General features: G+C 33.4%; 3 protein-coding genes across 3 annotated transcripts; 1 reads left to right on the forward strand and 2 right to left on the reverse strand.

Moving 5' to 3' along the window:
* The first annotated feature begins 19,216 nt into the window (after positions 1-19,216).
* Positions 19,217-21,357, forward strand: LOC120157894 (40S ribosomal protein S13). The gene is made up of 5 exons (XM_039168879.1): positions 19,217-19,366; positions 19,480-19,552; positions 20,527-20,665; positions 20,750-20,936; positions 21,192-21,357. Exons 1-5 carry the CDS (start codon positions 19,344-19,346, stop codon positions 21,223-21,225), a joined length of 456 nt encoding a protein of 151 aa, XP_039024810.1. The 5' UTR covers positions 19,217-19,343; the 3' UTR covers positions 21,226-21,357.
* Positions 21,358-21,669: 312 nt separating this feature from the next.
* LOC120157892 (UDP-glucuronate 4-epimerase 3-like) lies at positions 21,670-23,336 on the reverse strand. The gene has a single exon (XM_039168877.1). It carries the CDS (start codon positions 23,320-23,322, stop codon positions 22,015-22,017), a length of 1,308 nt encoding a protein of 435 aa, XP_039024808.1. The 5' UTR covers positions 23,323-23,336; the 3' UTR covers positions 21,670-22,014.
* Positions 23,337-57,023: 33,687 nt separating this feature from the next.
* Positions 57,024-58,990, reverse strand: LOC120157933 (protein GRAVITROPIC IN THE LIGHT 1-like). The gene has a single exon (XM_039168900.1). It carries the CDS (start codon positions 58,933-58,935, stop codon positions 57,529-57,531), a length of 1,407 nt encoding a protein of 468 aa, XP_039024831.1. The 5' UTR covers positions 58,936-58,990; the 3' UTR covers positions 57,024-57,528.
* Positions 58,991-72,089: the final 13,099 nt, after the last annotated feature.

Consider the following 72,089-nt stretch of genomic DNA (forward strand, 5'->3'; position numbering starts at 1 on the left):
GCATAACATAAAGCTCTATAATTGAGTTGTCCCTTTTAAGTGGGAGTGAAAGCGACGTCTTCGTGAGAATTTATTCTCCGTGTCAGACCTAGCAAGTAACTTCCGGGGTTCATATGCTCTCTGTCTTCGTGAGAATTTATTCTCCGTGTCAGGCATAGAGAAATGTATCCCCTCGAATTGAACTCGATCCACTTTAGTCTGTGATGGACTAGGATTGAGGGTTAGCAACCCAAGGGGCACTAACAAGGACAATTCGGGTACCTTGATTCTTAGATCTGAAACCCTGCATATAAAAACCTTAGAAACTCTTCCGATCAGAAGTCATGCCGAAATTTTGTCCAAATAGGTGTACACACAGGAGAAATGAATTCTGACTTTCCTGTTAATTTATTTATTTTTAAATTACATGTTTATTTAAATTATTAAATTCAGAAAAGCATGTTTAAATAAAGAATATTTATGTAATGTTATTATTGAATTATGTAACTATTTATTTTCTTTTTGTGTGTTCTTTATTTTTCTGTTTGCATAGCATCATACAGGATAAAAGACATTGATCCTTGTGTTAATTGTCTCATTGGAAAGCCTTCATCCATGGATAAAAAGTGTTCAAGTCAAGTAATTCTAAACTCAGAAGTAAGACAGTGGGCTGAGGATTTACAAAGAAGAAGGAGACAGTCTGCAGGATGATTATGTATCTGACTTGGCCAGTTATGCTTCAGTTTCACTAAAAAGAAATGATATGCAAGATTTGCGAAGCATTTGGGAAAGTTGGGATTCAAACAAAAAATTGCAGTTTTATCAGACTTACGGACATCCCATATTTGCTCTATGTAGAAGTTTGATGATGAATTACTCAGCCCTAATTCAATTCTGGAATCCAGGGTATTTGCTTCACTCTCAATAAGGAAGACTTGGTCCCTAATATTGAAGAATACACAACTTTGCTACATATCGAAGAGGCTTTGGAGAATCGAATCTATTCAAAGTCAATTAAAACTCAACCTTTCGAGTTAAATTAGCAAAGATTGCCGGGTACGAGAAGAATGGGTAGCAGCCCGTACAAAACAAAAGGCGAAAGTGAAGGCATTGCTTGGACCAACATTAAGAACTTATTCAGAGCCATCCAGACTCTAAAGTACGATTCGATTTATTTGCTCTGGGTATATATGGTATGGTCATCTTCCCAAAAGTATTGGGATATGTTGAAGCTGCAGTGGTAGATTTGTTTGAACAGCTACCGAAAAAGATTAATCCTGCTTCTGCAATTCTCAGAGACCTTCAGATCGTTAAATGCTTGTAGAAGTTAGGAGGTGGACGATTCTCAGGGTGTACCCAGTTGTTTTTTGGATCCGTAGTCATTTTGGAGGACAGAAAAGGTTTCATACCGACGCTTTAATACGGATTATCACCATTAAAAGAATTTCTGGAGCAGGAATGGCCGAAAGAAATTAAGAATATGTGGATTAATGCCTTTAGAAATCTGCAAAGCAATGACATTGTTTGGCGAGCCCCGTGGCAAATACAAAGGGAATTCTTTACAGATGTGGTGATTACAATTGGATAATGCTGCTTGGATTATGGGGAGGAATTGGATATGCACCACTTCTGGTTTATAAACAGTATGAAGGTCGTCAATTTGTACCTGTCACTGCTGGATTACAATCATCTGAGTTCACATTCCATAGCAAAAATTATAAAGAAGATATCATGGAAGCCGTTACACTTGGAAAACAACTTTTTGTATCCGAGCTAAAGCAGCAAAAGAAATGCTAACTCCTGATTATGAAGAATGGAGATCTGTCAGAAAAATGAAATATTCCTCTACCAGATCAAAATGAGGATATCTCTATGGAAGATCGCATTAAGGTGGTTCCATCAGAGATTGAAATCTTGAGAGTGAGTTTGAAGCAGAAAGAGAAGGCTGGTCGAAAGATTAGCAAATGACAAGATAAAGCTATGTTGGGGGTTGACATTGACTTTCATTCATCACAATGTGCAATGTTGAGAAAAGATAAAGAAAAAGTGAGGATGAGTACAGAGCCTTACAGAAAAATTACCAGGAGTTATATAAATCCCGAAAAGTCAGGACCCAGCAATCGACGTACTGATGACCAGAGAATTGAACATCGAGAAAGACGAGTTGAAGATCTGAAAGGAAAGAATAGCCGTCTACTCAAAAGCCTTGAGAAAGGAAAGCAAAAATGGAAGATTTCGAGGTCGACAGAAGAGAGCGAATTATAAACACAAGGCTGAACACCGGAGATCATGAATGAAATGCAAAGAGATCGAGCCAAAGATTTAGAAGAGATGAGAATGACATCTTTGTTAAATTTGAAGGCGAGAAAATCATGTTCAAGGGATTTTGAATCTGAAATGAACCATTGATTGCTGAACTTGAAGTCAGAGGCCAAAAGATGGAAGAATCCAATATTGAAAAGGAAAAAAATTAAAAGAAAAAATTCAACACCAGACTTGAGGTAGAGCAGGAAGTGGCTAGCAATTGGATGCAAGATGCAGAAACAAGATGTTCAATCCAGAAGCTTAATCAAAGACGCAAGAAGCACGAACAAAACTGGAAGAAGATCTGGGATCAGTCTAGAAACAAAAACTCAGAGTTTAATGCTTACATTTTGCAACTTGAAGAATCATTGTTTTTCAAGAAAAGGTTCGTCTAGACCTAATGATCTCAAAGGAAGTAATGAAGAAAATGCTTCACTGCGAAGACGCATTAGAGATCTTGAAAAATTCTGCACAATTGTCAAGTCAGAATCACTGAGTTAGAGCAAACTCTTGAAGGACGAATGACAATGGCAAAAGTCAACTGAGTTCTATATCGAAAGAAGTGAAGAAAGAAGCAATATGGTGTTTCGAGGCCATGGTACAAATGAGCGAAGTTGCTAGATATGTTGGGGAACTAGCTGTTGAAGCCAAAATAATTGAGCATCATGTTGATCCATTTTCTAAGTGCGGAAAGAAGGTGTCATGGTTAATGAAGAAATTATAGAGCTTAATAGGAAAGCTACGCCTTATCTGTAGTTATGAACTATTATAAAGAAACTTTTGTATGCCGATGAAAGTTGTTTTGACAGTTAACTTTTTGGGATCAATGTTTTTACATACATGCATTTTGCATACATTCATCATTCATTTCATAATTTTCGCTATGTATTATTATTTTATTTAATTAAAATTCATTAATTAAAATTTGAAAAAAATAATATTAAAAGATTTTTCAATCGCAGTTACTCTGGCCAAAAGAGAAATACTACATCACTACGGTACTAGACAAGCTACTAAGAGAATTATGGAGGATAAAATACAGCGTATTGAGAACATCATAAAGAACAAGAAGAAATGAGAATGAAGTTGGAAAAAATTGAAGCCAGTATTGCAAATTCACAAGACAGTATGATGAAGAAAATAGAGGATATGTTTAAAAGGCAGGCTATCAGTGGAAAAATGCATGAAAATCTGTATCTTTTGACCAAGATCCTATATCCTCTAGGTTTTCCACCAGAACCAATTTATCATTCTGGTACTACACTATACAATCAATGCTCGTACATCTGCATTACAGAAGTCAAACCACATGAAGATCAACAAGTGGATCCTGCATCTTCAAGCAAAAATCCGCTTATATCAGATATGAAAATAGGGATCTTAATACTGATCATTTGATCCCGGATTTGAATGAGCTGAATGAGAAACAAAAAGTAAATGAAGAACTGACCAGACAGATCAAGAGCTTAGAAGAACGAATGAAATCTGTGGAAATAACTGAATCATTCTATGGGTTTGATGCTAGTGAGTTGAGTTTGGTTCCAGACCTAATCCTCCCATCAAGTTCAAAGCTCCCGAATTTGATAAATATGATGGTACATGCCCTTCATCCCACATTACTATGTTTGTCGCAGATGGCAGATATGTGAAGGACGAGAAATTGTTAATTCACTGCTTTCAGGATAGTTTGACAGGACCGGCTTTAAAATGGTATACTCAATTGACCAAAGCCAACATTAGATCTTGGAAAGATTTGGCTAAAGCATTTTTAGAGCAGTACCGCCATGTGACAGACATGGTCCTGATAGATGGACTCTCCAAAACTTGGAGAAAAAGAATAATGAAACATTCAGACAGTATGCCCAGAGATGGCGTGACACTGCGGCCCAAGTTCAACCACCTTTGTCAGAAAAAGAGGCCACAGTAATGTTTGTCCATACATTAAAGGCTCCTTATTTAAACCATCTAATGGGGAATGCAACCAGAAATTTTGCAGATTTGGTTATTTCTGGAGAACTTATTGAAAATGTCTTGAAAGCGGCAAGATTGAATCAATGATGGTCTAGTTCCAAAAGACCTACATACCGGAAAAAGGAGAATGAAGTCAATGCCAATTCTTACAGCAAGGATTCATCGAAAGTGTTACAATAACCCCCAAGGGTTAAGAGAGGAAACAAACTAATCGAACAGAGTCCAGAGGATCTCGAAAAGAAATGAAAGGTTTCTTTTACACCATTACCAGTACCGTATGCAGAGATCTATGATTCGCTGTTAAAAGCAGATGTTACGCCTTATCCTTTGGTTCCCATGCAACCACCATTCCCTCCTTGGTATGATACAAAGGCACACTGTGTTTACCATGAAGGAATTACGGTCATTCCATTGAAAACTGTTTAGCATTCAAAAGGGTGGTTCAAAATTTGATCAACACTGGGAAGTTGGAATTCAATACACCATCTGCATCAAATCATCCATTGCCAAATCATGGAGATAAAAACGTGAATGTTTCAGGAAGAGACAGAAAGAAAGCAAAACTGACATTTCTGAAATTAAATCTCCGTTTGTTTGGGTATTCCAACAACTCTCTTTAGCCGTATAATTCCACAACAATTCAGGCCAAAGCAGAATGAAGGCAAGAATTATGTGAATATCATCAGGAGCAAGGGCATAAAATTCAACTATGTCCTGAGTTTAGGATTTGGTGCAAAAATTGATGAACAACAGAAAAATAGAATTCTTTGAAGAGAACCGGAAAAAGAAGATGATGTTTGCTCATCAGAGGATTCTAAACCAAGTCAAAGAATAAATGATCCTGTGATCATTAATGTAAAATCATCTACGGCGATTCCTGCACCAATAAAGCCGAAAGTAGTTATTACCACTCCTCTACCATTTCCATACAAAGATACCCGCAGGTACCTTGGAATTATACTACCAATGTTTCAATGGTAGGAGGACTGTTTCTTTAGAAAAACAGAAGAGAAAATACAAAGTCTGAGTACCACATCGACGTCTGAAGCAGTGAGCGAGGTTGGTTTCTTTACAAGAAGTAGGAGATGTTACTCTCCCGAAACATCCAATGCTTCAGAACAAGTGAAAGCCAAAGGAAAAGCCATGGCAATACCTCAGAAGGTATTTGAGGATGAATCCCTGCATTTAATGAGCCTGTGACAGAAAAAACAAGCTCAAGAATTTTTGAAATTCTTGAAACATAGTGAGTATAGTGGTTTGAACAACTACACAAACAACAAGCGAGAATTTCTATTCTTGATCTATTGATGAATTCAGAAGCGCATAGAATGCTTTGATGAAAATCCTCAATCAAACATTTATCCCCGAAGATATATCCCTCAATAAACTTGACAGAATTGTGGGACATATAGCCGCTGACAATTACATAACGTTCACGATATGAAATACCGGAAGGCGGAATGGGTCAGTAAAAGCTTTGAACATCACGACACATTGTCATGGTCATGTGTTGCCAGGAGTATTGATTGACAATGGATCCGCTCTCAACTTGATGCCTCTAGTCACACTTCAAAGAATGCCTATGGATCAATCACACATGAAGAGTTATCAGAATGTAGTGCGAGCATTTGATGGAACTCAAAAGAGTGCTTGGGAAAATGGAAATACCTTTGTTAATTGGCCCAGTCGTGTACAATATTGACTTTGTGGTGATGGACATCCACCCCACATATAATTGTCTATTAGGGAGGCCATGGATTCATTCAGCAGGAGCCGTTCCTTCTTCATTACATCAAAATTGAAATTTGTTGTTGATGGACAATTAATATGCGTCGGTGCTGAAGAAAATCATTGCGTCTGTAACCGATGTTCCATATATCGACACCAATGATGATGCTCTTGAATGCTCTTTTCGAGCTCTTGAATTTGTAAATGCAACCTTTATTGCAGAAGGAAGCAAAATCCCATATCCCAGATTGTCTGATTGCACCAAGATGACGGTACAACAAACTTTAGGCATCGGAGCTAAAGCTGGGAGAGGTCTAGGAAGAATCTTCAAGGGATTTCAGTTCCTATCAGTATAAAGATGAAAAAGACCGTTTTGGGCTGGGTTTAAGCCCAATCTTCAGCAAAAGAACAAGAGATGAAAAGAAGATGTGAAGACAGAAAGGCAAAATTGAAAGGGGGAGAAATCCTTTGGAAACACAGTCTTTCCCACAGTTGAAGACCACATTCAGATCAGGGGGAACATTAATGTGAACAGCAGCTTGTTGAAGCCTTTAAAGAAGAAAAGTTGACGAAAGATCAAGACATAGTTGAAGAAGCTATGAATGGATTATTTATCAACATGATCATGAATGACAACAAGACTGGCAAGTACTTGGATAGGATTCGCCCATGTCTTCCTGGAAAACACTCACCAATTGGACCGCTGAAGATCTTCCTATAGTTTTTAATATTAATACAGAGTAATATTCGAACTAATCTTTATGTTTAGCTCAAAAATATGAAAACTTTTTGTTATCTTGTAAAAGAATTATGTTAAATATAAGAATTTTCTTTAAAATTTTCAGATGGCAATCATTCTTTACATTTTATTACATTTTTACATTTCATAAATTTACTATATTCTTTCGGAAATATGTCCGACTTAAATTTGCAGGTGTCACCGTGTTAATAGCATGTGTATTCCTAAATTTAATCCAGTGATAAATTTAGAGCATCCTATATGTCTGGAAGAAATCAATGGTTGTGAGGATGAACTGGAATGTGATGTTCCTACTGAATTATTAGATTGGTAGAAAAAGAAGACAAACAAATTCTACCCCACAAAGAAGAGGTTGAGACTGTGAATTTGGGAACAGATGAAGAATAAAAGGTGAAAATTGGTACCACTCTGACAGTCCAGATAAAACAAGAATTGATAAATCTCCTTCAAGAGTTCAAAGATATCTTTGCCTGGTCTTATCAAGATATGCCTGGTTTAAGCACAGATATAGTGATACACAAGCTTCCAATCAATCCGAATATAAACCGGTCCAACAAAGCTCAGACGAATGAGGCCAGAAATGTTTTGCAAATCAAAGAAGAAGTGATGAAACAATCAACGCAGGTTTCTACAGGCATCTAAATACCCAGAATGGGTAGCCAACATTGTTCCCGTACCAAATAAAAATGGGAAAGTTCGAATGTGTGGATTACAGAGATCTCAACAAAGCTATCCAAAGATAGCTTTCCATTACCCCACATAGACACATTGGTGGACAATACTGCAGGGCACGCATGGTTTTCATTTATGGATGGATTTTCAGGATATAATCAATAAAATGAATCCTGAAGACATGGAAAAAACAACATTCATAACCATGTGGGGCACATTCTGTTATAAAGTGATGCCATTTGGATTGAAAAATGCAGGGGCAACATATCAAAGAGCCATGGTAACTTGTTTCATGACATGATGCACAAAGAGATTGAAGTATATGTAGATGACATGATTGCCAAATCCAGAACTGAAGAAGAACATATTCAAAATCTGAGAAAGCTTTTCCAGAGATTGAGGAATATCAATTAAAGCTCAACCCCGCAAAATGCACTTTTGGGGTAACTTCTGGAAAACTTTTGGGATTTGTGGTCAGCAAAAAGGAATCGAGATTGATCCAGATAAAGTCAAAGCAATTCAAGATCTTCCACCACCCAATACAAAAAAAAGTTCGAGGCTTTTTGGGAAGATTAAATTATATCTCGGTTCATTTCTCAATTAACTGACAAATGTGATCCAGTGTTCAAATTACTTCGAAAGAACAATCCTGAAGTCTGGAATGAAGAATGTCAAGAAACTTTGGATATTATTAAGAAATATTTATCCAATGCCCCATTTTAGTATCACCAATGCCTGATAGACCATTAATTCTCTACTTGACGGTCTTCGAAAATTCGATGGGATGTGTACTAGGACAACATGATGAATTTGGAAGGAAAGAAAGCTATTTATTATCTGAGCAAGAAATTTACTGATTGTGAAGTTCGATATCCACCAATACAAAATTATGTTGTGCTTTGGTGTGGACTACTCGAAGACTCAGACAATATATGTTATACCATACTACTTGGTTGATATCAAAACTTGATCCTTTGAAATTCTTAATGGAATCACCAGCTTTGACAGGCAGAATGGCTAGATGGCAGATGTTATTATCTGAGTTTGATATTATATGTCAACCAAAAAGCGATAAAAGGAAGTGTCATAGCTGATTTTCTGGCCAGTCGTGTATCAAATGATTATCAGCCTTTGAACTTTAATTTTCCCGATGAAGATCTGTTGTGCATATCCATTAATGAAGAAGTCAGAACAAATGATGAATTTGCAACTTGGAAGCTTTATTTTGACGGAGCATCTAATGCTTTGGGACGAGGAATCGGGGCAGTGTTATTTCTCCAGAAAATGTTTATTACCCTTTACAGTAGACTGGAGTTCTTTTGCACCAATAACATGGCGGAATATGAAGCTTGTGTCATGGGATTGAAAGCACTATAGAAAGAAAAATCAAATTTCTCAAGATATATGGAGATTCATCTTTGGTGGTGTATCAATTGCGAGGAGAATGGAAACAAAGATCCCAAATTATTGGAATACCGAAATTTTACCTCGAATTAGTGAAAGAATTTGAGAAAGTTGCCTTCAATTATCTCCCTCGAGAAGAAAATCAAATGGCAGATGCTTTGGCTACATTAGCTGCTATGTTTCAAGCAACTGAGAAGTTGATATGATGCCAATCAAATGCAAGTATATGAAATTCCTGCACATTGTTATAGTGTGGAAGAAGAGGTAGATGGTAAACCATGGTATCATGATATCCTGCAATATATCAAAAATCAAAGTTATCCACCAAATGCATCGGAAATTGATAAAAGAACTTTGAGAAGAATGGCTGCTGGATATTTTCTTGATGGAGAGATTATGTATAGAAGAAGTGATCAATGCTATTGAGATGTTTAAATACCAGCGAAGCTCGAAATGTCATTGAAGAAGTACACAGTGGAATATGTGGAACACATGCAAATGGTCTTTCCATGGCCAGAAAAATAATGAGATATGGATACTATTGGGCTACCATGTACACATTGCATTGATTATGCAAGGAAATGTCATAAATGCCAGATATATGCAACAAGATTCATGTACCCCCATCTCCTTTACATGTAATGACAGCACCCTGGCCATTTTCTATGTGGGGAATAGATGTCATTGGGCAATCACACCAAAAGCATCGAATGGACATTGCTTCATCCTTGGCAATTGATTATTTTACCAAATGGGTTGAAGCTTCTTCATATGCCAATATTAAGAGGTCCACAGTCTGTAAATTCATAAAGAAAGAGATAGTTTGCCGGTATGGCCTACCAGAAAGGATCATTACAGATAATCTGAACCTGAACAACAAATGATGACCGAACTTTGTGCACAGTTTAAGATCAAACATGCAAACTCAGTGGCATATCGTCCAAAGATGAATGGGGCAGTTGAAGCAGCAAACAAGAACTCAAGAGAATCATTACAAAGACCACTGAAACTTACAAAGATTGGCACGAAAAGTTACCTTTTGCTCTATATGCATACCGAACTACTGTTCGAACATCTACTGGGGCAACACCGTTTTCTTTAGTCTACGGATGGAAGCAGTCTTACCAATTGAAGTTGAGATTCCATCGCTTCGAATATTGAGAGAAATAAAATTGGATGAATCTGAATGGATCCAAGCTAGATTTATCAATTGAACCTTATTGAGGAGAAAAGATTGAAAGCTGTTTGCCATGGACAGATGTATCAAAAACGGATGATGAAGTCTCATGACAAAAAAGTACATCCAAGAGAATTCCAAAAGGGTGATCTAGTACTAAAAAGATCTTGCCTATACATAAAGATTTCCGTGGAAATGGATGCCTAATTGGAAGGGCCATACGTTGTGAAAAAGCCTTTTCCGGAGGAGCATTGATCTTGGCAGAAATGGATGGAAAATTCTGAGAAATCCAATAAACTCGGATTCTGTCAAGAAATTATGCTTGAAGAAAAAGAAAAAAAGAAAAAAAGAAAAAAAAGAGAAAAAAGAAAAAGGGGGTCAAGGTGAAAACCCGCAAATGGCATCTTGTAACCAAAGGAGGATTTGAGTTGAAACCTGAAAAGGCGGCTTAAATGCAGGTTGATATTAGGCATCTGGCAATTGAACCCTCTTAAGATTTTGACAGTTTGGGAGAAACTTCACATCTACAAGCATTTTGACAACGTTTGAGATCTTCCAGACAAAAGCTTACATCATTACTCTAAATTGTGTCAACTTGATTAATTTAGAATACTTATGCTTATAATTTGTTGAGACATTTGAATTTTTATCATTCTTATGCTTGCAAAATTTGAATACAATTATTTATTTCAAGTTCAATTTATTTGAGATTCAATTTATTTTTGAAAATTCAATTTTTTTTCTATTGAATTAACATAATTTTGAAATAATTTAAAGATTTCTGAATATCACTTTATGTTAATACTTTTAAATACATGGAATACAAAGTAGGCAAATCATCACTAGCTTAAAGCCATGAACATCAAGATTATTACACGGGATCCTACCGACAACAAAGTCGAATCCGCCAATCTACTCATCAATTGCTCCAACCCACCCATTCAGTTCTTGCACATCTGTTTTCAAAAATATACTAAGACATAGAAGGTGATCTTTGCAGCACTGATTCCAACAAAAGGAAACAAGACATTGATATCACTGGGAAATATGTCTCTATACAGATCCTTGTGTATGGTTTTTAAGGAAACCTAGAAGTATTTCCACCTCATCAGGTTCAAGTGGAGCAACTTTATTCCTTCCAACCCATACTAGATTCCATTTTCAGCATTCATCAAGAAAATACTTCTGGACACTCAAGGAAGGCCATCATTTCTTTGTCAATGGAAAAGCATCACATGGAGAAGCAGAATAAAGAAAATTTGTTCTTAATTGGCAGAATTATGAATAGCCCTTTTCAGTGTAGTAGCATGGAAATGCTTCGAATCTACAAATTCTGGCTCTACATCGAATAAGCATTGTGATATCCTAGTCCAAACATTAAATGAAGATGAATTTGCCAATAGCATCTTCTGGAAGTGTTCTTTGAGTTATCTGATCTGGTTGGACAGAACCAATCATTGAATTTAGAAGATGAATTTGTAATAGCATCTTCTGGAAGTGTTCTTTGAGTTATCTGATCTGGTTTAGCAGAACCAATCATTGAATTTAGAAGATGAATTTGTTAATAATCTTCTGGAAGTGTTCTTTGAGTTATCTGATCTGGTTTACAGAACCAATCATTGAATTGGAAGATGAATTGCTCATAGCATCTTCTGGAAGTGTTCTTTGAGTTATCTGATCTGGTTTGGCAGAACCAATCATTGAATTTGGAAGATGATTTGCTAATAGCATCTTCTGGAAGTTTCTTTGAGTTATCTGATCTGGTTTGGTAGAACTACAGACCAATCATTGGAATTAAAAGATGAACGCATGATTATCTTCATTAAGAAGCTTCTTTTCAAGCTTCCTCTCTCTTCTTTTCAAAAATCATAGCCCGAGTTTTGCCTTTGCTTGTAATTGGGATCATTGCATAATGACTTCCTATTTTTTACCAGAAGTGCATCAGCAGCCTTAGTCATTTGAGCGGCACATATAAAATTTGCCAATTCTGCAATTGATGAATCTGGACCACATTTCTCCAGGGCTATTGAAGTTTCAGCCCATGATAATCCCATTTTTCAAGTATAACAGTTTATTCTCCTCATCAGAATCAGAAGTCAAGATTTCTCGGTATTAGAAGAACTATCGATTCTGTGAAATCATCTTGAAAGGAATTTCAAAGATTTTAGCAAAGATTCAAATCTATTTTTGAAGATTAGCTTTTCCAGAGAAAGTTCATAATGAGAAGAACTCATCTGAAGAAGGAAAGAAGTTCATAATGAAAAATTTGTTCAACCTTTTACTGAATTCATCAATTGATGGATTATCTTTTCCAGAGAAAGTTCATAATGAGAACTTATCTGAAGAAGGAAGAAGAAGTTCATAATGAGAAGAATTGTTCAACCTTTTTTCTGAATTCATCAAGTTGATGGATTATCTTTGCCAGGTAGAGTTCATAATGAGAAGAACTCGTCATCTGAAGAAGGAAGAAGAAGTTCATATGAAAGAACTTGTTCAATCTTTTGCTTGAATTCATCATTTGATGGATCAGCTTTTCCAGAGAAAGTTCATAATGAGAAGACTCATCTGAAGAAGGAAGAAGAAGTTCATAATGAGAAGAATTTGTTCAACCTTTTACCTGAATCCATCATTTGAGGATCATCTTTTCCAGAGAAAGTTCATAATGAGAAGAACTCATCTGAAGAAGGAAGAAGTTCATAATGAAGAATTTGTTCAACCTTTTACCTGAATCCATCATTTGAGGGATCAACTTTTCCAGAGAAAGTTCATAATGAGAAGAACTCATCTGAAGAAGGAAGAAGAAGTTCATAATGAGAAGAATTTGTTCAACCTTTTACCTGAATCCATCATTTGAGGATCATCTTTTCCAGAGAAAGTTCATAATGAGAAGAACTCATCTGAAGAAGGAAGAAGAAGTTCATAATTAGAAGAATTGTTCAACCTTTTACCTGAATTCATCAATTGATGGATTATCTTTTCCGGAGAAGTTCATAATGAGAAGAACTCATCTGAAGAAGAAAGAAGAAGTTCATAATAAGAAGAACTTGTTCAACTTTTTGCATAATTCTATCGCAGAAGGAGATAGATTAGCATCAGCCTTTCTAGAAAAAGTTCATAATGAGAAGAACTCATCAAGAACTTATTCAACCTTTTTAATGACTCTATCACAGAAAGGAGGTCATCATCATCCCCAGCAGAAGTTCATAATAAGAAGAACTTATCTGGAGAGAGAGAAGAATTTATTCAATATCTCCATTATGATCAAAGTAAAGTCAAAATGGATAAAAAATTTTATCATCTTTTCATCTTTGCCCTATTCTTGTTAACACAAGAATGAGCAAAGAGGGGCAGCTGAAGATATTAATTTTTATCCATTTATTATTATATTATTATTATTATTATTATTATTACTATATTATTATTATATATATTATTATTATTATTTATTATTATTATTATTATTATTATTAATATATATTAACATATATATATAAATATATTACAGACCAATTACAACTGGACCGGCCCAGTTACAAACAAACCAGAATCGGTCCAAATCAAACCAGAAACCCTAAACATTTGAGTTTCCAGTTAAGGTTTCCTAACCCTAATCTAAACCAGCCGCCTCAGCTTGCTGCCGTTGGATCTGGCAAGATCCAACGGTCCAGATGGCTCCAGAGGGAACCCTAGGGTTTGATACCCTAGGGCCACGCGGCGCCGCCCCCGTTTCCACACGGCTGCCGACACTTTCTCGCCGCCTCCGTAGCTGCACACGTCTCCCCCAAACGGTGAGTCACCACTGGGAGTCCGGTGACTCACCAAAGAGCATTCTTCGACCGTCTGAGACGAACACCGGTGATGGCTATAAAGCCATCACCCCATCTGCAAGCAGAAGAACCAGAGAGACAGAGACGGAGAAGGAAGACAGAAAAAAAAACAGAGAAAGAAAAAAAAACTAATATACCAACGATCTCAGTCAACATCAACGCAGCAAGGAAAAAAAAGAGAGAAGAGAGGAAAAAGCTTACCCTGTCATCGGAGAACCCCAACCGTCGCCGGATCTCACCAAAACCTTCGAAAAACCGAAGGTATTCTTTTTAGATTTGCTCCGATTGGGAGCCGTTTAACGGAAAAGAGCATCGGAACTGTCATTAGGACGGTCCGATCTACGTTTAGATAAAAAAAAAATTTCCGGCCACCGAAGACGGTGGCCGGCGGCGGTGGTTAACGGCGGACGAACGCCGACTGACGGCTGCCGGCCGACTGGCTTCTCTCTGTTCTAGAGAAGCGAGAGAAATTGTTTTCTCTCAAAGAAGAGAGAGAGAGAGAGTAAAAATGAAGGCTGGCCCTTCGGGCCAGCCGGTTTTGGACCATATATAGTCCTTCCCGAACGACGTCGTTTCGGGAAGGACTATGCGCGTAATTATAGAATAGTTAAACCACGTCCGCAGTCATCCCAATTTGTAAACTTTACATTTTAGTCACTAAATCAAATTTATAATCCTTTTAATTTGGTTCTTTAATTTTAATTTTATTCATTTTAGTCCTTTATATTAAATATATATTTAGGATAAATAGCAGATTTAATCCCTTAATTTTAATAGATAATATTTTAATCCTTAGTTTATATTTTTAATTTATTTTATTATAATATCCGAATTTTAGATAATTTTATTTTTGTCACTAAATAAATAAAATAAAGAAATAGCATATTTAATCCTTATAACTTTGATTAATATTGAATTAAGTTTTAATTTCATTTTTACTATAATTTAGTCATTTAATTTATAAGTTTTCATTTATTTTATTGTTTTTAAAATATATTGTTTTAGTGGTATTTTTTAATTTTATTTGTTTATATCTTTTAATATTTTTATGTATTCATAAATATATATATATATAATAAATCTGGAATAAATTTTAATGTTTATTTTTAATATCGAAGAAAAGGACAGTCTTAATACAACTGGATGTCTTATTCTGATATTTTTTAAACAATATTATTTAAATTAATATTTATCAATATCAAAGAAAAGAGCTGTCTTAAGGCACCTAGAAGTTCTTTTCTGATATTTTTAAATAAATAAATATTTTTTATAATTTTGAAATAATAGAATTATAAATTAAATATATTTTTTTTGAATTTTTAAATTTTAATAATAGAGACAATTTATAATTAAAAAGTACCAATTTTGGGCGTTGTAGGGGTGCTAATCCTTCCCTAAACGTAACCGACCACGAATCCCTTTTTATTATTAAAAAGAACGAATTTTTGGTTAAAACGCAGATCAGTTTATCTTTTAATTGATGTTTTCTTAAAAACTCTTTCAAAAGATATTTTTTAGGTATTCGACCTACCTGACCCAAAAGGCCGATGGCGACTCACAAATTATTTTCAAAATTATTTATTCACTTCAATTTCCCCGCCAAATTTAATATTTCGTGCCCGGACGAAAACCGGTTACGACAATTGTCATATTGCTAATAGGACCTATACAATCCCTAAGATGCCCAATAAACCATGTCCATGAATCAGAGGTTTCAAATTTACCAACCCCGTAAGCTATTGGCAGTATCCCATTGTTAGCATCCATGGCTACTGCTAATAAGTTTACTCCAAGGTATCGACCTTTTAAATGTGCTTCGTCAACTATAATAACTGGGCGCATGCAAGTAATAAACGAACGAATCTACAAAATCATATACACAAGAAATATAATCATTTAAATGTGAAATGCATGTAACTAATAAAAATGAGTCAACAAAATTATATTGATTTACTAACCGCAGCACCAATGACGATAAACAGCAACTCAAAGCGTCCATCTCTATCTGTTTTGATATGAGTTACCGACCCTGATTTTTCAGCTTTAAATTGTGATAATAAGCCGACAGTTGGGCAAACGATGCTTCTGGCGACCCCCTCAACAATTCCAAGGCATAACATTTGTCTCTCCAAGCTTGAGAATATGAGATACTAATCTTGAACCGAGCATTCATGTCAGTCATAATTTCATGTCCCCGATATACCCTGCCATTCAAAAACATTAACTCAGCCAGAAAACCACCCAACACCTTTTTGTTTGATTGTCTATGGTGAGGAAAAACTTGGGTTCTTGAACATGTATGTTTATCAATAAAAGTCCTAACTTGAAACATTTCGCAATCTTTTATCATCTTTGCAATCATACGCCACGTACAATTTTTGTCAATCATACACCTTGTTTCGAAACGATCTTTGCTTGATTTGTTAACTTTTAGTTGATAGCCATCTTCCACACATTTCGTATACAAAGCTATCTTCAAGTCTTCCTTTGTATCAAAACAATCATCTTTCTTGATACGAATAATTTTTGTGTAACAATCAACTGCTATTTTTACCAACTCTTCTTTCGGTATCTGAAGTAATTCTGGCATATTCCAGTTATACTCCCGTGGCAGTTTCTTCGGGACTTTTCTTCGGGGATTTCTTCTTCTTCTTTTTCTTCTTCAGGGTTATATGAATTGCAGAATGGATGTTCAACATGTTCATTCATAGTCGTAACTTCCTCCTCATTATCATCAACACATCTTCCTCGGCAGCGGTTGTTTCATCATCAAAATTCGGGTATTGATCAATATCAAAATCATTACACGCAGGGTCTGTTTCTTCTTCTGAAACATCATCAAAATCTGAGTATTGACCAAGATCAAAGTCCGGGTATTGACCAAGATCAAATTTCGAATACCGACTAGTACTCACAATTTTTTCTGTTGGCTCATCATCGTCTAACTGGTTAATACGAAAACTGGAATTTGGTGCTGAAAGTTGATTGAGATTTGGATTAGGGAAATGTTGTGGGTTTTGAGATTATGTTTGGTATTGGAAATGTGGTGAAACAAAATTTGCTTGGTGATGAAATTGTGGTGGAACCATTAAATTTTGAGCACCATAAACTGGGGTTGAAAAACTTAGTTAATTATTATCCGCTACTGACCCAACTTCACTACTTCTAGGTTCAACAACATACAATGTAACATCATCTTGCGAAACACTAATGTAAGCAATGAATCATTCAACATCTTCATTGTCGGTTAACAAATAAACTTTACATTTTCTCTGATAAGATAGTCTAAATCCACTTAAGGACTCTAAATTCAATTTATTTGCAACACGTAACATTAGAGTTTCATAAGTTAACTTTTTTAATGACAGTTTTAGTTGAAGATTCATGGGTAAAAACATATATTGTAAAACACCATGAACATTCTCCTATGACCCTCCAAAACACAAATCTATCCAAACATGATAAACATTAGATGATTTCATTATTGTAAATTAATTTACTAAACAAACGAGCTGCGAAACTAAAACCTGCTGCCGGATGGGGAAGGATGTCGTTGGATATAAGAACGAATGTCGCCGGAGAGAGTGATAGATGGAGATGGAATGAGTTGCGATTTAGTGATTTAGGTTATGAGTTGCTTCTGCTGCGTAGTTATATACCCAAAACATTTGTGTTGCAAAACTAAAACCTGTTGCGAATTTGAAATTCAGCATTGCGACAGTCAGAATCGCGTTGCGATAGTCATAATCGCATTGCGATTTACATATTCGCTTTGCGATAGTCATACTCGCATTGCGATTTACATATTCGCATTGCGATAGTCGGAAATCGCAACGCGAATTTGGAAAATCGCAATGCGATAGGTAGAATCGCGTTGCGAATCTGGAAACTGATTTATGATACCGGAGATCGCGTTGCGAATTATCGATCGCATTGCGATTTAGTTTGCCATTTTGGCAAATCCAAAAAAATTGGTTAAAATCGTATATTATAAGGCATTTTTGGTCACTGAAGTTACTTTCTCTACCCAGAATCGCTTAGCTTCGGCCTCAGCAAACTTACTAATGTATCAGCAATGCCCTCTACTCCACCATGAAACTTCAGTTTCTTCGCATCCTGGCCTTCCAGAATGGATCCTAACCCATCAGCATAAAATTGAAAATCAATAGCTTTGACTGCTTCAGGAGCAACATAATCACTAGGTTGTACACCTGCAAAACAAAGATTCATTTATATATGTTCAAAGGCTTAACAAAGTTGAATTTGCAGTAAAATATCTCGCCAAAGATAAATTGAAAGGCAACTTTTGAAATCAGTACATCCTCGTAACTTTTGGAGAGGTTGGATTATTCACACGGAGGAGGAGGAGGAGGAGGAGACAGGTGAATTTTTTTAATTTTTTTATTGTCGGGTAACACTTTCATTAAGGGATTAACAAGAGTTAAATGTTGAGGGACTAAAACTAAACGAACTAATAAGGGACCAAAATCACTCCTTTTTTTCTTAATCGGTGACCAAAATCAGTCAAACTGATTATAAGGGACTATCAATATAATTTACCTATTATTTTTTAAAAGTCTACGATGATTATAAGATAATATTTATTTATAATCTTCCTTAATCATTAATAATACGCTTACACATGGTAGACACAACTACTCGAACTCAGGATCTCAAGAGAGAACAATACTCCTTTTAACCATTAAAAATACTCAATAAATTTATTTTAATATTTATAAAATATCGTAGACATGAACTTTATTTTGTAAAAGGTAAAATATTAAAATTATTCATAACATTTGACTAAATATTCATCTTGACTCCTATTTATTTTTATAGTATTTTGACTCTCAACATTTTACTTTAGGGTAAAAATACTTTTAATGTTTGATTAAATAATCACTTTAATTTTTATTTTTTAAGAGTATTTTGAAAATAATATTTTATTTTAGGGTACAAGACTCATATTTTAGAGCGTTGACTAAATGTATCCATCAACGAGGGGATTTTTTAGAGTTCAAAAAAAAAATTTAATCAAACGTTACAAATATTTTCCCATTATGCCTTTTTAAAATTATAAACATAATTTTTTTTTATTTTGATTCATTTAAAAAATTAAAAAAGATAACAATGATTTTTTAATAATTGAGATGGTTTAGTTCATACTAATCAATATTTTTTAATATCTATTTCATTAACTTCTTATTTTCAATATTAGTTTTCAAATAAGTCATTATATCACATTCCTTGGACGAAAAAAAATAATAAATCCAAAAATAAAATTTAAATGGTTTTATAAAATTCACTGGCAAGATCTGGCCCAATGTGTACGGAAAGTAATACTTGAAAACCAGACCACCAATGGTGAAAAAGGAGGCCCAATAAGTCACTAGCAAAGAACCAGAGGGACAATAAGAACCGTAATCCCCATCTTGCATTTTGATTCTAGGGTTTCTCTGCTCATTGCAATAGCTGAAGACAAGTAACCAAAGGAAGCAGCCGAGCTCCAAACTCTGTTACCATGGGTCGTATGCACAGCCGGGGGTTCGTATTTCCTCCAAAACTCGGTTCATTATCACCTGAAAACAACCCCATGATTTCATCGATCGAATCTCTTCTATCTGCTTTCGTCACTGATTTGAAATTTTCTCTTGCAGGAAAGGAATTTCAGCATCCGCTTTGCCTTACAAGAGAACCCCGCCTAGTTGGTTGAAGATCTCTTCTCAAGATGTGAGTCACTTGTTTTAACCCTATGATTTTGATTAGTGGCTGAAACGAGCCTGACACTTCTTTTAATAATTTGGAGCTCCATTAATTTAATAATTTCATGTTTGGGAAAATTGAAAGCTGTGTGGGAAGTCCCTCGATGATTACTGTTTGAGTTTGATAGTACATTCAGTCTATGTGTGCTGGGACTCGGCTGTGATATTGGATATGAATATGTGTTTTACATGGCTATATGGTTTAGTTATGTTCCGATGTTTTGTTTTTCGCATTTTCAAATGTGGAATCAAAATAGTCTCTCACAGGGATTTAAATTGTGATTGCAGCTGCATTTTTTGTCGAGTTGCGTTTATCGATGTTTTTGAACATAATAAATGTTAGTGGAGTCACTGTGGTCATCATGGTCGTGAATTCTTTTTAAAGGAGTTGATTTTTTTTAAAAAAAAATTGCAGCTGTGATCCACTGTTATTGTTGTGATTCTGCGTCATATCTTTATTTTACTCATTACAACTATTTCATTTTGAGTAAACCTCAAGTTGTTTTGATCTTCGGGTTGTTTTGTACTAGAAAAATTAGCCTTTTACTAATGAACTGATGGGAGTTTGTTGTAGTGATTGATTGATCTTCCTCATAGGCTTGGACTATTTCCTATAATTTTCCATTTAATACTCATGGATATGTATTTTGAGTTTACATTATATTAATTCGAACCTTCATTTTCCTTGAAATATTCATGTTTAACACATTTTTTCCGTGAGTGTGAGGGTATGGTGTCCTTCAAATATATACATAGAAAAAACTAGAAAAATGGCAAACAACAGATCAACATCGATACTCTCCCCGAAATCCGAGTAACAGAGGTTTACAGTAATGTGATGGGGAGTTGAAAAACCTTGCTTTGTTAGTTTATTATGTTGATATAAAAGGCTTGTCCTATTTTTTGTTGGCAATATTCATTGGTATTGATTTCTTCTTTTAGGTTGAGGAGAATATTTGTAAGTTTGCAAAGAAGGGTTTGACCCCATCTCAAATTGGTGTCATTCTCCGAGACTCGCATGGGATTGCTCAGGTGAAGAGTGTTACAGGCAGCAAGATTTTGAGGATACTGAAAGCCCATGGTACACCTTATTGACGTTTTCTGCTGTTGCATTTCCCTTCATATTTGTCGATAAACATTCAACTTATCGATTTGATTTTGTCAGGCCTTGCTCCTGAGATTCCTGAGGATCTCTACCACCTGATTAAGAAAGCTGTTGCCATCAGAAAGCATCTCGAGCGGAACAGGAAGGACAAGGATTCCAAGTTTAGGTTAATTTTGGTTGAGAGCAGAATTCACCGTCTTGCCCGCTATTACAAGAAGACAAAGAAGCTTCCACCAGTGTGGAAATAGTAAGTTTTTGTATCCCTGCTTCCTGTTGATGTTCTTAATGTGTTTAACTTATTGTTAGTTGGACCCGGAGCGAGTCTTCTATGATTTTGTGCTAGACAGAAGCGCCGGTCATTGTAACTTAAGTATTTAATTAATGGTCGGATTAATGCTCTTCTGTTGTCAACCCCAGTCCTCAATAGTTGTTATTCTTGCATTCTCCTGTTTGAAGAATTGGGGTTTTTACTTGCAATCTTGACATATTTTTCTTCATGCAGTGAATCTACAACCGCCAGCACTCTTGTGGCTTAGAGCTCACAGTTTGATCCATCTTCCAGGTGCTTTGGATATGCAGGACTAAACTTTTGGTATTAGTGTTTTTTAAGAACTAGTTCATTTATGTCTGAAATTGAGATACTTGGGAGGGAGAAATATTATGTTTAGTGTCAGAATTATCTTATCTTTATATTTTTTGAAATGTTTTTTGGTGTTTTTCGAAATGTATTGCGTTGAGCTGAATGCTTAAAAAAACTTGAGTTTGAACTTGACTTGAACAAACATAACACACAAACCATCGAACTGAATGCTTAAAAAAGCTTGAACTTGAACTTGACTCGAACAAACATAACACATGAACCATCGAACTGAATGCTTAAAAAAGCTTGAGCTTGAACTTGACTCGAACAAGCATAACACACAACCATAACATATTTCTTATCAAGTTCAAAGAAGTGAACAATGTTATGTACTAGTGAAAGAAAGAAGATATAATTTATGTGCTATTTTATTGAAATTGCATAACAATGATACAGGTCCATCAATCAGCATATGGTCTTGTTTTCTCCAATGCCAAAACTACAACAATTACATTCCAAGGGGAAAGGCAAAAGATTCTTCAATTATTCTTTTGATACAGTGTTTGCCGTGATGGCAAACAATGCCCACTGATTAAAAAACTTCTTCAAAGCAGGACAATAATGTACCTCCTTATACAACAACCATTATAGATAATGTTGAATATCGATAATTAAGCAAGTTAGTACGAATAATAATGAACAATAATTCAGAGGATTCGATCCTACCAGATACGGAGAACGACAGTTATTCAGCAGCTTTCTTCCCATCGGAATAGAAACCCAGATACCACCTCACAAACTTCTTCAACCCGGTCTGCAAATCGGTCGTGGGCTTATATCCAAGCTCCCTTTGAGCCAAGCTAATATTGGCATGTGTAAACTGAACATCCCCGTTCCGTGGCAACTTCATGAAGTTCCTCTTTACCTTAACCTTCAAAAGCCTCTCCAGGATACTCACGAGCTCCGAAACAGGCACCGGTGAAGTATTCCCCAAGTTATATACTCTCAGTTGAGCCGGACCCTTCTTCTTCCCTCCGCTACCGGTACTCTTCTTGGCAGTATCCAATGCAGCTAGACACCCTTTAACAATATCATCAATGTAGGTGAAATCCCGAGCCACCATGCCGTGATTAGCTGCCTCGAATATCGGTATGGACTTCCCTTTCAAAATGTCCCTAGTGAAGAAGAAATATGCCATATCCGGCCTTCCCCAAGGACCATAAACCGTGAAAAACCTCAAACCAGTTAAAGAGAGTCCATATATATGATTATAAGTGTGAGCAATCTCTTCCCCAGCTTTCTTTGTAGCAGCATATAAACTAGCAGGCTGATCAGTCCGATCCTTCTCGGAGAACGGAACTTTGCTATTAAGGCCGTAAACCGAACTCGAAGATGCCCACACGATAGCCGGCTGCGGATTCGCTGACTTGCAGACTTCTAGCAAACTAACGAAACCAGCAATATTGCTATGAACATAAGAGCCAGGGTTTTCCATAGCATACCTGACGCCGGCTTGAGCAGCCAAATGCATAACGTGGGTGAAGGCGACGACTTCAAAAAGTTTCCTTAAAAGAGCCGAATCATTGATATCTCCTTCAACAATGAAAACCCCACTGCGCTCCAAAAGCGCTTGCCGAGCTCTTTTCAATGAAGGATCGTAATAGTCATTGAAATTATCGAGTCCTAGGACACCATCGCCGCGTTTTTTCAAAGCAGCCGAGACGTGGGTACCGACGAAACCGGCGGCTCCGGTAACCAAAACGGAGAAACCGTTACGAGAAAGGACTCGGGCGGATGAACGGACCCGTTTTTCCCAAACGGGTCCTCCCCAATTGTAAGTACGGAGAGAGCGACGAGAAGGGTCTTGAGCGATCGGATTCGAGGAGGGTGATCGGAAGAAGAATATGAAAATCACGCCCATGAAGATTAATGACCAGAAACTGAGCTTCGCTAGTGAAGATTGCCAATGCCACCTCATTCGACTGTGGATAAACGGTGACTTCTCCATCTTGAATTTCCCCGGCGTTGACGGAAAATCATCAAGATGAGACATTGTATAAAGCTTATTCAGTGCTTTGAAGAAATGGGTATTACAAATTTGGGGGTTTTGAAGAAATGGGTATTTAAGATTTGGGGAATACTCCGTTTTTAACGGCGGCGCTGACGGTGGTTGACACAGCGGAAGAAAGGGAAAAGCAAGCTCTTTTAATGCTACTACTTTTCCATTTTGTGATGGAAAAAAGGATTTGATATTGCTAATAGACTTGATTTATGGGAGTCAATGAAGAATCAAGCAACTGGAATTTAAATAAATGGGGGATTTTGATTTGGTAAAAACAACGGAATTTACAGTTTTTTTTTTTCCTTTTTTATATTTTTTGTTCTTCGTTTTCTCGCAGCGAGAAAACGAACGAAAGAAACAAGGAAACAGAGAGAAATAGTGAAAATCAATGAGTTTTTTTTTTTGCTATAATTTGATTGATTGTTTTCCTATTTGTGTTTTGGGCCAATGTTTAATTAGGGAATCTTACAAAATTCATATTATACTGTTTTATTTATAGATAATTAATCTTGAATGGTAAACCCTTAAATTTGGGCTGTTATTCGGTTTTGGATTTGTTGCAATGATAGAGCTGTATAAAAATAACTTACTATTATTTTAGGGTGAAACACACTAGATGTAATTTAACTATATTTACAATCATTTAATTATTAATGATAAATAATTATTTTAACATAATTCAATTACCTTTAGTATGTAATTTTGAATATAATTATGTTCAAATAATTATAATGATCCCTACTATGTTTTATTTTAAACATAATTATATTTAATTATTTATAGATAATCTCTAATCAAGTATGATTAAATTGTCACGTTAGTATTTATAGATAATCTCTAATCAAGTATGATTAAATTGTCACGTTAGCATTTTTATTTTCTTAACAGTGAGTGATTAAAACGGAATCAAATTGTAATTTTAGATATGATTTAAGAAAATAGTTAGACAATTAATACAATACCACAATAATAATTTGATGATTAAATATATAGTTTACACTATTTTTAATAAAAATTATATATATATATATATATTAAAATTACAATTGTCACGTGATAAAATTGTAGTATGCCATGTGAAAATAATATTTCAAGAAAAACATTAGAATTAGGGATGAAAAATCAGGTAATCTTCTAGTTTTCAGCCGGATCCTGTCAGGTCAAGTAAAATCGGATATAAGTCATGTCAAGTCATTTTAATGGTTTGACTTAGATTAGGTCGGATCCATATCAAATCAGTTCAGGTCATTTTTAGGTTGATTTGACATCAGATTCAGTTCGGGTTCATGTCGGGTTAATTTCAGTTCAGATCGATGTCAATTTAGGTCAAAACGATTCAGGTGCGGAGCAGTTAAACACCATGTTAATTCAAGTTCGGATGGACTTCAGTCAGATCTCATTCAGATCAGGTCACATCATTGACAGATAAAATTCAGGTCGGATCTTTACCGGATACAGATTGGCTTTAGGTAAAGTCATTTTTTATTTTTGGATTAGTTATTTCTCGTCTTTCGTGAACGTTGAATTGCAATTTTTAATTGTATATGATTTAGAGTAAATTACTAAATATATAAATAATTATGGATCAATTTTGATAAAGTATATTTTTAAGGATTAAATTGAACAAATATGAAATTACAAGTAAAAATTTAAATCAATTAAACAACACACAATGATGAGGGACCAAATTAAAATAATTTTAAAATGCGAGGTTGAAATTAATAAAAAAGTACTAAATTATACCCATTTAAAAAGTTTTGCGCCAATTACAAAAATATAATAAGTAATAAATATGAGCCAATTTCAAATGCAAATATAATTTTAAGGACTAAATTAAACAAATATGAAATTAAAAATAAAATTTTAAATAAATTAAACAACACAAAGGGATCAAATCGAAATAATTGTAAAATGTGAAGAAAATCTATAAAATGGACTAAACTGCATTCATTTCAAAAGTTGAGAAAAATTGAAACAATTAATATATATATATATATATATATATAACATAGTTCATATATAATTTATATATAGTATATAAATATAAACTATATAGTTTATATTTAATATTATTATATACTATATATATAAACTATATAGTCTATATATGAACCATATATATATATATATATATATATATGGTTTAGAATTAATTTATGTAATTTTATATAATTTATATATAAACTATATAGTTTGTACATAGTAATATATAAACTATATAAACCATATATATATGTAAACTATATAAACTATTTATATATAATATATATAAACTATAAACTATAGTTTATATTTATATATATATACTATAGTTGATATTTATATACTATATAAATTATATAAACTATATACTATATAGTTTACATATGAACTATATAAAAACTCTCTCTCTCTCTCTCTATATATATAGTTATATATATAACTATATACTATAGTTGATATTTATATACTATATACTATATATAAAACTATATACTATAGTTTATATATATATTATATAGTATATAAATATATAAACTATATACTATTGTTAATATTTATATACTATATATATAAACTATATATACTATATAGTTTACCTATGAACTATATATAAAAACTATATATATAAACTATAATTTATATATAAACTATATACTATAGTTGATATTTATATACTATATACTATAAACTATACACTATAGTTGATATTTATATACTATATAATATAGTTTATATTTATATAATTTATACTATATAAATTCAAAGTATATACTATATGTATAAATACTATATAGTTGAATACATTAATGTATATATATACATATAATATTAATTGAAAGAATTGAAAAATATATAGGAATCAAATTGGAAGAATTAAAAATATAAAGCTTAAATTCAATAATTTGTGCTATACATTTGGACTAAATTGGACGAATTTAAAACAAGGGGACGACGCTACAATGCCAACTAAACTTCAAAAATATGCGGGCCAACCGACTCAAATTTAAACTAATATATAAACCGAAAATTATCTAACTTCAGAACTTTTTTTATTTTTTTCTCATTTTGCTTTCTTTCTCTGTACTTCGATTCTCTCAAAATCCTCTGAATTCTCTCTAGAATTCTCAGCCACAAACACTTTAAACTCAGAAATCCTTATATTTTTTCGATCAAACAACCCAAATTCAACCTGTGTTCATCCCCACAACCCTCATTTGATCTTTACAAACACCAAAACCCAATATCAAACCTATTTTTTTCGATCAAACACCCAAAACTCAATCACTGTTCATTTGAGTTCATCTCCAAAATCCTCATTCCATCCTTTCAAACACCCAATCCCAGTACCCATGTAACACACCAATCCGTATAAGACCCGGATACGAATTAGAAGTGTTACATTAACTTTTTAAAACTTTGACTCTTTAAAAATCCGTTAAAAATTTAAAACTTTATTTTGATTTCTATGGTGAAACTCTCATATGAAAAGTAAATATTAAAAACTAACAATCTAAAATAAAATAAATAATTGAGATATATACATAAACTTAAATAGTGTACTTACAAAACGAATCAGAGCGTAACATTTTACAGTTTTATAATACATGCCAACAAAATCACAAAATAATAAGTAAACCTACAGTTCAAAATTTGTTATGATCTGATCTTCTGTAGGAGTATGTTGTCCTCTTCTAGCTTTAGTCCTCAGATTTCTTTAAACCTACATGTAAAACAATCACACGCTAAGTCGTTGACATAGTGAGGCAAATACGAGTATAACAAAACATTGAAAAATAATTGCTTATTCATCTCGTAGAAAACATTTCATAATGAATTCAATTTACATTTCATGAAAAGAAAGTATACTTTTACACATGGTTTAGTTTATATCACTTTGTTTTAATAGCCCAATGCATACTACTGAGAACTCTAGGTATTTGATTACATTGAAGTTGTGCATTAATGCAGTCAACACTGCTCACATAATTTGCACCGAACTGCCACATATTTATCCCGAAGGACCACATAGGTTTGTCCCGAATGACCACATAGGTTTGTCTCGAATGACCACATAGGTTTGTCCCGAATGACCACATAGGTTTGTCTCGAATGACCACATAGGTTTGTCCCGAAGGACCACATAGGTTTGTCCCGAATGACCACATAGAACCCTGGACTCTTGGCATGCCAACTATACCTCTAATTCTCATACATATACCTTGGGCTTTAACCATATAATTATTTCTCATTTCATTATTCAAGGTGTGTCTTATTCTCATAGACTACAATCATATACAGGGCACTTTCACGTATATCACTTTCGCTTAGCACATAGATTATTTTCATATAGAACATAATCATATACATATAGAATCAAAACAATACTTTGAAAGTACACTTTATATATAACATAATAAAGATAATTGCATAAAATAAATAAATAGATTTCGATCGAAAACTTCGAGGTTGGCTTATCACAAGCCGTCCTCAAATCTAATATATAACAAATGAGTTGCACTCACCTTTACCTCACGTAAGTTCTATACGAAATCCTTTCAACTTTCGTTCAGTCTCTTTACTATATCGCTTCGATCAGTACCCTTTTGATCTAAATCTACACACCAATATGATTAAGATCAATTCCAACTTTCCAATAATGAATAATCAATTACCACTTACAAAAACAAAATAAAACACCTAATCCAACATTTCAGGTTGAATAGTATCGGTACTCTTACTACAATACCGATACTTCTCTTCTATGGTACCGATACCCACTTCGGTATCGATACCATTTTGGCATTCTGAATTTTCATCACTACTTACAGTATCGATACATTTCCTTTGGTATTGATACCAACATTAGCATCGATACTACTTCAATCAGTATCGATATTGTTCATTCGATTTATACCATTTTCCTTTAAATTACCCTTATAGTATCGGTACTATTCTTCCAGTACCGATACCCTTACCCAGATTTCGTTTATTCCTATTCGCATTTTACTCACAACTCCCTAAAATCTCTCACCCTTAACTCTACTCAAGTCCTTAAACTCAATAGCATGTATCTCACACAACTTATGTCCATTAATTCCTCCTTTAACTTCCCAATTTCTCTATGGAACTCTTCAAACATTTGACAAGTCAATTATACATTTAGAATCCAATTACTAACCAAGTTTCATATTTTCACTTAAAAACCCATTTCACTAATTCACTAAGAATTCCTTAATCACTTAGTTTTTCTTCATCTTTTAGCTTCCTTAATCTTATATACCACTTAAACCTTCAAAACAAACTAACAAAATAAAAAAATAATCAACTTGAAAACTAACTCACCTTGGAAATGAAGTTACGGGGAAGAGAAGAAGAATAGAAGAGATATGCTTCCAGATTTTTCTTTCCCCCCATTTTCAAGTCCCACATGCTTAAATATCCTTGGAAATAAATTTTAAATTCATTTCCTACAAAATACCATAATGGCCTTTCACTGTTCCAACCTTGCTAATAGATCCTATATACAATCCCAAAATTAATCCTTGTACTTTTTAATTTATTCAGATTAAACTACCAACTATTAAATTCTTATATTTCAGTCATTAACCTGATGTTTAGGGTATTACAATTCACCCCCTTAAGAAAATTCATCCTCGAATTTTCACTGTGTAAAGAGATGAGGAAAATATCTTTTCATATCCTCTTCACACTCCCATGTTGCCTCTTATACTTTATGATTTCTCCAGAGAACTTTAACTAAGGGGATATGTGAATGGGGTCTTTAAAAAAAGATTTTACTATAACTCTTGATAATGCTTCTACAAATGATAAAATGGTTAAGAGACTTAAAAATGATTTGAATGTCATTTTTCCTCTTCCCTACAATGGTAAATACTTCCATATAAGGTGTGCTACCCACATTTTGAACTTGATAGTTCAAAAAAGTTTAAAGGTAATTGAATCTTCTATTATTAAATTGCGTGAAATTGTTAAATTTATTGATTATTCTTACTCTCACCTTTGTGCCTTTGAATTAGCTGTTAAAGAATGTGGTTATTCTTTCCGTGGTAAGTTGTTATTGGATATTCCTACTCGATGGAATTCTACTTACTCAATGATTCATAGGGCACTTCAGGCTAGATTAGCCATAAACTTGTTTGTTAATAGGGAAAATGAGTTGGAAATCATTGCTGATCATGAATGGGAAAATGTTCAAACAGTCTGTGATTTTCTTGAGCCGTTTTATGAAATTAATCTCACTTCTAACTTGTACTTGGCTAACATTGTTACAATTGAAAAATTATTGTGTGATGCTCATGATGATCCTTGTGAAGGTAATTCTTCAATGGCATGATCCATGCTTGAACTATATGAGAAATATTGGTATAATCACTCAATGATTATATCTTTTGATGTTTTACTTGATCCTTAATATAAATTATAACTTTTTGAAGGAGTTGTACTATAACACCCCAACCCGTACCCGACCCAGATACGAATCCGAGGTGTCATATTGACTTTTTTAAAACTTGATTATTGTAAAAGTGTTTGAAAATTTAAACTTTTTTTTTTATATTTTGTGATGAAACCCTCATACAACAGTTAATATATATAAATTTCATAATTTCACAAACAATAAGTACTAAAATAGTTTCATAAACTTAAAGTAATATAGTTACAAAACCGATCAGAGCATTTCCATTTAAAAACTTGATTAGGCCAATTTTAAAGAAAACTCCATATGAACTTTTCAAAAATAAAAAGTATAACATTAGTTATTTTCATCCTTTTGGATGTAAATGTTTTGTTTAAAACAACGGTAAAGAAAATCTTGGCAAATTTGATGCTAAAAGTGATGAAGGAATTTTTCTGGGTTATTCCTTAAATTCTAAAGCTTATCGAGTATTTATTAAAATAACTTTAGTGGTAGAAGAGTCTATACATGTTGTTTTCGATGATAATCCACTTCCGAGGAAGGATTCTTGTGTGAATGATGATGTAAGTATTATAAACACACATGACGTTAGACATGACGTTGGAGAACCATCATCAATTGAAGAAGTAAAAGATAAGGAAATTCACGATGTTCTTGAGAATCCAACCATTGAAGAAAGAGAAGTCTCTTACCCAAGAGAATACAACTATGCCAATGATGGTGAAATTATAGGTGATCCATTTAAAGAGGTAACAACTCAATCTTCTCTTAGAAATATATGTAATTATGTTGCATTTATCTCATGCATAGAGCCTAAGAATATCCAAGAAACATTAAAAGATGAAAATTGGATTATGGCTATGCAAGAAGAGTTAAATCAATTTGAGAGAAGTAAAGTATGAACATTAGTTGAAAGGCCTAGTAATAAATCTAATGTAGGTACTAAATGGGTATTTAGGAATAAGCTTGATGAAAGTGGTAATATAGTGAGGAACAAGGCTATACTCAAGAAGAGGGCATAGACTATGATGAAACATACGTTCCCGTAGCTAGGATGAAAGCAATAAGAATGTTATTAGCATTTGCATGTTTCAATGAATTTAAATTATATGTATGTTAAATGTGCATTTTTAAATGGTTTTATAAAAGAAGAAGTGTATGTGGAACAACCTCCTAGTTTTGAAGATTCAAAATTTCCAGATCATGTTTTTAAATTGACAAAAGCTCTTTATGGTTTAAAACAAGCTCATAGAGCTTGGTATGAAAGATTGTCAAAATTTTTATTTGAAAAAGGTTTTTCAAAAGAGAAGTTTGACACTACATTGTTTTTAAAGCGAAAAGGTAAATATTTATTAGTATTTCAAATTTATGTTGATGATATAATATTTAGTTCTACTAATGATGCTCTTTGCCTAGAATTTTCTAAGCTAATGCAGAGTGAATTCGAGATGAACATGATGGGGGAGCTCTCATTTTTCTTGGGACTCCAAATCAATCAATGAAAAGATGACATCTTCATCAATCAAGAAAAATACGTCAAGGACAAAAAATTTGGATTGGAAAACGGAAAACCACAAGCTACTCTAATGAGCTCATCTACAAAGCTTGAAAAAGATGAATGAGGTAAATGTGTGGATGTTAAATTATATAGGTCAATGATTGGTTCCTTGCTTTATCTAATCGTAACTAAACTAGACATTATGTTTAGTGTTTGCTTATGTGCTAGATTTCAATCATGTCCTAAAGAATCACATCTAAAAGCCATTAAGAGAATCTTTAGATACCTTAAGGACACTCATAGTTTAGGACTTTGGTATCCTAGAGACTCTAGCTTTAGCTTGCATGCCTTCTCCGATGCGAATTATGGAGGATGCAAAATAGATAGGAAAAACACCTCCGGTACTTGTCAATTCCTAGGAAATAAGATGATTTCATGGTTTTCAAAGAAACAAAATTGTGTTGCATTATCTATCATTGAAGCAGAATACATTTCAGTCGGTAGTTTTTGCGCACAAGTTTTATGGATGAAACAACAAATTTTAGATTATGGAATTGAAGTAGGTACCATACATATCAAGTGTGATAATAGTAGTGCTATTAGTCTCACTAAAAATCCCATCCAACACTCTAGAACTAAGCACATTGAAATAAGACATCATTTCATCAGAGATCATGTCACTAAAGGAGATATAGTTCTAGAATATGTTGATACTTTGCATCAATTAGCAAATATTTTTACAAAACCTTTAGATAAAGAAAGATTTTTGACACTTAGGAGAGAATTAGGTTTAATTGACCTATCTTCACTTAGTGTTTAAAATAATTTTAGCACTTTTAATTAGAATTGGAAAATGCTTATAAAAATAACAAATTTTTTATTGCATTCTTTGCTAATAGTTAGGGGGAGTTTACGATCTTTGATGAAAATTAATAATATGTTCAAATAAAATTTAAGGATAGATTTGATTGATTGAACATTGTTAATTTTCAATATATGAGTTGTCAATACCACTAGAGCTAATTAATTTAGCATTTTGAGTGTTTAAATACAGATTTTAATATTTTTGTGCATAGTGAATCGATACCTATGTATCGATACATCCTCTCTATGTATCGACACACTATGATAGTGTACCGATACATTCCTTGAATGTGTATCGATACACTTAGGAGTGTACTGATACACTCGTCGGGTTTTAGGTATTAAATCCCTAAAATTCTAACACTTTGCAAAAAAAAAACCCAAATATCACTCTATTGTCGTCGTTCTCATTCTCTCAACCCCTAATCTTAAAATTACTCCAAAACCAACGATTTAAGTCGGATTCCATTCATTTATCAACTCCTAATCCTCATTGCATCAACAAATCTGAGCAAACAACATCACATTCCTCTCAAATCCGAATTTTCAAGGTATTTTTCTAAAAACCACTATTTTATTAATTTTTGAACTTAGAAATAGTTTTAATTAGTTTTAGGATGAATTATATGTCAGGCATTACTTACATTATGTTTCTAAACTAGATTCTACAACTAATTTAATCAAAAACACATTATTTTATCAAAATCTTTTTAAATTTCAAAATTAAAAAAAATGTATTTTAAAATTATAGTTTTTGATTTAATTAATATTGTTTTCATGAAAACTATATGTATTATAAATTTTCAAACATTGTTTTCAAAATTGTTTAAAAAAATTACCCATTAGGATTCGGTTTAGAGAACCTTGAATATTGTGGACTCTTATTGAGTTTTGGGATTGATTATATTGCATACATGTGTTTCAAATTTGCATGTAACCTTACCCATTCCGATCTTTAACCATGTCTAATCCAAAACGCCCTAGGTCATCCTCTAGTTGGTCGTCAAACCAACCTCAAAACTGACCTCCTATTCCTCTTCCCAATTCAAATCCAAACCTGAACGAACCAGAAATGACCATTCTAAACTCATGTTTTAATGAGCCTGGTCGTAGACAATATCTCTACCATAGGTTCCATAATCTGTTTGAGTCATATAAAATCCGAGAAGAGCGTATTCTAAGCAACGGTTGATATGAAATTTGAATATCTTCCTACTCTCTGTTCTTGGAAATTTGATAAACTCTTTCACCTCAAACCTATCGTTTATCACCAACTAGTCTGCATTTTCTATTCTAATGCGGTTTGTGTCCAAAACGAATCTTGTATCGAAACCATAGGAATACAATCCTATCTTCTAGGTCAATTCATTTATATTGACTCTGATACTATCGCTAACACCTTTGGACTAGATAACGTAGGTTTAGATAACGAAAAAGATATTGTGGCAACACCTTATAAAGCTAAGGCTAGTGCAAGTACCTTACAGACCTTTCACGAGCGTTTTCTTCACTTGATCATCTCTTAGTGGTTTAGACCATCCAGAGGTAGATTTTCTATGCTTAGAGTACTAGACCTTTGGTGGATAAACTGAATCCAAAATAAAAAGAAAATAAAATTTCCACAAATCATTTTTGGTGAACTAGTAGAAACCGTGAACAATGTACCGTCTAAATATGTCGAAACTTTAGTTTACGATTGTCTCCTTAGTAATCTATTTATAAAAACCGGTCTTAGGGTCACGCTTGATGTTCCCATCCCTCTCAAGAACCCAATAAATTTCACATCCTTGAAGAAATCGGAATGGTCCGGGGACAAGGATCATTGGCTTCGATCCTCCGAGAAAACACCGGGAGCTAGCTCTTCACAAGCTCCACGGGCACCGACAGTGGATGATGATCCAGAGTTTGAACAACTTACGCACGACATTGATGATCACGTACCCGATGACGAGCCGACACAATAAGAAAGTCAGATGCCTCTATACTTTCAATCGTTTATAAATAATCTTGACATGAGGTTTGCATCCATCAAGTCTCATTTAACTGCTAACAACGAAGCGATGAATCATTGATTCGATATTATAGAAAAAAGGTTCGACGCGCTAACACGTCATGTGGCCAACATATGGGCACATTTATCACCTTCTGATCCATCGATGGATGATTAGACCTTGTCTTGCTTTGTTTTCTTAGGTTGATTTTGAACTTAATTGTTAAAACATTTTGGATGTTTTTGGATTGATTTGTTTTGGATATTATGGATGTTTGAACTTGAATGCTTATATATATATATTTGGTTTTGATTATTTGAATTTGATTTGATTAATTTAGATTAGTTTTATCATCATTAGTTAAATATGATCAATTACCATTACACATTAATTATGAATATTGTTTATGAACTAATGGCTAATCTTTCTCTTGATTGTGACTTAGCAGGTTAAGCTTTATATAAGTATTGATTGTCTAATTTTCAAAATCTTGTTTAAAAACGTTTTATAGTGTCTTTTTTATTTAAAAAAAAGGGGAGATTAAAGTAAGGGGGAGTAATTTTCATAATTTTCAAAATTGATTTCAAAAATGATTTTCCAAAGAAAAATCTTAAAATTACTAAAATGTTTTTTATATAAAAAAGGGGGAGATTGTTGAAAATATTTTGATGTTTCGATATAACAAATTAAGTGTTATTGAATTTTAAGATTTAATAATCATTTTTAAAGTATATTCGATTAAATTATTCGAATATAAAAAATATTACTCCAAGTTTTCAAAGGTCAATTTTAATTCTTACTAAAGTGTAAAATTGTGTTTTAAACATATAATATTTTTGAAATAATTTTTACAAAGTATTTCGAACCATAATCGGGCCAAAAATCATTTTTAAAAAGGGATGTACCGATACACCCCCTACATCGAATGTATTTTGTGTACTGATGCATAGCCATTGCATCGATGCACTACTGGCTCTATTGAAACATCGAATATAATTAGTGTACCGATACACATCGTGTGTACCGATACACTCCGTCTTATAACGGTTGAAATATTTGAATTTTACACGTAGTGTACCGATGCACCCTTTAGAGTGTACCGATACACCTACGCTCCCAATAGATTTTTAAATGATAATTACACAATAACGACTCTATTGACTTCACCAATGATCCCTAACGATTAGAATTAATTGAAGGTGTATTTACAAGCTAAGGAGTCATTGATCAACAACAATTGTGAGAGAAACAAAGAGAAAGCCTTAAACATCAAGTTTGAGCAATTCAAGCCAATTTTCATTCAATATTCATTTTTGCTTTCAAGAACACTACTTGTACTCAATTGTATTCATTCTTGAGTGTTCTTTCTTTGTTCTAGAATTGTGCAAACATCTTGCCTAGTGAGGTTTTTCTATAAGTTTGTGAAATTTGTATTCTTCTCTTTGGGAGAAAGTGTTCTCAACAATTTTGGGTATAATTCTTGAGAGAGTTGTAAGGTTACTCTTTGTCTTTAAAATAAAGAACAAATTAGTGAATTTGTTGGAAAATCCTTAGTGTGGATAGCTAAGGTAGTGGACTTAGACTTTGGTTGAGAAAATCGAACCACTCTAAATCGCTGTGCAAATATTTTCTATTTTCTGCAAAAGCTTCCACCAGAATTTTAATTGTCAAAAATTTTATAAGCTAATGTAGAGTGAATTCGAGATGAGCATGATGGGGGAGATCTCATTTTTCTTGGGACTCAAAATCAAGCAAAGAAAATATGACATCTTCATCAATCAAGAAAAATACGTTAAGGATATGCTCAAAAAGTTTGGATTCGAAAATGGAAAACCACAAGCCACTCTAATGAGCTCATCTACAAAGCTTGACAAAGATGAATGAGGTAAATGCGTGGATGTTAAATTATATAGGTCAATGATTAGTTCTTTGCTTTATCTAACAGCAAGTAGACCGGACATTTTGTTTAGTCTTAGATTATGTGCTAGATTTCAATCATGTCCTAAAGAATCACATCTAAAATCCATTAAGAGAATCTTTAGATACTTTAAGGACACTCCTATTTTAGGACTTTGGTATCCTAGAGACTCTAGCTTTAGCTTGCATGCCTTCTCTGATGCGGATTATGGAGGATGCAAAATAGATAGGAAGAGCACCTCCGGTACTTGTCAATTCCTATGAAATATGTTGATTTCATGGTTTTCAAAGAAACAAAATTGTATTGCATTATCTATCACATTTCAGCCGGTAGTTGTTGCGCATAAGTTTTATAGATGAAACAACAAATTTTAGATTATGGAATTGAATTAGGTACCATACCTATCAAGTGTGACAATACTAGTGCTATTTGTCTCACTAAAAATCCCATCCAACACTCTAGAACTAAGCACACTGAAATAAGACATCATTTCATTAGAGATCATGTCACTAAAGGAGATATAGTTCTAGAATATGTTGATACTTTGCATCAATTAGCAGATATTTTTACAAAACCTTTAGATAAAGAAAGATTTTGGACACTTAGGAGAGAATTAGGTTTAACTGACCTATCTTCACTTAGTATTTAAAATAATTTTAGCACTTTTAATTAGAATTGGAAAATGCTTATAAAAATAACAAATTTTTGATTGCATTCTTTGCTAATAGTTAGGGGGAGTTTATGATCTTTGATGAAAATTAATAATATGTTCAAATTAAATTTAAGGATAAATTTGATTGATTGAATATTGTTAATTTTTAATATATGAGTTGTCAATACCACTAGAGCTAATTAATTTAGCATTTTGAGTGTTTAAATACAAATTTTAATGTTTTTGTGCACAGTGCATCGATACCTATGTATCGATGAATCCTCGCTATATATCGATACACTCAGGAGTGTACCGATAGACTCGTCGGGTTTTAGATATTAAATCCCTAAAATTCTAACATTTTGCCAAAAAAACCCAAATATCACTCTATTGCCGCCGTTCTCATTCTCTCAACACCTACACTCAAAATTACTCCAAAACCAACAATTTAAGTCGGATTCCATTCATTTATCAACTCCTAATCCTGCTTGCATCAACAAATCTGTACAAACAACATCACATTCATCTCAAATCCGAATTTTCAAGGCATTTTTCTAAAAACCACTATTCTATTAATTTTTGAACTTAGAACTAGTTTTAATTAGTTCTAGGATGAATTATATGTCGGGCATTACTTACATTATGTTTCTAAATTAGATTCTACAACAATTTCATCAAAAACACACAATTTTGTCAAAATCTTTTTAAATTTTGAAATTAAAAAATGTTTTGATTTTAAAATTATTGTTTTTGATTTAATTATGTTGAGTTCATGAAAACTATATGTATCATAATTTTTCAAACATTGTTCTCAAAATTGTTTTAAAAAAAATTGCCAATTTGGATTCGGTTTAGAGAACCTTGAATATTGCAGACTCTTATTGAGTTTTGGAATTGATTATATTACATACATGTGTTTCAAATTTGCAGGTAATCTTACCCATTCCAATCTTTAACCATGTCTAATCCAAAACACCCTAGGTCATCCTCTAGTCGGTCGTCAAACCAACCTCAAAACGACCTCCTATTCCTCCTCCCAATCCAAATCCAAACCCAAATAAACCAGAAACGATCATTCTAAACTCTTGTTTTAATGAGCTTGGTTGTAGAGAAGATCTCTACCATAAGTTCCATAATCTGTTTGAGTCATATAAAATCCGGGAAGAGCGTATTCCCTCTATCCAAGCAATGGTTGATATAAAATTTGAATATCTTCATACTCTCCGTTCTTGGAAATTTGATAAACTCTTTCACCTCAAACCTATTATTTATCACCATCTAGTCCGCATTTTCTATTCCAATGCAGTTTGTGTCCAAAACGAGTCTCGTACTGAAACCATAGGAATTCGATCGTATCTTCTAGGTCAATTCGTGTATATTGACTCTGACACTATCGCTAACACCTTTGGATTAGATAACGTAGGTTTAGATAATGAAAAAGAGATTGTTACAACACCTTATAAAGCTAAGGCTAGTGCAAGTACCTTACGGACCTTTCACGAGCATTTTCTTCACTTGATCATCTCTTGGTGGTTTAGACCATCCAGAGGTAGATTTTCTACGCTTAGAGTACTAGACCTTTGGTGGATACATTGAATCCAAAATAAAAAGAAAATAAATTTGCCACAAATCATTTTTGGTGAACTAGTAGAAACCATGAACAATGTACCGTCTAAATATGTCGAAACTTTAGTTTATGGTTGTCTCCTTAGTAATCTGTTTATCAAAACCAGTCTTAGGTCACATTTGATGTTCCCATCCCTCTCAAGAACATAATAAATTTCACATCCTTGAAGAAATCGGGATGGTCTGGGGACAAGGATCATTGGGTTCGATCCTTCGAGAAAACACCAGGAGCTAGCTCTTCATAAGCTCCACTGGCACCGGCAGCGGACGATGATCCAGAGTTTGAACAACTTATGCACGACATTAATGATCACATACCCGATGACACAGCAAGAAAGTCAGATGCCTCCATACTTTCGATCGTTTATGGAGAATCTTGACATGAGGTTTGCATCAATCGAGTCTTATTTAACTGCTAACAACAAAGCGATGAATCATTGATTCGATACGATGGACGAAAGGGTCAACACGCTAACATGTGATGTGGCCAACATATGGGCACATTTATCACCTCCTGATCCACCGATGGACGATTAGACCTTGTCGCTTTGTTTTCTTTGGTTGATTTTGAACTTAATAGTTAAAACATTTTAGATATTTTTGGATTAATTTGTTTTGGATATTATGGATATTTGAACTTGAATTCTTATATATATATATATATATATATATATATATATATATATTTGGTTTTGATTATTTGAATTTGATTTGATTAATTTATATTAGTTTTCATCATTAGTTAAATATGACCAATTACCATTACACATTAATTATGATTATTGTTTATGAACTAATGGTTAATCTTTCTCTTGATTGTGATCTTAGCAGCTTAAGCTTTATATAAGTATCAATTGACTAATTTTCAAAATCTTGTTTAAAAACGTTTTATAGTGTCTTTTTGATTTAACAAAAAAGGGGAGAATAAATTAAGGGAGAGTAATTTTCAAAATTGATTTCAAAAATGATTTTCCAAAGAAAAATCTTAAAATTACTAAAATGTTTTGTTATATCAAAAAGGGGGAGATTGTTGAAAACATTTTGATGTTTTGATATAACAAATTAAGTGTTATTGAATTTTAAGATTTAATAATCATTTTTAAAATATATTCGATTAAATTATTCGAATATCAAAAATATTACTCCAAGTTTTTCAAAGGTCAATTTTAATTATTACTAAAGTTTAAAACTGTGTTTTAAACTTAAAATATTTTTGAAACAATTTTTACAAAGTATTTCGAACTATAATCGGGCCAAAAATCATTTTTACAAAGGGATGTACCGATACACTCTTGTATGTACCGATACACCCCCTACATCGAATGTATTTTGTGTACCGATACACAACCAATGCATCGATGCACTCCTTGATCTATTGAAACATCGAATGTAATTAGTGTACCGATACACATGGTGTGTACCGATACACTTCGTCTTATAACGGTCAAAATATTTGAATTTTACACGCAGTGTACCAATGTACCCTTGAGAGTGTACCGATACACCTACGCTCCCAATAGATTTTTAAATGATAATTACACAATAACGGCTCTATTGACTTCACCAATGATCCCCAACATTTAGAATCAATTGAAGGTGTACTTAAACAAGCTAAGGAGCCATTGATCAACAACAATTGTGAGAGAAACAAAGAGAAAGCCTTAAACATCAAGTTTGAGCAATTCAACCCAATTTTCTTTCAATATTTATTTTTGCTTTCAAGAACACTACTTGTACTCAATTGTATTCATTCTTGAGTGTTCTTTCTTTGTTCTAGAATTGTGCAAACATCTTGCCTACTGAGGTTTTTCTGTAAGTTTGCGAAATTTGTATTATTCTCTTTGGGAGAGAGTGTTCTCAAGAATTTAGGGTATAATTCTTGAGGGAGTTGTAAGGTTACTATTTGTCCTCAAAAGAAAGAACGAATTAGTGAATTTGTTGGAAAATCCTTAGTGTGGATAGCTAAGGTAGTGGACGTAGACTTTGGTTGAGAAAGTCGAATCAGTCTAAATCGCTGTGCAAATATTTTCTATTTTCTGCAAAAGCTTCCACCAAAATTTTAATTGCCAATTCACCCCTATTGGCTATTTCATGAATCGATTAACTCAACACATTTCATACTGAACTCAATTTACATTTTATGAAAAGAACATATACTTTTAGACATTGTTTAATTTATATCACTTTGTTTTAATAGCCCAATGCATATTACTGAGAACTCTAGGTATCTGATTACATTGAGGTTGTGCACTAATGCAATCACCATTGCTCATATAATTTGCATCGAAATGCCACGTATAATTTGTCCCGAAGGACTGCATAAAATTTTGTCCCGAAAGATCATGTAGAATTTTCTTGAAGGACCACATAGATTTCTCCCGAAGGATCGCGTAGAACCCTCGACTCATGGCATGCCAACTATACATCTAATTCTCATACATATACTTTGGGCTTTAACCATATAATTATTTTTCATTTCAATATTCAAAGTGTATCTTATTCACATAGAACATGTTCACGTAGGGTATTTGCACGTAGAACGTTTTCAGTTAACACATTTTCACATAGAGCATTTTCATATAAAATATTTTCACATGTAACATTTGCACATAGAACACATTCATATGTTAATAAAATAAACTATTTTCGATCGAAAACTTTGAGGTTGACTTATCGCAAGTTATCCTCATATCTAATATAAAACAATAAATTGCACTCATTTTTGCCTCACGTATGTCCTAAACGAAGTCTTTTTTTCCTTTCGTTCAATCTTGTACTATATCGATTCTTTCGGTACTGTTCTGATCCAAATCTACACATCAATATGTCCAAGATCAATACTAACTTTGCTTTAAAATATAACCACTTAGCACTTACATAAATGAAACAAAAACTCCCAATTTAAATTTCAGACTGACTAGTATCGATACCCCTCATACAGTACCGATACTTCTCTTCTATGGTACCGATACACACTTTAGTATCGATACCATTTTGGCATTCTGTAATTTCATCCTCAATAATAGTATTGACACCTTACTCTTGGTATCGATAGTCCCATTTCAGTATCGATAGTCACATTTCAGTATCGATACTACTTCAATCATCATCAATATTGTTCATCTTATTCAAGTTATTTCCTTCAATTTAACTTTATAGTATCGGTACTGTTCTTCCAATACCGATATCCTTACCTAGTTTTCACTTATTTCACTTCAAATTTTACCCAAAATTTACCTAAATCTCTTACTCTTAACTCCATTCATATCATCAAACTCATTATCACTTATCTTAGCTAAATTACCTCTATAAATCCCTTTATAACATCCAATTTCTCCATAGAACACTTAAAACTAAAAATTACACCAATTATTCAAACATTTTCTTAGTCATTTCTAAAACTTGTAACATCTTAATTAGACTCTTGACAAGTCAAATATATCTGTTGAAAACATTTTGATGTTTCGATATAACAAATTAAGTTAAATCAATTTTAAGATTTTATAAAAGATTTTCTAAGTATATTCGATGTAATTATTCGAATATCAAAATATTACTCCAAGTCTTTCAAAGTTCATTTTAATCCTTACTAAAGTGTAAAATTATGTTTTATACTTAAACTATTTTAAAACAATTTTACAAAGTATTTCGAGCCTTAATCGAGCCAAAAATATTTTTTCTTTAAAGGGTTTCAAGAAAAATCAGATTGTCCAGGGGGAATAGATTCCCCCCAGGGGGTATCGATTCCCCGGGAACAGATTCCCCCCAGGGGTATCGATTCCCCAGGTACAGATTCCCCTGTGCATGGTTTGGCTCCGAGAAATAACAAATTACTTTAAGGGAACCGATTCCCCCCTTGAGGGTACCAATTCCCTCAATGTTCATCAGCCCAACGGTCATAATATTTGAATATTATGAAGGGGTATCGATTCCCTATGACGGGGTACCGATTCCCCCATTCTGGGTAGCCTATTTTTGCAGAAAAATCATTCTCAAACGGCTCCAAAACATCCCCAACGGCTAGATATGACTTCAAACACATTCCAAGCTATAAATACAAGCTAAGGATACTTGAAGAAGTAAGAGAACAACTATCCAAGCAATCAAACACAAGAGAAGAGTTTTTCATTCTTATTTCATCTTTCTCTTGTAAATATTTTGTTCTTGTGAGCTCAATCTTGTAAACACCTACCTTAGAGAGTTTTTCTTGTTTATATATTTTATCCTATTGTAAAGGGGAAAGGTTCTAGCTTATCCCGTGTAAAAGCTAGGGAAAGGTTCTAGTTTAGCTCGGAAAAACTAGGGAGTTGTAAGGTTATCTCTTTGTCCTCAAAAGAAAGAACAAATTAGTGAATTTGTTGGAAAATCCTTGGTGAGGAGCTAAGGTAGTGGATGTAGACTTTGGTTGAGAAAGTCGAACCACTCTAAATCACTGTGCAATTTTTTATCTTTCAATCTCCTTACTCCCTAAACACAAAACCATTCCGACCCCTCTTTGCAAACCGTTCCGTTGTCGATTCGAGCTTCCAAAAATTCCAACAATTGCCATCAGAGCCTAACTCGTTAAGAAGGTTTAACCACCTTGAGACGATCCTAGAAGAAGCTCTACCAATTCCTGACACAACCGAGAAGATGGCTTCCACCTCCGGCTCGTTCCACATGGAAGACTCCCTACCAACGGACAAGCCTCCATACTTCAATGGAGACAACTATCGTCATTGGAAGAAATTAATGAAGGTATTCATCCAATCCAATGATCTTGATGCATGGGAGATAATCGAGAATGACTACTCTTCTCCAAAGAATAAGGAGAAGAAGCGGAGTGACAAAGAACGAAAGAAAGCTCAACTTAATGCCAAGGCCATACACATGTTGTTTTGTGCATTTGGTCCTGAAATCTATGAAGGGGTTTCTTCATGTTCAAGTGCCAAGGAGCTTTGGAATAAGCTCGAGGAAATCCATGGAAGCAAGAAAGAAGAACCAACAAAGGTGGTGTCTCTAATGGCTTATGAAGAGCCCGAGGTATCTTCTAACTCAAATGAATTTAATTCATATACGTTTGACGAGTTACAAGATGCTTTTAATAGGTTATATTCGGAGTTTGAGACCATGAACTCCAAATGCAATAAATTTATTTCTAAATTTATTGCTAAAAATGATCTTCTTTTGAAAGCTAAAACAGACTTGGAAAATCAAAATGAAATGTTGAGAAATGAGTTAGATCTTTCAAAAATAAAATCTGAAAACTTTGAAAAGGAAATTTTCAAATTAAACAAACTTCTTCTAGAAATGAAAATGGATTTTGAAAATCAAAATGAAATCTTGAAGGATGATTTAGAACTCTCAAAAATGAAATTTGAAAGTATTGAAAAAGAAAATTTCAATTTGAAAGAGAAAATTTCAATTTGAAAAATAAACTTGAATGTTTAACAAGAGAAAAAGAAATCATTTTAAATAATTTATTTAGTTCAATAATGACAATATGCTCACATTGTCATTATCATGGTCATTTGGAACATACTTGTCCTTTGAAGAAAGGAAAACGTTTTAAAATTAGGCAAGTATGGGTTCCGAAAGGAACTAGGGGCATTAAAACTAACGTCCAAGGATCCAAAGCAATTTGGATACCAAAATCTACTTAAATGTCTCTTGTAGGTGTGTGGGAGCAATGGTGATGAGAGTGATGATATTCAAGATGTTCTAGCCACACATGAAAAAGAAATGGGTAACCTCTAAGCTTAATGCTTTTAATTTTGGTTATTTGGTTGCTCATTTGATTTTAAGCATGCATGAGTTTTGTTTTTAAATGATTATGCATCATTGTTTTAATCTCATGTATGTTGAAAAGATGATTATGATGAACATTTTAAAGTTGTAATGATTTTTCAGAATTTTTAGTTTATCATAATTAAATTTTGGTCAAAATTTGTTTTAATGCAAATGATATCTCTCTAACAATTGATATCAACTTTTCAAATACTTTGATTTTACAAATTTTAAAATTTTTGACCTAAATTTGAATGTTTATGCATGTGGTTTAAATGAAAATGATATCTCTCTAACAATTGATATCAAAATTTTCAAATGCATAACATTTTTGGAAAACTTTATGCATATGCACTTAATTTTAACAATTGATATTGATATCAAATTTCAACAATTGGTATTGCATAAAGTATTTTAGTCTTGGATATATTGAATTTCATGTGCTACTAACATGTTTGTTATTCTTTGTTGAAATTCAATTTTGTTTAAGTGTCTTGTTCTTAAAGCTAAATTTTATTTGAAATGCATTTATTGAGGGGGAGCTTTGATTTTTCAAATGATTTTTAAAATTTCAAATTTACTACTTACTCTCCAAAGTTATTTTGAACTTCAAAGAATAGAGTCTTTTTGATTTAAGAAAAAGGGGGAGAAGTGTGAAGGTGTTAAAGTGGAGAAGTGTTAAAGTAAGGGGGAATAATTTCAAACTTGATTTCAAAATCTTAAAATTACTCAAATGTTTTCAAAATCTTAAAATTACTCAAATGTTTTGTTATATCAAAAAGGGGGAGATTGTTGAAAAACATTTTGATGTTTCGATATAAAAAATTAAGTTAAATGAATTTTAAGATTTTACAAAAGATTTTCTAAGTATGTTCGATGTAATTATTCGAATACCAAAATATTACTCCAAGTCTTTCAAAGTTCATTTTAATCCTTAATAAAGTGTAAAATTGTGTTTTATACTTAAACAATTTTACAAAGTATTTCGAGCCTTAATCGAGCCAAAAATATTTTTTTTAAAGGGTTTCAAGAAAAATCAGATTATCCAGGGGGAACAGATTCCCCCCAGGGGGTATCGATTCCCCAGGAACAGATTCCCCCAGGGGTATCGATTCCCCGGGTACAGATTCCCCCTGCATGGTTTGGCTCCGAGAAATAACATATTACTCGAAGGGAACCGATTCCACCCTTGAGGGTACCGATTCCCTCACTGTTTATCAGCCCAACGGTCATAATATTTGAAAATTATGAAAGGGTATCGATTCCCTATGAAGGGGTACCGATTCCCTATGAAGGGGTACCGATTCCCCCCATTCTGGGCAGCCTATTTTTGCAGAAAAATCATTCCCAAACGGCTCCAAAACATCCCCAATGGCTAGATATGACTTCAAACATATTCCAAGCTATAAATACAAGCTAAGGACACTTGAAGAAGTAAGAGAACAACTATCCAAGCAATCAAACACAAGAGAAGAGTTTTTCATTCTTATTTCATCTTTCTCTTGTAAATATTTTGTTCTTGTGAGCTCAATCTTGTAAACACCTACCTTAGAGAGGTTTTCTTGTTTACATCTTTTATCCTATTATAAAGGGGAAAGGTTCTAGTTTATCCCGTGTAAAAGCTAGGGAAAGGTTCTAGTTTAGCTCGGAAAAACTAGGGATTTGTAAGGTTATCTCTTTGTCCTCAAAAGAAAGAACAAATTAGTGAATTTGTTGGAAAATCCTTGGTGAGGAGCTAAGGTAGTGGATGTAGACTTTGGTTGAGAAAGTCGAACCACTCTAAATCGCTGTGCAATTTTCTATCTTTCAATCTCCTTACTCCCTAAACACAAAACTGTTCCGACCCCTCTTTGCAAACCGTTCCGGTTATCGATTCGAACTTCCGAAAAACCCAACAATATCATTAGAAATCCAACTAATAATTCATCTCATCAAATCCCTTAAAAACCCATTTAACCAATTTATCATTAATTCACCAAACTCTTAGTGTTATTCATCCTTAAGCTTTCCTTAAGCTTTTATATCACCCAAGGACTAAAAACCAAATCAAAAAATTCAAGAAACAACCAACTAGATGGGTAGCTCACCATAGAAATAGAGGTTCACGGCAGAAGGAACAAGAAGAGAAAATAAGCAAGTTTTTCAGACTTTTCTTTTCCCTTCTCTTTCTCATCACATGCTTAAAATATCTTTAAAAATGAATATTAAATTCATTTCCTACTAAAAGACCATAACGCCCTTCCATTTTTCCATCTTTGATAACAAGCCCTCTACACAAATTTCCAAAATCAATCATTGAAATTTTCAATTTATTCCAATTAAACCACCAAATTTTAAATTCTTACATTTTAGTCACTGACCCGATGTTTGGGGTATTACAATTCTCCCTCTTAAGAAAATTCTTCCTCGGATTTTCACTGCATAAATAGATGAGGAAACTGTGTTTTCATATCTTCTTCTCGTTCCCATGTCGTCTCTTTTACTTTGTGATTTCTCCAGAGAACTTTAACTAACAGAATTGTCTTGTTCTTTAGTTATTTGACTTCAGGTGTTAAAATATGCACTGGTTCTTCCTCATAGGTCAGGTCATATTGGGCTTCTATTTTTTCTGGTGCTATGATGTGCGAAGAATCTGATCGATAACTCTTGAGCATTGACACATAAAAACCATTGTGAATCTTCTCCATTTCTGGTGGCAGTGCTAACTGATATGCCACTGTTCAACTCTTTTTATAATTTTATATGGTCCTTTGTATCCAAAATGGAGAATCTTCTTCCAAGGTGATATTTTGAGAAACACTTTGTCACCTACTTGGAATTCAATTTCCTTTCTCTTCAAATTCACGTAATTCTTCTGTCGATCAGCATCTATCTTACGATTATCTTGAATCATCTTTACTTTTTCTTCAGCTTCTTTGATCAGATCTGGCCCTACTAAATCTTGATCTTTCAATTAAAACCAATTCAATGGTTTCTTCTATATAAAGCTTCATAGTGCGCTATCTTGATACTTGATTGATAACTACTGTTATTAGCAAGTTCTACGAGCGGCATATACTTCTCCCTTGATCTGTGGAAATCAATAACACATGCTTTTAACATATCTTCCAGAACCTGAATCATCCGCTTTGATTAACCATCTGTCTGTAGATGAAAAACCGTTCTAAAGTTTAATCAGGTACCCAATGCTCCATGTAAAGATTTCCAAAATCTTGAAGTGAATCTTGGATCTCTGTTAGAAACTATAGAAATTGGTTTTCCATGTAATCAAACTATCTCCTTTCGGTATAGATCAACATACTTATCCATTGAATAATCAGTTTGAACATGAATGAAATGCGCAACCTTTGTCAATCGGTCCACAATAACCCAAACTGAAACCTTTTTGTTCAGTGTTAAAGGTAACCCAGTTACGAAATCCATTGTAACTCTTTCTCATTTCCATTGAGGAATAAATATCAATTGTAATAGTATTGAAGGCACTTGATATTCAACTTTCACTTGTTGGCAGGTTAAACACTTTGCAACAAACTCTAAAATGGCTCTTTTCATGCCTGGCCACCAATATATTCCTTTTAAGTCTTGGTGCATCTTAATCCCTCCTGGATGCATAGTCAAAGGACTACAATGCACTTCAGAAAGTATCTCACTTTTCAATTCTTCATTATTTGGAACACAAACTCGATCTCTTTAGTATAAACATCCATTTGAATTTACTTCAAAGTCTTTGATTTCACCTTTTTTCTACTTGTTCCAATATGACTAAACACTTATAATCTCTCTATTGTGATTATTTTATTCGCTCCAACAATAACGGTCTTAACTTTAATTTAGCCATTAGAGCACCATTTTCTTTAAACGCAAGTTGGGCATCTAACATATATAAAGCTGTAAAAGTCTTTCGACTAAGTGTGTAGCTACTACGTTATCTTTCCCGGGGTAATAGTATATGATTGCATTATAGTCTTTAAGTAGCTCAATCCATCTTCTTTGTCTCAGGTTTATCTCTTTTTGAGTCAGCAAGTACTTTAAACTTTTATGATATGTGTAAATGTAACAATGCTCACCATATAAATAGTGGCACCAAATCTTCAGTGCAAACACCACCGCTGCTAACTCAAGATCGTGTGTAGGATAGTTCTTCTCATGTGGCTTAAGTTGTCTCGACGCATAGGATACTACTTTTCCATCTTGCATTAAAACACATCCCAAACCATTATGGGAAGCGTCACTTTAAATTGTATAGTCTTTGCTCGATTCTGGTTGCACTAGCACTAGAGCCTCTGTGAGATCTTTTCGAAACTCTTTTGGCATTTATCCATCCAATTGAATGGAACATCTTTCCTTAATAACTTTGTAAAAGGGGAGGAAATCATCAAAAAGTCCTTAACAAACCTTCGATAATATCCAACCAAACCTAAGAAACTCTTTACTTCAGAAACATTTCTTGGAACTTTCCAATCCATTATAGCCTTAATCTTCTAAGGATCCACTTGAATCCCCTCTGCATATACCACATGTCCAAGGAATCTCACTTCAGGTAACCAAAATTCACACTTAGACAATTTAGCATAAAGCTTCTTGTCTCGAAGTGTTTGAAGAATCACTCGAAGATAGGCGTCATGCTCCTTATTTGTCTTTGAGTACATCAAGATATCATCAATGAATACAACCATGAACTGATCGAGGTACGGTTAAAATACTCTATTCATGAGGTCTATAAACGTTGTAGGTTCATTGGTTAATCCAAAAGGCATTACTACGAATTTGTAATGGCCATACCGAGTCCTAAAAGCCATTTTTGAAATAGAATTTTCTTGAATCTTTAACTGATGATAGCCAGAGCGTAAATCAATCTTGGAGAACACTGAAGCTTCCTTGAGTTGATCAAATAAATCATCAATTCTTGGGAGATAATACTTGTTCTTTATGGCCACCTTGTTGAGCTGTCGATAATCAATACAGAGGCACATTGAACCATCTTTCTTTTTTACAAATAGCACCGGAGCACCCCAAGGTGACACACTAGGTCTGATGAATCCCTTATCCAAAAGCTCTTGCAACTGAGATTTTAACTCACTCAGTTCCTTAAGAGATATTCAGTAAGGAGCCATTGAAATTGGTGTTGCTCCCGGTATAACCTTAATTTGAAACCCAACCTCTCTATCAGGAGGTAATCCCGATAACTCAGCTGGAAATACGTCTGGAAATTATCGGACCGTTGGAATGTCCTGCAATATCTTCTGATTAGCTTGAATATCGGTCACATTGGAAATAAAAGGTTGGAATCCTTGCAACATTAACTTCTTAGTTGAAATTACCGATATCACATTAGCTAATAGATTAAATCTTTCACTGACCACAATTACCTCTGATCCATCAAGACTTATCAAAGCTACTCGCTCCAATCGACAATCGACATTGGCATAGTAACGATACAACCAGTCCATTCCCAGAATAACTTCAAACTACTCAAAGGGTAATTCCATCATATTAGTAGGAAATTTAATTCCCTGAATCTTTATGGGAAACCCTCGAAACAATTGATTCACCTGATCACTATGCCCTAACGGGTTAGTCACAATCACATCATTACTTATACCTTCTAGTTGTATTTTCAATTCTCTCACCAATTTACTACTAATATAAGAATAAGTTGACCCTGGGTTAATCAAAACCAAAACAAGTTTATCAACTAACTGGAAAGTACCTGTAATGATCTCCGGATCATCATAATATTCATTATTCTTAAGATTGTAGACCCGAGCAGTCGAGCACATTTCAGGTTGAGTGGCTGACTCAGAGTGATTCCTTCTTTGACCCTCTATCTCTCTAAGGTACAGTAGCAGATATCTTAGACTGTGCAGGTTCTCTGGTCATCAATGGGAAATCCCGGATGAAATGTCCAGTGTCTCCATATCTGAAACATGCCCCGGATACCATCCGACATACGTCACTATGATTTTTGTCACAATGCTGACATCGAGATGACTTTCCCGTAACTGATTCAACTGATTGAATTTGCTTAACTCTTACAGGATTTGATCCTCTACCTGAGGATGTAACTGTTTCATATCTAGGCTGAGGTTAAATACCCGAACCTCGACTTTTCTTTAATTGCAAGGCACTAGCTCTCTTGTTCCACTGGGTCTTTTGCTCCCCAAATATTTCATTCTAAGCTCGTTCTAAGGCTTTAATTCTATTTACCACCTCTTGAAATGTGGAAAAATTTAGCGCTAACAGTAGTTCCTTCAATTTGGGGCATAAACCCTTTACGAACCAATCACACGAGTCTTTCTCTGTAGGGACCAATTCAGCTACAAATTTGCTCAACTCATCAAATTCGCACTTGTACTCATACATAATACGATTCCCTTGCTTCAAATTCATAAATTCTTGTTTCATTTGTTTGATGAACTGATCGCTGATATACTTGTTCTTGAACTCTTCAAGAAAGAACGACCATGTCACCTGGTACTTAGTAGCTCTCATCGCCACGTTAGTTCACCATATCCATGCTTGTCCTCGTAACAATGAGATTACTCCATCCAGCTTCTTTATTTCAGAACAATGGAGACCATCTAGCATTATCTTCACATCATTTAACCAAAGGTCCGCAGAAACAGGAATTTCCTCAGCTTCTCCCTTAAATTTAGGTGCTCCTAAACTTCTTAGCTCCTTAGCCACATTCATCTTAGGAGTTGGGGGAGCAGATAGTTGGAAACACGTCAGAATCACGTCCAACATCCTAGAAACGATCCCTGATCTTGTACAGGCACTCCTTGAGACATCTGCTATTCACCTTGCCTAACTGGGGCAGGTGAATTACTACTGCCCTCATACCATCTCCCGCTTCACTTCGGTAGCCCTCGTAGTCCGACATTTACTAAGATAGGATCACTATTCTATCAGTAAGGACAACATACTAATTACCCTATCAGATCCGAGATTTTTAACTTTTAGTTGGCATGCACACTTTTTAAAACAAAAATAAAAATGTCTTCGTTTCGAACTTAAAATCAGTTAAGCCTTAGCTCTGATACCAATAAATATAGCATTCCCAACCTGTACCCGACTCGGATACGAATCCGAGGTGTTACATTGACATTTTCAAAACTTGATTCTTGTAAAAGTGTTAGAAAATTTAAAAAATTTCTTTATATTTTGTGGTAAAACCCTCATACAACAGTTAATATATATAAATTTCATAATTCCACATAAAATAAGTACTAAAATAATTTCATAAACTTAAAATAGTATAGTTACAAAACTGATCAAAGCATTTCCATTTAAAAACTTTGTGATACATGCCAACAAATTTACAAATTGATAAGAAACATACGATTCAAATAGTTATGATCTGATCTTCCAGGCGTATGTTGTCCTTTCCTAGCATTTCTCCTCCGATCTCTTTGAAACTACGTGTGAAACAATCACACACTAAGTCGATGACTTAGTGAGACAATAACGAGTATAATAAAGCATTGAAAAACATTTGCTTATTCATTTCATACTGAACTCAATTTACATTTTATGAAAAGAACATATACTTTTAGACATTGTTTAATTTATATCACTTTGTTTTAATAGCCCAATGCATATTACCGAGAACTCTAGGTATCTGATTACATTGAGGTTGTGCACTAATGTAGTCACCACCGCTCATATAATTTGTACCGAAGTGTCACATAGAATTTGTCCCAAAGGACCTCATAGAATTTTATCCATAAAGATCATGTAGAATTGTCTCGATAGACCACATAGATTTGTCCCGAAGGATCACGTAGAACCCTTGAATCTTGGCATGCCAACTATACCTCTAATTCTCATACATATACCTTGGGCTTTAACAATATAATTATTTTTCATTTCATTATTCAAAGTGTGTCTTATTCACATAGAACATGTTCACGTAGGGTATTTACACGTAGAACGTTTCAGTTAACACATTTTCACATAGAGCATTTTCATATAAAACATTTTCATATGTAACATTTTCACATAAAACACATTCATATGTTAATAAAATAAACTGTTTTCAATCGAAAACTTTGAGGTTGACTTATCGCAAGCCGTCCTCATATCTAATATAAAACTATAAATTGCACTCACTTTTGCCTCACGTAAGTCCTAAACAAAGTCCTTTTTTTCCTTTCGTTCAATCTTGTACTATATCGATTCTTTCGGTACGGTTCCAATCCAAATATACACATCAATATGTCCAAGATCAATACCAACTTTACATTAAAATATAACCAATTAGCATTTACATAAATGAAATAAAAACTCCCAATTTAAATTTCAGACTGACTAGTATTGGTACCCCTCCTACAGTACCGATACTTCTCTTTTATGGTATCGATACCCACTTTAGTATCGATACCATTTTGGCATTCTGTAATTTCATCCTTAATAATAGTATCGATACTTCTCTTTTATGGTATCGATACCCACTTTAGTATCGATACCATTTTGGCATTCTGTAATTTCATCCTTAATAATAGTATCGATACCTTACTCTTGGTATCAATTCTCCCATTTCAGTATTGATACTACTTCGGTCAGTATCGATATTGTTCATCTTATTCAAACTCTTCCCTTCAATTTAACCTTATAGTATCGGTATTGTTCTTCATTTACCGACTTCGAATTTTACCCAAAATTTACCTAAACATCTTACGGTTAACTCCATTAATACGTCAAACTCATTATCACTTATCCTAGCTAAATTACCTCTATAAATCCTTTTATAACATCTAATTTCTCCATAGAACACTTAAAACTAAAAATCACACCAATTATTCAAACATTTTCTTAGTCATTTCTAATACTTCTAACATCTTAATTAAACTCTTGACAAGTCAAATATATCATTAGAAATCCAACTACTAATCTATCTTATCAGATCCCTTAAAAACCCATTTCACCAATTTATCATTAATTCACCAAACTCTTAGTTTTATTCATCCTTAAGCTTTCCTTAAGCTTTTATATCACCCAAGGACTAAAAACCAACTCAAAAATTCAAGAAACAACCAACTGGAAGGTAGCTCACCTTGGAAATAGAGGCTCACGACAAAAGGAAAAAGAAGAGAAAATAACCAAGTTTTCCAGACTTTTATTTTCCTTTCTCTTTCTCCTCACATACTTTAAATATCTTTAAAAATGGATATTAAATTTATTTCATGCTAAAAAACCATAATACCCTTCCATTCTTCCATATTTTATAACAAGTCCTATACATAAATTTTCAAAATCAGTCCTTTAACTTTTTAATTTATTCCAATTAAACCATTGAATAAATTCTTACATTTTAGTCACTGACTTGATGTTTGGGGTATTACATGTACAATTTTCTTTATGTCGAGGATGAGGTTCAACGGAGGGTAAGTTTCATTTATAATGAGTTTATTTAGTTATATGTATTTTATTCAAAAAATGCATCTTGTGGTTCTTCTTCTTCTGTCCAAAGTAACACATCTTTAGACATAAGTGGGTCAAGTTTCAATCGAGCTCGATCATTTAAAAAATCATATCTATTTCAAGTTAGTTTTTAGAATTATATATTCAATTTTATTTATTTTAATCTATTTTATTAGGTTTTCATAATTTAATTATTTTGTTTTCTTTATTTTTTTCCAGAATTTTGATGCCAATTTAGCTGCTTCAAGGAGTGGACGATCATATGTTGACTCTTACATCAGTTTACCCCTTGTCCCTTATACTAGAGAATTTGACTTTGATATTTTAGAGTATTGGAAAAATCAAAGTATTTCTTATCTGATACTTTCTCGCATGGTGAGAGATATATTGGCTATTCCAATTACTTTAGTTGTATCTGAATCATCCTTTAGTATGGGGGGGGGGCAAATTTTGACCAAGTTGAGAGCTAAACTCTTACCTACAAATGTTGAGATTTTTGTAATAACCTGTAATTGGTTGTATGGTTTTGAGCCAGAGGAAAGGGATGAAGATTATCTTACTGTAGATAATGATTCTTCTCTGTAAAGGTAAATAAAATTTTTATTTTATTTTTAATTTTAAATTCATTAATATTTTGAATTGCTTATTCATGATCTTATTTTTTTAATTTTGTAGGGTGTTTTATAGTAAGTCAAAACATTAGATTTGGTTTGTGAATGATTATATATTAATTCTCCCTTTAAAGGTAACTTTTTTATTATGTTTATTAAATTAATTTTTTTCAAATTGTTTATTAATGCATCTATTTTTTGTAAGGTGCCTTACAAGTTACTACAAGCATAATGCTAAATGTTTCTTGAATGAGTATGTCCTAATTCTGCTTGATATTGCTTGATTTAGAAGTGTTTGTTGAATGCTTGATTCTGTAAGGGTTTGGTAAAGTTGAAAATATTTGGCACTATTCGCTAATATATTCCATTTGGCTTTATCATTGACTGAATGATTGTTGAATGCAGAAATGTTAAATGATGAATTGATGTAATGATGTTTATTGCTGTCTTTTGTTGCCTTGTAAATTATTGTTGGTTTGGCTGGAATAAATTGTTGTAACTTGTAAATTTTTTGTCTAAATAATTGCTCATGTTAAATTCTATTGGTGACATTTCGGTTTTTAAAGCTGAAAAGTTGACCATGATTTAATAATGTTGAAAGCATTTAGATCTTTTGAGATAAAAACTCGATGAAGAAATTTCTGGTAACAAAGTAAGAATTTTAGCCTTATAAAACTTTTGTTATAAGATCTTGGAGGTTAGATTTTAACACATTTGTTTTTGTTCATTTTATTGTAATTTTATTGTATTGAACTGTTATAAGTTTTATGTTATTCAAATTTTCAATCTCATATTATTTAAATTTTCAATATCAAGTAAATTCATCTTTTATATATATGTTCAAATTTTAAGATAAATTATCTTTACATTATTAATTAATTATTACATAAAACATAAATTAAACTAATAAATATTTAAGTTAATTAAATTAATCATGTTCAATAAATAAATTATTTTAACTTTTAAAGATTATAATTAATTTAATTATTCATATTCAATAAAAAATATTTTAACTTGTAATGATTATAATTAAGATTTATAATATAAGAATCATAATTAATATAATAAGTAAATTTATTAATTTAATTATCATAATTAATAATTTATTATAACATCTAAAAATTAATCATATTAATTAACATGATTTATTATAAAGTCAAAATCTCACAACTTCATCAAAATATTATAATTTCATCAATGGTAATTTATAAGTCAGGTAAATATCAGATAAGCTCAATAACAAGTCGGATCATTTACAGGCTGAGTCAATTATAGGTCAGGTAATACCAATTATTTATCAGGTTAATCTCGGGTTCGGGTTCATATCAGTAGGATGCAGGTCGGGTTCGGTTATCATATTATTGGTTCAATTCGGGTTCAAGTCGTTCTCATATCGGTGCAGGTCGGGTTCAGATCCACAATTTCCAGGTCTAACTTGTGTTCAAGTTAAAAACAATTTCGACTCGAGTCGGTTTCAGATCACCACTGCTTAGGTCACAAACAGTTTTGACTCGAATCGATTTCAGTAAGTTTTATAGGTCATATCAACTTTTTACATCCCTAATAAGAACTTAACGATAAAATTGATCAAAATGTTTAATTAATTTAGTTTTTTTATTTGAGGTTTAATTAGGTATAAAAAATAATTTAAGTACTTAATTATTTTTTTTTTGAAAATTTTGAGAACAACACTCATAAACCGTTATTTATAATTATTAAGTTATATATAGATATGACAAGATTAAAATTTAAAAATTAAATAACATTATGTGTATATATTTTGCGAGTGTTACGGTGTGTCATTTATTAATTTAATAGTTCAAATAAAAATTAATTCTATTAGGTTGAATACGATTATAAGAATAGTAAACTTCTCTCATCAAGTATTTATATTTTAATCGATGGATTTTATTTTTTAATTTGATATAATAAAAATTGTTTACGACTGAATAGGTCTAAATGATTAGTTAAATAATATAATTCACAATTTAATTAAATTAATTATAGAAGCATAAAAATACTTGTACTTACACAAATTTAGAATGGCAAAAATTTTATTTATAAAATTTAAGATTTAAAGATATTTATGTTATTTTTCATGTACTTTTTATAAACTACAAACACACTCGAGAGAAGAATTATGATGGAATACGAATTTTTTTTACAAACATATCTTATATCTGATAGCTCGAATCACTCTAAATAATTCGAATAAACTAGGTCAAATATAATAACTCGAACAACTTTATACCATATGGTTAAATAAAAAAACTATATAAAAAGAACTTTGTTACTTGAGACTCAAGCATGTGTACAAAATACGGATGTGTCTCACCTAGTATGCTTAATTCCCACCCCCCAACAAAGAGATTTTCGTGTATTTGAAGTACATGATACTTCAAACAAGTCGGCTCAGAGCACCATTGATCTGGAGGCCAAAGGAATCTAACAAATACTAATGACAAAAGTAAAATGGTCCTAGATATTGCATAAAACGACCCTAAATTTGAATTGAAACGAGTGAGAACGAAGAAGAACTCACTCGTGTAATAGCCGAATCCTACTAAATCAAGAACACAAACATACGTGCACAAAGTGAAACCAAGTAACCGACAGTTTCACACAGGTTATCACAATAGAAGTTAGCAGAATATCAGAAAATGCAGAGTTAGATGTACCTATCGGGACAGAGTAGAAGAATACCATGCTTGTATTTATACTGCTGCAAATCGAAAAATCTCAGCAACACAGATAAATTTGAGATACATAAACAACAATTATCATGGAATTGAAGTTCAAGCACATTTATTTCACATAATTCGTGATTGAGTATAAAAATACCAACTGCATTGATCACATCCAAGAAATGTATGACACAATAGCATGGATTACTAGGCTCCAGATTCGAATTGATTCAACAAAATCACAGAACTCTACCGCTTTAAAATAGCAATGCAAGTTTGCTTTAACATGTTTGCTCTAATCAAAGACACAACCTGTAAACGAAAAAGAATACGATGTGCGGTTGTATAAGAAACAATTATGCAGATACACATTTGGTGTAGTATTTATCTCGTGTCAAGACTCAAAATACAGTCATTTCTACATGGACTCACATGCGAATGTAAGAAAAGAAATTCACAACCTGAAAATTTTGTTAAGTATCAGAAGATAGTCAAGAAGCTGCCTTACCGCAATCACTCCCTCGAGCTCGGTGCAAACTTCAGCAGCAGAGTTAGTATACAGTAAGTGTTTACTCGGTCTTTAGGTACTGGGGTCATGATGTCAATGCAGTTTATCTACAATACCGGCGGACCTTCAAGGGTTGCACCCGAAGATTCGAGCCGAAATAACTTTTCTCCGAAACCCTTTCTATAAAAGAGAAGATTCAGTATAACTTGGTTCTCTACATGGTGCAATATTCGAGCAACTACCCTTTACATTGTGACCCACCTAAATAGACCTGACACTGAATCACGGTGCTTCCGATTTTGAACCCCGGAACCACTGTGAACCCCACTTTCACCTTAGTTTGTCCTGGCAAGTTACATCTCTTGGTGACATCTTCCATGAATACCATAGAAAAATCAACTCCTCTTTCGACTTGAAATATCTCAACCACAGGATCAAATGACAAGGCCAGCTTGTGAAGTGTCCATACAGAACTAGCCATGCTAACAAATGACTCATAGAATATGCTCAACGATCGCCACAAATTCAGCATGACCTCATTCCGATCCAAATTGCTAAAAATCGACGACTCCATAGTGGGATGAATAAGCTCTTGATACTTCTTCTCACAAAATCTCGAAAATTCAGAGTCTTGGTCCCTAAGTAACTCCATGGGGTTGCTCGATACGTGTTCGAGCAATTGCTTCAATGAAAAAGTACCCTTATCCCCTTCATCGTCGCGCAAACAGAAACTTTCTAAATCGAAACCTCGAAACATCCCCAAACAAACATATGATAGAAAAGCAAATCTAGTGTGCCCTTCCTTAGCATAATCAATATCAGGATAAATCGAATTGGCCAGCAAACCAAGATCCCACCCAGCTTTTCTCGTCAAACCAATCAAAATCTTACTGAACTTATGAGTTGCTCTACAAGCATTATGCAGAACAGAATGAAATACCTTAATGGTCAAAAGAACATCACAAGCTGAATTCAGATTACCAGATAATTTATTGGATAATTTGGTGTTAGCCCATTGAATCTCAGCTAATTTCTTCCTCAAACTCGAGACTTTATTGTCTTTTCCATCAATCTCTTCCTGCAAACGGTTCGAAACTATCTCCAATGTCCTCAACTTGCTTTGATTCTCTTGCACTTGAGCTTCCGAGCAAGAACCGAGAACCGACCCGATTTCAGAACCGGGATTCTTCGAAATCTCCTTGTAAAAACGCTTCAAATCAGACAATCTTTGGAGATGAGAAACCAAAGCTCTATCAGCGGCCTTCACACTTTCCTCCACAAAGGGGACGTGCGAAGTTTGTAACTGTAGGTACGAAGCTTCGAACGAAGAAACAGTGGCGAAAACGGAAGAAATCAATGATTCGGCGATCTGAGTATCGATGGTTGGATAGAGGGAAGCTTTGTTAATCGAGTAAGATGAATTGGGAGGTGGGCCGGGCTTGATGACGACGACTTTCTGGTCGGTGATGAAGTCTTCGGTGGAGTCGAGGAGGGAGAATCCATCAGCGTTGATGCTGTGATGGTCGTCTTCTTCATCGGCGAAGAACTCGAAAGTCTTGATCTTGAAAGCCAAGGCGAATTTTTGAAACATTTGGGAGATTTGTGGGGGATTAATAGGTGTTGTTGGTGCTTGATGGCCATTCATTTTTCTCTGCAATGGAAATCGCAAAAGAAAGGAAAGGTTTCCTTTTTGAGTCACTGATTCCCCCCCCCCCCCTGCTTCTCTTCTCTCTGCTAAAGAAAAGAATTGTCTTGTTTTTTTGTTACAGAGTGGCTTTTTGCTTTTGGATGCCTTAGAAGGCAGGTATGTATGTCAACATAGGATGGACATATACATAAATAAAAGGATAAAGTATATAAATGACCCCGGTTATAAGACATTACTTGATTGAGTCCCCTTACTAATAAAAATTACAAAATAATTCTCTTATTATAAGATATTGTTTTATTGAGTCACTGACTATTAAAAGTTATTAAATGGTCACCTAACTATTCATATTTTCCAAATCAGTCCTTGATGATCGTTTGAGCTGGACATTAACATGTTGACTGAGATATAATAAAATCATATTTTAATTATGTTTATTGAAATCGTCGTTACTTTCAAGCACTGGCTTGATGACATAATATTTGAAGCACTTGCTCAGCGACTTAATGTAAATAGAGAGTCGCTCCATAAAATACAACTCAAATAATAATAATGAGATTATATTTTAACATATCTCAATCAACATTTTAACGTCCAACTTAGACGACGATCATTTGTTCCGCTGAAAAGAACGAGTTTAGAACATATAAATAGTCGTGTGAACATTTTTTAACTTTTAATAGTCGAGTGACTCAACAAAGCAACGCCCTATAGTCGAGGGACTCAACAGAACAACATCCTATAGTCGGAGGACCATTGTGTACTTTAACCAGATAAAAATTTATTAATATATTAAAATTATTTATATTCCATTTAACTCTCAAATTATTAAATTAAGCTATTATTTTTAAATACATAATCATATAATAAAATACAATTTATCTTTTAATTACTAAAAAATTATAATCACTTAAAATACTTTATTTTTCAACACAAAATTGTTATAAAAAACATGGTAATAAAAATTAAAGTGTTTTTATTATAAATATTAAATTGGTTTGTAATTATACTTAATCTAAGTGATTGAAATAGGAGTAGATCGAAAATTCAATGATTAAACTAATTTTTTTAACTTTAGTGATCAAAATAAGAATAAAGTAAAAGTTGAGTAATGAAATATGTAATTTATCCTTATACTTGATACTTATATCTCTTAAAAATATATATATATATATAATGTAAAAATTAACCTCTAATATTTATTGAAATAATTATTTTAACTCTTATTTTTTTGAAATATTTTAGCCGCAACATTTCATTTTAGGTAAAAAAACTCGTAATATTTGACCTAATAATTACTTTAACCCTTGTTTTTTTTTTCCTTTTGGTCATAAAAATACTCATATTTTAGAGCGTGACTATTTGTTAACTAACTATTTCTATATATAGAGAGACATTTTTTTGCTTCAAAATAAAATATTAGATTTCAAAATACTTAAAAATAAATGCCAAAGTAAATATCAAAACATTAATTTTTTTTACATTATACCTTAAAAAAATACCAAACATAATCCTTACATCAGCATGACATCAAATCTAAAACAAACACTAAATAGAATAATATCTACGTTGGGAAGTTCTATAGTGCGACACCCTTAATATACAACTAAAAAAGGCGTTATTAATTTTGTTATTATTTAAATAACAAAACCGATAAAAACATTACCTAAAATATTATTATTTTTACTTAAAACACCAATATTTTTTAACATTTCCGGTAAAGTACCTAACAATAACAAAATCAGTAGCGCTTTAATGGTTTTGTTAACAAAACCAGTAAAACGCCCAATAATAACAAAACTGGTTGAAATAATAACGTTTTCGGTAATATTTTTACAGGTTTTGTTATTATTTAATAACAAATCCGGTAGCGTGTTTTTTTTAACTGTATATTAAAGTTGTCGCTCGTGATCATTTCTCATCTACATTCCAACAGCAAAATAACTAAGATAAAAAATGAATTTGTCAAATAATGTATCTTAAGAGTGATTTTTTAGATTAAGGTGAATGTTACCGTGTAAAGAGAAAGACGCATGAAATATTACGCGTCTTCATTTGAATCGTGAAAGATGCATGAGCTACAATACGTCTTCAGTTTTCCAAACAAGACACATAAAAATACATAACAAAGGAAAAATGATCGGCCATGGGAAAAACGCACTCCGATTCATAATTTCATATGTCTTTTCTAGAAAAACTAAAGACACACTTTATTCTCGGCATTTTTAGATGACACTATAACAACAGTCTTATTTCAAGAAATAATTCGTGAGACATGTGTGAGAATTTTTTTCCATAACATTATTAAAATAATTTTGCCACCTTCCAACCCTCTAAAAAAATTCAATGCTTAGTTGTACCGTTGGGATTAATATAACTTGACGTGCTTATTCTGATAAAAAATAAATTAAACTAATAATTTTAGTTACTTTTTAAGGTTATTTTGATCCATTATCAATTTTAATTTTTTTTTTCAATCATATCGATTTTTTAATATGAATAAAAGTCATGCATACTTACTAACAATACTATTCAAGTTAAGACCGCTTAAAACTTATCAATCGGTTTTAGTAACAAAAGAAAGTGTAGTTTTTCCTTGAGATTTTGAATTCAAATAACTGTATCTATGATATGTGTGCATTATCAATAATTAAAAATAACTATGAACAAATATAAAATTTTGATTTTTAATTTCCAGCAAAAGTGACCAAATGTGAATATAGTTTTTAAAGTAGCTTTTATATGTCTTTCAAGCTTCCTAATAAAAAAAGCCGTGAATGTTTAATATTTGGCGTTAATCATTATATGGTTATAGCTTCTCTGAATGTTTTAAAATCCTTTTGCGATGCTTTTAACCGACACTTTATAGTGGCTCTCACCCTCGTTACAATTCATAAAAGCTTAGGCACCATCTTCAATAATCCCAAATCACAAAAAAAGACCCCTAAAATAATTAGTACTCAAGTAAAAAACTCTAGGTTTAGTAAGATATTTTTACACAGATTTAGAATTGTTCTTATTTCTTTTATTGCAAAGACACTAAAAGAGAATCTGCTAATAAGTCAAGCAAGAAACATCCAGAGCAAGGCTTTGGGTTAGGGTTTCGTCAAGGTAACAAGGGTTGACTTATATATAAATAATGTTTAGGTGGAAAATTATTTGGAAGCAGGTTAGGGTTTGGTAATTGAAGTCAAAGTTGAAACTCTCTAGTCTCAAAACAAACGAACAAGTCGAATCTTAATTTGACACGTGCCCAACGAATCCAACCGGCAAATTTCGTGAGATAATGGTGTGGAAAAAAAAATTCGTGAGATAATGTTATTGGATAATTAATTGTTGAGATAGAGCGTTTGCTACAGGAAGAGCATTGGTCGCCAGGAGCTCCGGGCGACAAGCCAGTGTTGGAGGTCGCCAAGTATGCTAGGCGACCTATAAGGTCGCCATGTGATCCCCACCCATCCGATTCCCTCCTGCTCATGCTGCTGCTCATCCAACGTGAATTGGAGTTTAGTCACATGCACTGTTTTTGCTTTATTCTTTTAGAAATTTAAAAATCCTAATTTAGGCCATTTCTATTTTTATGTTTTTCAAATACTAGAGTTAAAAAAGAAGAAATCACCCTTTAGTCCCTTTTATTTCGGCGTGTTTTCACACTTAGTTCACCATTCCTTTGTTGCTTTCTGTGATGTTCGAACCTGTTATACCTATTTTGCAATTCTTCATCTTTGTTTTGTTGTTCTGATCACATTTTTTATTATTCAAATCTAATGTGCTTTGTTTATTTATCTTGTATTCGATCTGGATGTCTTGCTTGTCGTTGTTTCGAATATGGTCTAATATCTCTATGACGTCAAATACCAGTATTTTTCAGTCAACGTTTCCAAGTGGGATGGAAGAGCAAACTGGTGGAATGGCAGAGCATAGTGGTTGGAATATAAATTCGACTATTTATAAATATAAATTCGACTAGTTATAAATTTGATTTAAATTGAATAAATTCTATTTAAATATTTAATCATTATTAAATAATTATTAGTAATCATTATTAAATCATTATTAGTCATTATTATGATTTCATTATTATTAATTATTACTAAATCATTAGTATCAAATCATTAAATATTAATAATAAATCATTATTAGTAATCATTACAAAATCATATTATTACTAAATCATTAAATATTAATAATAAATCATTAGTAATATCGGTATCATTTTGAGATTGTTTCCATGGTTTCGGTATTGTCTTAGCAGTATCAGTACTACTTAGTCTAAATTGAGTTTTTTACTCGATTAAATTATCCTATACTATTTATAAAAAAAATAATATTTTAAAATATATTTTGTGAACCCTAAACTTTAAAAAATATTTTGATTATTGTTGAAAACCCTAAACCCTAACAATTCTCCCTCCAATCAATTTCTTCTTATAAAAAACAAATATATAACCACCATCGTGGTAGATATCACCATCCTCTACCCCTTTAATTGCCCTCAACATACCAATAATTTATAAAGGTTTTAGTAACAACCAAAATATTTTAAGGTTTAGGGTTCACAAAATCAATATACAACAAATAATATAAGCAACTATTGATTTTGTGAACTATAAACCTTAACCTCTAAAATATTTTGATTGTTGCTAAAAATCCTAAACACTAAACCCTTAAACCCTAACAATTCTCCCTCCAATCAATTTCTTGTAAAAAACAAATTTGTAACCACCATCATGGTAGATATCCCATCCTCTATCCCTTTCATTGCCCTCAACATACCATGAATTTATAAAGATTTTCAACAACCAAAATATTTAGGGTTTAGGGTTCACAAAATCAATAGTTACTTATATTATTTGTTGTATATTGTATTTTAATAATATATTTTAAAATATTTTTTTATAAATAGTATAGGATAATTACAATATATCATCACTTTAGGATGTTGAGATGAACTCACACTCCCACTCGGTAGAGAATATTCAGCTTTACCAAATTAATATTTTATATAGAAAATACATATAGGTTATATATAAGATAAGGCACCAATATACAATGTATAGGAACTAAATATGTAAAAAAAAATTCGAAATTAATAAAATAATAAAAAAAATGACTAAATTGTAAATAATAAGAGATATTAGACCAAATTCGAAACAACGACAAGCAAGACATCCGGATCGAATACAAGATAAATAAACAAAGCACATTAGATTCAAATAATAAAAAATGTGATCAGAACAACAAAACAAAGATGAAGAATTGCAAAATAGGTATAACAGGTTCGAACATCATAGAAAGCAACAAAGGAATGATGAACTAAGTGTGAAAACAAGCTGAAATAAAAGGGACTAAAGGGTGATTTCTTCTTTTTTAACCCTAGTATTTGAAGAACATAAAAATAGAAATGGCCTAAATTAGGAATTTAAATTTCTAAAAGAATAAAGCAAAAACAATGCATGTGACTAAACTCCAATTCACATTGGATGAGCAGCAGCATGCGCAGGAGGGAATCAGATAGGTGGGGATCACATGGCGACCTTATAGGTCGTCTGGCATACTTGGCGACCTCCAACGCTCGAACGGCTTGGTTGCCCGGAGTACCTGGCGACCAATGCTCTTCCTGTAGCAAACACCTCATCTCAACAATTAATTTTTCAATAACATTATCTCGAGAATTTTTTTTTTCACACCATTATCTCATGAAATTTTCCGAGGGTGGTCAAATGTCAAAACCATGAAAAAGGGACCTAATTTTCATGATTTAGTAAGGCCAATTTGCCTTATGCACCTTTTGTCACGCCCCATCATTACCCACCCTCAAGGATTGTGGAAGCAAACCGGTGGAGTTCTCATGTGGGTATGTGGATGGGGTTGATAACCCCATTCTTTGTAGGGATTTCATGATCCCTGACCAACCTATTTGGGATGAACTCAAGGTGAAGAGTGTTTTCCGTGAACCGGACGCCTCGGAAGTTCTTGGCACAACCATCACTCTGCGGAATGATGAACCACTTATATGGGAACATCATAATACGAGAACATTCTCTGTTAAGTCTGGATACAATTGGCTTCTCCTGAATGTCGGAGTTGAACGTGACAGCTCGATTATATGGAAACTCCCCCTCAAAACTCCACATAGGTGAAAATCTTCGGTTGGCGGGCGTGTCACGATGCCCTTCCGGTTAGAGTTAAGCTTGCGGCCGCGGGTCTTGGTTCGGGAATCTGTCCGCTATGCAACCAAGAGCTTGGGACTAACCTCCATGCTCTCAAAGATTGTTCATTCGCTCAAGAGGTTATGGTGCTTTCTGGTCTTAATTGAGTTCATGTGATTTCCTGTGCTTCCTCGTGCAAGGCTTGGTTCGAAGGTGTGGTCTCTAATTCCCTTGATCGTGACGCCTTTGCCAATTTCATAATCCTTCTTTGGAATATTCGGAATAGGCGCCATAAGTTGCCTCACGACAACAAACTCCAATCAAACAGGGTTGTGATCAACGCAACATGGTTACTTGGAAATGATTTTAAGGAGGCACATCGGATAACGGGCAATTCTACCCCCGATAAAGGGTTGACTGATCGATCGACTAAACAAGTGGCGGGGGAACTCAAGATCAATGTTGATGGGGCCTTTTCTCCTCACACCATGGAGGCTGCTATCGGAGTGGTTGCCCGGGACCACCACGACCTTGTTGTGAGAGGAGTTGCGCGCAAGCTCAATGGTGCTTGTCGTAACCGGTTTTCGTCCGGGCACGAAATATTTATTTGACGGGGAAATTGATGTGAATAAATAATTTTGAAAATAATTTGTGAGTCGCCATCGGCCTTTTGGATCAGGTAGGTCGAATACCTAAAAATTATTATTATTTTTTTTAAAAAAAGAGTTTTAAAAAAACATCCATTTAAAAAAAAAATGAACTGATCTGCGTTTTATAACCAAAAATTCGTTCTTTTTTTTTAATAAAAAGGGATTCGTGGTCGGTTACGTTTAGGGAAGGATTAGCACCCCTACAACGCCCAAAAATTGGTACTTTTTAATTATAAATTGTCTCTATTATTAAAATTCAAAAATATATTTAATTTATAATCCTATTATTTCAAAATTATATAAAATATTTATTTATTTAAAAATATCAGAAAAGAACTTCTAGGTGCCTTAAGACAGCTCTTTTCATTGATATTAATTTAAATAATATTGTTTAATTTTAAAATATCTGAATAGGACATCCAGTTGTTTTAAGACTGTCCTGTTCTTTGATATTGAAAACTAAATATTAAAATAATTTATTTAAAATAAATATTTATTTATTATATACTTATAACAACATTTAAATATATAAACAAGTAAAAGAATACAATTCTAAATATATTTAAAAGCAATAAAAATACTTAAAATAAATGACTAAAATATAGTGAAATTAAAATTGACAAACCTAATTCATAATTAATCAAAATTACAGGGATTAATCAAGCTATTTTCTTATTTCATAATTTAGTGACTAAAATAAAATTATCTAAAATTCGAATATTATAATAAAAAAATTAAAAAATATAAACTAGGGATTAAAATATTATTTATCAAAATTAAGGATTAAATCTGTTATTTATCCTAAATATATTATTTTAATATGAAGGACTAAAATAAATAAAATTAAAATTTCGAGATCAAATTAAAAGTATTATAAAATCGATTTAGTGACTAGAATGTAAAAGTTACAAATTGGAATGGCTTCGGATGGGATTTACCCTTTGTGAAATTACAGAAATACCCTCCCCGAAACGACGTCATTTGGGAGAGGGTATTTATAACCCAAACCGGCTGGCCCGTAGGGCCAGCTTCTCATTTCATTTTCCCTGTTCTCTCTAACAGAGAGAACAAATTTGTTCTCTGCCTTCTCTCTAGCTTCCCTCATCGGAGGGAAGCCGGTCACCGGACGGCAACCGTCTGCCGCCGTGACTGTCACCGCCGGCCACCGCATCCGGTGGCCGAAAAAATTTATTTTTACACTAATAGATAGATCGGACCGTCCTAAGGACGGTTCCGGTGGTATTTTCTCCTAAAAAGCTCCCAATCGGAGCGAATCTACAAAAGTACCTTCGGTGTTTCGAAGGTTCCGGTGAGATCCGGTGGTCGGGGCTTCCTCGGTAAGTTTCTCTTCTTCCTTTTTCCTTCTTTTTTTGTTTCTGGTTGTGGGATGTTTGACTGAGATCGTTGGTTAGTAGTTTTTTTTTTGTTTCTCTATTTTTTTCTTTCTCCGGTTCTGTCTCTCTCTTTTTTCTCTGTCTCTGTGTCTTTTTTTTTTTTCAGGTTGGGGTGGTGGCTTTTATAGCCACCACCGGTGTGGTCATCGGATCGATCCGAAGATGGGGTCTCGGTGAGTCACCGGACTACCAGTGGTGACTCACCCCGTAGCCATGGCGTGTGGAGGGCATCTGGTCTTCTGGAGTCTTCATTTGAGACGTGGCAGCGGCGGAGGCGGCGAAAGAGTGTCGGCAGCGGTGATTGGAAACTGGGGCGGCGCCGCGTGGCCCTAGGGTAATGATACCCTAGGGTTTCTTCTGGCATATCTGAGGACCGTTGGATCTCTCAGATCCAACGGCTGTGATGAGGCGGTCGTCTAGATTGGGGTTAGGAAACCCTAACTGAAACCCCCAAATGTTTAGGGTTTCTGGTTTGTTCTGGACCGGTTCTGGTTTGTTTGTAACTGGGCCGGTCCATTTGTAATTGGCCTGTAATTAATTATTTAATATATATTTATATTATAATAATAATAATAATATGATAATAATAATAATAATATAATAATAATAATAATAATATGGATAAAAAATTAGTATCTTCAGTGCCCCTCTTTGCTCATTCTTGTGTTAACAAGAATAGGGCAAAGATGAAAAGATAATAAAATTTTTATCCATTTGGCTTTACTTTGATCATAATGGATATATTGAATAAATTCTTCTCTCTCTCCAGATGAGTTCTTCTTATTATGAACTTTCTGCTGGGATGATGATGACCTCCTTTCTGTGATAGAGTCATTCAAAAGGTTGAATAAGCTCTTGATGAGTTCTTCTCATTATGACTTTCTCTAGAAAGGCTGATGCTAATCTATCTCCTTCTGTGATAGAATTATGCAAAAAGTTGAACAAGTTCTTCTTATTATGAACTTCTTCTTTCTTCTTCAAATGAGTTCTTCTCATTATGAACTCTTCCTGGCAATGTTGATCCATCAATGATGAATTCAAACCAAAAAGTTGAACAAGTTCTTCATTATGAACTTCTTCTTCCTTCTTCAGATAGTTCTTCTCATTATGACTTTCTCTGGAAAAAATAACCCTCCAGTGATGAATTCAGATAAAAGGTTGAACAAATTCTTCTCTTATGAACTTCTTCTTCCTTCTTCAGATGACGAGTTCTTCTCATTATGAACTCTTCCTGGCAATGTTGATCCATCAAATGATTCAACCAAAAGGTGAACAAGTTTTTCTTATTGAACTTCTTCTTCCTTCTTCAGATGATGAGTTCTTCTCATTATGAACTCTACTGGCAATGTTGATCCATCAATGATGAATTCAAACCAAAAGGTTGAACAAATTCTTATTATTATGAACTCTTCTTCCTTCTTCAGATGAGTTTCTTCTCATTATGACCTTTTCTGGAAAAGCTAATCTATCAAATGATAGATTTGAATCTTTGCTAAAATCTTTGAAATTCCTGTAAAAATTCAACAAGAATAAAAATGAATGAAAATGCATCTATTTTTGAAATGCCTAAATATGATGCAGATGTTAATTTATTGATTTCAGATTGGTGAATTGAGTATTTCTTCAATTGTAAAAACCCAATAGATCTTTCTTCTTCAAATCAGAGAATCTATCATCTTTGACAAAATGTAGATGTAGATATTATGTCACAAACCTCTTGAGAATAAAACTCAATAGTATAAGCTCTTGAAAAGCTTGCATTCAGGCAACATTTGATTTGATAACAACTCATCTGATTATGAAGTGGACCTTTCAAGATGATTCACAGATACCGAGAAATCTTGAATTCTTGCTTCTTCTGGTAAAAGATAGGAAGTCATTATGCAATGATCCCAATTACAAGCAAAGGCAAAACTTGGGCTATGATTTTGAAAAGGAAGAAGCAGAAGAAGCTTGAAAAGAAGCTTCTTAATGAAGACGATCATGCATTTCATCTTTCAATTACAATGATTGGTTCTGTAATTCCTACCAACCCAGATCAGATAACTTAAAGAACACTTCCAGAAGATGCTAGTGGCAAATTCATCTTCCAAATTCAATGATTGGTTCTGCCAAACCAGATCAGATAACTCAAAGAACACTTCCAGAAGATGCTATTGAACACATTATTCTTCCAAATTCAATGATTGGTTCTGTCCAACCAGATCAGATAACTCAAAGAACACTTCTAAAAGATGCTATTGAACATATTATTCTTCCAAATTCAATGATTGGTTCTGTCCAACCAGATCAGATAACTCAAAGAACACTTCCAGAAGATGCTATTGAGCACATTATTCTTCCAAATTCAATGATTGGTTCTGTCCAACCAGATTAGATAACTCAAAGAACACTTCCAGAAGATGCTATTGAGCACATTATATTTGTTCCAGTTAATGTTTGGACTAGGATATCATAATGTTTATTCGATGTAGAGCCAGAATTTGTAGATTCGAAGCATTTCCATCATACTACACTGAAAAGGACTATATTCATAATTCTGCCAATTAAGAACAGAGTTTCTTTATTCTGCTTCCTCCATGTGCTGATGTTTTCCATTGACAAAGAATGATGGCTTTCATGTGATCCAAGAACAAAGTTGAACCGTTTATAAACATGTACAAGAAGTACCAAATTGACAGAAAGGATCTGTAAAGCTCTTGAAGCTTATGACAATGAGCCAACTTCGAGTGTTCAGAAGTATGTTCTTAATGAGTGCTGAAAATGGAATCTAGTATGAGTTGGAAGGAATAAAGTTGCTCCACTTGAACCTGATGAGGTGGAAATGCTTCTAGGTTTCCTTAAAAATCATATACAAGGATCGGTATAGAGACATGTTTCCCAGTAATATCAATGTCTTGTTTCTTTTTGCTGGAATCAGTGCTGCAAAGATCACCTTCTACTGTCTTAGTATATCTTTGAAAACAGATGTGCAAGAACTGAATGGTGATTGGTTGGAGCAATTGATGAGTAGATTTGGCGGATTCGACCTTGTTGTCGGTAGCATCCCGTGTAACAATCTTAATGTTCATGGTTTTAAGATGGTGATGATTTGCTTACTTTATATTTCATGCTTTTAAAAGGTATAAAGTAATATTCAAAAATCTTTAAATTATTTCAAAATTATGTTAATTCAATATAACAGAATAAATTGAATTTTCAAAAATAAATTGAATCTCAAATAAATTGAACTTGAAATAGATAGAATTGTATTCAAAGTTCTGGCAAGCATAAGAATGATAAAAATTCAAATGTCTCAAAAAATTATAAGCATAAGTATTTCTAAATTAATCAAGTTGACACAATTTAGAGAAATGATGTAAGCTTTTGTCTGGAAGATCTCAAACGTTGTCGAAATGCTTGTAGATGCGAAGTTTCTTCCAAACTGTCAAAATCTTAAGAAGGTTCAATTGCCAGATGCCTAATATCAACCTGTATTTGAGCCGCCTTTTCAGGTTTTCAACTCAAATCCTCCCTTTGGTTACAAGATGCCCTTTGCGGGTTTTCACCTTGCCCCCCTTTTTCTTTTTTTTTCTTTCTTTTTTTTTTCTTTTTTTTTCTTTCTTTTTTTTTTCTTTTTTTCATTTTTTTTCTTCAAGCATAATATTTCTTGACAGAATCCGAGTTTATTGGATTTTTCAGAATTTTTCCATCCATTTCTGCTAAGATCAATGCTCCTCCGGAAAAGGCCTTTTTTACAACGTATGACCCTTCCCAATTAGGCATCCATTTTCCACGGAAATCTTTATGTATAGGTAAGATCTTTTTAGTACTAGATCACCCTCTTGGAATTCTCTTGGATGTACTTTTTGTCATGAGACTTCATCATCCGTTTTGATACATCTGTCCATGGCAAATAGCTTTCAATCTTTTCTCCTCAATAAGGTTCAATTGATCAAATCTAGCTTGGATCCATTCAGATTCATCCAATTTATTTCTCTCAATATTCGAAGCGATGGAATCTCAACTTCAATGGTAAGACTGCTTCCATCCCGTAGACTAAAGAAAAAGGCGTTGCCCCAGTAGATGTTCGAACAGTAGTTTGGTATGCATATAGAGAAAAAGATAACTTCTCGTGCCAATCTTGTAAGTTTCAGTGGTCTTTGTAATGGATTCTCTTGATGTTCTTATTTGCTTCAACTGCCCCATCATCTTTGGACGATATGCCACTGAATTTGAATGTTTGATCTTAAATGTGCACAAAGTTCAGTCATCATTTTGTTGTTCAGGTTCAGAGCATATCTGTAATGATCCTTTCTGGTAGGCCATACCGGCAAAACTATCTCTTTCTTTATGAATTTGCAGACTGGACCTCTTAATATTGGTATATGAAGCAGCTTCATCCCATTTGGTAAAATAATCAATTGCCACAAGGATGAGCAATGTCCATTCGATGCTTTTGGTGTGATGCCCCAATGACATCTATTCCCACATAGAAAATGGCCAGGGTGCTGTCATTACTGTAAAGGAGATGGGGGGTACATGAATCTTGTCTGCATATATCTGGCATTTATGACATTCCTTGCATAATCAATGCAATCTGTGTACATAGTAGCCCAATAATATCCATATCTCATTTTTCTGCCATGGAAAGACCATTTGGCATGTGTTCCACATATTCCACTGTGTACTTCTTCAATGACGTTTTGAGCTTCGCTGGTATTTAAACATCTCAATAACATTTGATCATTGCTTCTTTATACATAATCTCGCCATCAAGGAAAATATCCAGCAGCCATTCTTCGCAAAGTTCTTTTATCAATTTCTGATGCATTTGGTGGATAACTTTGATTTTTGATATTGTAGAATATCATGATACCATGGGTACCATCTACCTCTTCTTCCACACTATAACATGTGCAGGAATTTCATATACTTGCATTTTGATTGGCATCATATCAACTTTCTAGTTGCCT

The sequence above is a fragment of the Hibiscus syriacus genome, unplaced genomic scaffold, assembly GCF_006381635.1.
Source record: "Hibiscus syriacus cultivar Baekdansim isolate YM2019G1 unplaced genomic scaffold, ASM638163v2 tig00111278_pilon, whole genome shotgun sequence".
Lineage (NCBI taxonomy): Eukaryota > Viridiplantae > Streptophyta > Magnoliopsida > Malvales > Malvaceae > Hibiscus > Hibiscus syriacus.

Excerpts from the sequence above, each read along its gene's own strand:
- LOC120157894 (XM_039168879.1), top strand. The coding sequence starts at position 19,344 with ATGGGTCGTATGCACAGCCGGGG. Across the intron at positions 19,553-20,526 it reads TGAAGATCTCTTCTCAAGAT|GTTGAGGAGAATATTTGTAA; the intron begins GTGAGTCACTTG and ends TTCTTCTTTTAG. Across the intron at positions 20,937-21,191 it reads CTTCCACCAGTGTGGAAATA|TGAATCTACAACCGCCAGCA; the intron begins GTAAGTTTTTGT and ends TTCTTCATGCAG.
- LOC120157892 (XM_039168877.1), bottom strand. The coding sequence starts at position 23,322 with ATGTCTCATCTTGATGATTTTCCGTCAACGCCGGGGAAATTCAAGATG.
- LOC120157933 (XM_039168900.1), bottom strand. The coding sequence starts at position 58,935 with ATGAATGGCCATCAAGCACCAACAACACCTATTAATCCCCCACAAATC.